This window comes from Bufo gargarizans, chromosome 2, assembly GCF_014858855.1.
Source record: "Bufo gargarizans isolate SCDJY-AF-19 chromosome 2, ASM1485885v1, whole genome shotgun sequence".
NCBI lineage: Eukaryota > Metazoa > Chordata > Amphibia > Anura > Bufonidae > Bufo > Bufo gargarizans.
Window position 1 is genome coordinate 710139603 of NC_058081.1, and position 72089 is coordinate 710211691.

General features: G+C 45.3%; 1 protein-coding gene across 1 annotated transcript; it reads left to right on the forward strand.

The window, feature by feature from the left end:
- Nucleotides 1-10799: 10799 nt before the first annotated feature.
- Nucleotides 10800-59186, forward strand: FXYD1 (FXYD domain containing ion transport regulator 1). Its single transcript, XM_044282573.1, has 8 exons — nt 10800-10956; nt 30310-30371; nt 37155-37196; nt 51654-51728; nt 56444-56480; nt 57562-57611; nt 57962-57995; nt 58447-59186. Exons 2-7 carry the CDS (start codon nt 30317-30319, stop codon nt 57982-57984), a joined length of 282 nt encoding a protein of 93 aa, XP_044138508.1. The 5' UTR covers nt 10800-10956; nt 30310-30316; the 3' UTR covers nt 57985-57995; nt 58447-59186.
- Nucleotides 59187-72089: the final 12903 nt, after the last annotated feature.

The window sequence follows — 72089 nt, forward strand, 5'->3', positions numbered from 1 at the left end:
CACTTCACTGGTGAATTTATTTGTGGTGAAAGCATTTAGTGGCCTATTTCAGTACAAAAAGTAAAATATTTTTGTCGTTTTTAGGGGTGCTTTAATTTCCTTTTAATTTATTTAGTTCAGCTAAAAGTATGTCAGACATAAAATTGCCAGGCCATGCACAGAGGAGTGGCAGAGGCCTAAATGTTTCTGGCGCAGGCACAGGTTGCAGCAGAGTAAGGGGGACGTGGCAGCAGGAGTCGCAGCGAGAGGCTTGAGCTCCTGGTGTCATCTAGCGGTCGTGTCTTGACCAGCAACCCAGCGTTTTTTGATTGGTCATCCACTTCAACCCAAGTGACATCAGACACCCCTAACCAACAGTCAGGTTGGTTCGTCAGACACAACCCTTAGTTGGCATGACCCGGGAGCAGGCCCTGTGCCATCACCTGTCCTCAATCTGCCTCTGTCCTTTTCTGTTCCCTCACCACGAGAAGTATTATATGCTGTAGGCTCAGCTACACTTTTCAGCGAGGAACAGTTACTAGAGGACAGTCAGCAGCTACTGCCCAGCCAATATCTGGAGGAGACATCCGCCGCTTCCTCCGCTAGGCGGGCAAGTAGTGATGAGGAGAGTGGCGCGGGAGCAGTTGTTGCGAGCGGTCAGGCTCCTGACCCAGAGACTGTTGAGGAGGACATCAGTGATGTGCAGACACTACTCGATGATGATAAAACTGATCACAGTTGGGAACCAGGTGCAGAAGGGGCTTCATCATCATCAGGAGAAGAGGGTGGCAGCTTGCCCGTGAGGCAGCGGCTGAGACAGCAAGGTGGTAGCATGGCTGGGAGTCAGCAGGGTGGCAGCAGTTGCAGGTCGGGAGCCAAACATGCCCGTTGTAGACCACCTGCTTCGCAGCAGCCTACCTGCCCGAGAAGTAGTGGTGCAGGGGATCACGGAGGCAGCGGCGGTAGCAGTCAGTCAGTGCATAGTGTTGGGGGGAAAATCACCTACTCGGCGGAGTGGCAGTTTTTTGTTAAGCCACCGGAGGAGGTTAACATGGCCATATGTAAAATCTGTGAGCAGAAGGTGAAGCGTGGCCAGGCTGCCAATGTTGGCACCACAGCCCTGCGTCAACATATGCAGCATCACCATAAAGTGGCCTTGGAGAACTGGTGGCTCTGATGTGGTGGTCCAGCCTGCTGCAGCCATTGCTGCATCACACAGTGGCACGCACCCGGTTTCAGGCAGTCAAGGCTGCACCACCTCAGCCAAAGGGAGCTGTCTGCTGTGCCCATCTTATGCTGGTCCAGATGCTCCTGCTCCTCCTCCTCGTCAGTCATTCCGCCAGCAATCGATCACCGAAGCGATTGCCAGAGACAGCAGTATGCGTGCACTCATCCAACGGCGCAGAAGCTGAATGTGCTCCTGGCCATGTTGCTGGTGCTGCAGTCCCTCCCTTTCCAAGTGGTGGACTCTGCACCTTTCAGAGAACTGATGGCTTATGCCGAGCAGAGGTGGAGAGTCCCAAGCCATCATTTATTTGTGAAAAAGGCAGTACCAGCCCTGCACACACATGTAGAGCAGAAGGTGTGCCAGTCCTTGAGCCTGTCGGTGTCTGTCAAAGTGTGCGGCAGCGCCGACGTGTGGAGCTGTAACTACAGTCAGGGACAATACATGTCTTTTACGGCCCACTGGGTGAATGTGGTTCCTGCACAGCCACACCAGCAAGTTGGCCAGGTCACGCCGCTTCCGCCTCCACGTTGTCACGCCATTGGTCCTGCGACAATGTCTGCTTCTGCCTCCTCATCCTCCACCATGTCCTCAGCCTCCTCTGCAGGATACAAGTCACAGTGCCCCTCTAGCATACCACATGTGCAGGGCACGACACGCTGTTCTGCACATCGTTTTCCAGGGCGAACGGAGTTACACAAGGGAGGAACTGCTCCGTGTCCTTCATCGAGAAATCAAATCCTGGCTTTCTCCCCGACAACTCAAAATCAGAACCATGGTGACCAACAACGGGAAGAATATTGTGTCGGCGCTGCGTCAACGAAGGCTGAGCCATGCGCCCTGCATGGCACACGTGTTCAATCTGGTTGTCAAGCGGTTCCTGAAGTCTTCCACCCATCTGAAAGACATCCTAAAAATGGCCAGGAAACTTTGCATGCACTTCAGCCACTTGTACACCACAAAGCACACGCTCCTTGAGTTGCAGCGGCAGAACGGCATCCCCGAACATAGGCTGATATGCGATGTTTCCACCCGTTAATATTCCACCCTCCATATGTTGGACCGACTATACGAACAGAGTAAGGCCATCAACGATTTCTTTATGATGCAAGAGGACAGGAATACTCCCCTGTGTAACTTCGATGTCAGCCAGTGGCAGCTCATGCGTAACACCTACCGTTTGCTCAGGCCCTTTGAGGACGCCATGTTATTTGCCAGTCACCAGGACTACAGGATAAACAACGTCATTCCACTGTTTCATGTCCTGGAACAGATGGTCGTAACAATGACTGGTCAGGGGACTGGAGACGTGATGCCTAAATCTCACAGGCACATGAGCCCTGTGGGGGCAGAACTGGAGCACAAGCAATGTGTAGCGAAATGGGTGATTTTTATACTCAAGTGAAAAGAGAGGAGGAGCAGGAGCAGCCAGCGGAGCTACAGGGCGATGAGGAAGACGAGACAGAGGACCCAGACACACCGTGGCAATATGCAGTGGAGATGGAAGCAGGGAGTACCTCCGAATCACTTGCAAAAAGGGCCCGATCCATGCTCACTTGCTTGCATAGTGACAGCCGAATTGTCAGCATTCGGCAGAGGGATGACTTCTGGCTCTCCACCTTGTTGGACCCTCGCTACCGGTCCACCTACTGAGAGGGAGGACAAACTGAACTACTACAGAGACATCATATGTAGTCAGTTGGCCGCTGCCTATCTGCACCATTGTCCATCCTCTCGCAGGTCTGACCGGGGGGGCCCTCTACGCTCACGTTCCACTGCTATGGGTGCTGGGAAGGGGTGGCAGGAGCAGTACCAGCTTCATCGGCAGCAGCCTGAGTCTACAGTTGCTGATGAGTAGCTTTCTTCACCCGCATAGTGAAGAAACTATTCACCAGCAGCAGGTAGATCTGGAGCAGGACCTGAACCAGCAGGTGGTGGCATACTTGGACAGCACCCTGTCAACCCACAATGAAGATCCGCTGGACTACTGGGCAGCCAAACTGGATTTGTGGCCACAACTAGAAGAGTTTTCCCTGGAAAATCTGTCCTGCCCGGCCAGTAGTGTGGCATCAGAGCGGGTGTTTAGTGTGGCGGAGGCCATAGGTACCCCAAGGAGAACTCGCCTGTCCACTCAAAATGTGGAGAGACTGACCTTTGTCAAGATAAATCAGGCGTGGATCAGCCAGCCACCAATTCCTGATGCATCAGACTAGATCATCCATGGTGCCACACCAACCTACCTCAGCTACTACTCTGATGCTGCAACCCGCCTGATGCCACACATCTGATGCCAAGTGCTTCTTCTTTCACCCACCTTCATCAGCGGGTACTGGTATTGCCACCCACCGCCCCACTCTGTCACCTTGCAACTCTGTGGTCTCCTGATGCTGCTGCTGCCATCTCCGCACTATGTCACCTTGCCTCTCTGTGGTATCCTCCTGCTGATGCTACTGCCATCTCCACACTATGTCACCTTGCCACTCTGTGGTAGCCTGATGCTGCTACTGCCACCTCCACACTATGTCACCTTGCCACTCTGTGGTATCCTGATGCTGCTACTGCTGCCATCTCCACACTATGTCACCTTGCCACTCTGAGGTATCCTCCTGCTGCTGCCATCTCCACTATGTCACCTTGCCACTCTGTGGTATCCTCCTGCTGCTGCCATCTCCACACTATGTCACCTTGCCACTCTGAGGTATCCTCCTGCTGCTGCTGCCATCTCCACTATGTCACCTTGCCACTCTGTGGTGTCCTGATGCTGCTGGTGGTGCTACTGCCATCTCCACACTATATCACCTTGCCACTCTGTGGTATCCTGATGCTGCTGCCATCTCCACACTATGTCACCTTGCCATTCTGTGGTATCCTCCTGATGCTGCTGCTGTCGCCACCTCCAGACTTTTGTCCACTCTGCGGTCTCTTCATGCTGTTTCAAAATCCAGACTCTGTCATTGTGCCACTCTGTGGGCTCCTCCTGATGCTGCTGCTGCTGCCACCTCCACACTCTGTCATTGGGCCACTCTGTGGTCTTCTCATGCTGCTTTCATCTTATCAATATGTCATAGGTACACTCTGTGGACTTCTCATGGTGTTCCCACCCAACAGTGATAGTGCTCCCCGAAGGTGTGCCCATTAGTAGAAGAGCCCTCAAGTATTAATAATGCCCTCACAGAGCCCCCTGTATTTATACTGCCCCCTATTGTTCCCCCAATAGTAATAAAGCTCTCTAAAGACCCCTCAGTAGTAATTAGGCCCCCATAGTGCTCTTAGTAGAAATAATGCGGATCCCTCCTATAGAGCCCCCAGTAGTAATAAGAACGCCTATAATGTCCCCTGGATTTATAATACCCCTACAGTGCCCCCAGTATTTATAATGCCCCCTGTAGTTATATTCCTCTGTTTAGTGTCCTCAGAAATTATAATTCCTCAGCACCTCCACCATACAGGCCCATGTAAATAACATTATTTCCCTTCTCTGCCATAGAGTCCCATTTAAATACCATCACACCATCTTTCCAGCCCCCTCAGGGCTCCAGATGGCGACCAAAATGGTCGCCAATGTGACTAAGAAATTACAAATGGTGACAAGACTTTTTAGTCTTGTCACCATTTGCGACTAGACCCGCTGCCGCAGCTCTGGAGTTGAATACAGCGGCGGGGCACAGGAGATGATAGTTCTCTGCCCCGCTGCCGATGTTCATCTCAGCAGAGGAGAAGGAGTGTCTCCCTCCCCCCATGCTGCTGCCGTTGCCACTGCCAGTAAGAAGAGAAGCGGGAGGAGGAGGGGATGGGCTGTGGCTACTGCGCCACCAATGAAGATAACTGACCTGTTAATACAAATACAGGAGGCGGGTGCCGGAATCAAATAGCCGGCACCCGACCTCTATGACAGGGAGCTGCGATCCGCCCCCCCCCCAACACCCCAGTATAATAAACATTAGTGGCGCAATGCGCCCGCCCCCCAACACCCCAGTAAAATAAACATTAGTGGCGCAGTGCGCCCGCCCCCCAACACCCCAGTATAATAAACATTAGTGGCGCAGTGCGCCCGCCCCCCAACACCCCAGTATAATAAACATTAGTGGCGCAGTGCGCCCGCCCCCCAACACCCCAGTATAATAAACATTAGTGGCGCAGTGCGCCCCCCCAACCCCTTAGTATTAAAGTCATTGGTGGTTCAGTGGCAGTTCTGATCGGAGCCCCAGCAGTGTAATCGCGGGGCTCCGATCAGTTACCATGGCAGCCAGGATGCTCCTGAAGCTGGCTGGCGCTGCTATAGTAATCTCCCTGCTGCCGTGTGCACAAAGCACAGGGCAGCAGGGACAGTGTGAAGTCCTATTCAGACTGATAGAGATCTATCAGGGTGAATAGGCCAAAGGTTCCAGCCCCTAATAGTAAGTAAAAAAAAAAAAAACACAAACCCAAAAATATTAAGTTTAAATCCACCCTTTCCCAATTTTACATATAAAATATATAAACAATAAATAAATAAACATTACATAGCACTGCGTCTGAAGAGTCCAAACTATTAAATTATAAAAAAAATATCTCCTATGCGGTGAGCGCCGTAACAGAAATAAATAAATAAAAACCATGCGATTCGCCATTTTTTTGTCACCTCGACACCCCAAAAAATAGGATAGGACTGTTTCATTATGGGCCGAATGTTTTTTTGGTGTTTTTTTTGCGTGGTATTGAGTATCGGAATACTTTTTTATGGTGATGAAAGCGAATCAAAATTTTGGTATCGATCTGATCAAATTTTTGAAATAACTAACCAAATAACTGAAGTGTGAACTTGGCCTAACCTCACCACAGTGTTTATCCCTGTCTTAAACCATCTCTTCCGCCTATCACCTACCACCTGTGTCTTCCCCTCCTGTTTTAAACATGCTACCATTAGTCATATTCAAAAAGCCTTTCCTTAACCAGTTTTCATTGTCTACCTATGGCCCTATATCTCTTCTCCCTTATGCCTTAAAGCTACTTGAACAACATGTCCACCTTAAACTGTCCTCCCACCTTTTTGACTCTCACTTTGACTGGCTACAGTCTGGCTTCGGACCCCACTACTCAACTTACCAAAGTCACCAATAACCTGCTGACCACCAAAGCCAAACGACATTACTCTGTCCTCCTCCTCCTGGACCTGTCCTCTGCCTTTGACACCATCCACCACTCCCTTCTGTTACAATTCTCTCAACTCATGGTGTCTCATGGACTTGGCCCTCTCCTGGATCACATCATACCTCACAGCAGATCGGATATTTAGTGTCCATGTCTCATCCTGTCTGTTGGCGTCCCTGAAGGTTCTGTCCTAGGACCCCTTCTCTTCTCCAAGGCTTTCAGTATCCCTTCTTTACCAACAACATGCAAATTTACCTCTGTGGTCCAGATGTCACCACTATCCAGAATCCCACAAAGTCTGTTCTATATCCTCCTTCTTCTCCGCTTGCTTTCTTAAACTTAACATGGAGAAAACAGAATTTATTATCTTTCCTCCGTCTCACTCAACACTCCCTCCCCCCAACAGACCTATCTATTAGAGTCAATAGCTGCATGCTCTTCCCGGTCTTACAAGTCTGTTGCCTTGGGGTGACCTTTAAATCTGCTCTGTCCTTCAAACTGCACACCGCTCTTTCCACCTTCTGCCACCTCCAACTCAAAAGTATCTCTTGTATCTCTTGTACTCCTGTCACACTTCGGTGTGGGAGGGAAACACCACACCGAGCATAGGAGGGAAGGGGGGAACAGGGAATCAGGCCTGAGAACTAGGGAAGGAAGATGTGCACCTCCTAGTGAAAACCCTAACCAAAATCCTGAGTGACTACCAGTATGAACAGACCCCAAAGGTAGGTGAGTTCATACACAGGAATACCTAGAGTCCTAGCAAGCCCTATAGGACCCTGGTACTAATGGCAGGGATGAGACTACCCGTTCCTCCAAAAGGAAGGACGAACAGGAGTATCCTACAGGCCGAATACAAACAATAGAGAAATGCAACACACAGAACCCAAACAAAATGCAAAAGGGAAAGGAAAGACTTAACTTCGCAGAGGCTATGGAAGCACCAGGAACTCAGCCGAGATCTAACCGCAAACAATCCACAGGCACAGAAGCTATAAACCGCACAGCATAGTGGGAGAAGCAACTATAATCAAGGAAGGTTAAATGACCACATAAGCAACACCTGGAGGCAAGGGCTGTGGCCATTACCAGAAACAACACAATCGCCTATTGATCCACAAGGAAAATCTGTCAGATCAAACCACGTGTTGTCAGTCTCGCAGATCTCCTGCCACTCACTGTCGCCAGGACGTCTGTGACAATTACTTCACAAGGTCTCTGCCAAATTGCTTGTATATGCCCTCATCATTTTTCACCTTGATTACTGTAATATCCTCCTCTGTGACCTCCCATCAAAAACTCTGGCACCCACGATCTTCAAATCTGTTGCCAGACTAATACACCTCTCCTCTTGATATTCCTCTCTTCTTTCTGCCAATCCCTTCACTGGTTCCCCATTGCCAAGAGAATCCAGTACAAAACATAACTATGACATACAAGGCTGTCCACAACCCGTCCCTTCCATATATCTATGACCTGATCCTCATCTTCGCAAGACCTTCTCTACCTCTCCTGCTCCTCACACAATCGCCTCCAAGATTTATCCTGTGCAGCCCTTCTGGAACTCTGCACCCCAACACATCAGATTCTCACCTTATCTTCAAAAGAAACCTGAAAACCCACCTCTTCAGACAAGCCTACAACCTACAGTAACCCTTCTGCCGCTATACCGTCGTATGACCAGCTTTAGGGCTCATTCAGACGAGCGTAAGGGCTCCGTGCATGTGTTGCAGACTGCAAATAGCAGTCCGCAACGCATGGGCACAAGCCGTGTGACTCCTGTATTGCGATGCAGACCCATTGACTTGAGTTAGTCTACGATCCGCGATACGGCAAAAGAAAAGGGCATATTTTTTGCGGTGCGGAAACAGGGACCCACAAACCCATGGAAGCACTTTGCTGTGTTTCCGTGGGCTTCTGATCTGTCCTATCTTTGGCCGTATCTTGCAGTTCGCGGACCCATTCAAGTCAATGGGTCTGCTTCCGCAGCTCAGAGTACACTCAGAGTGCGGTCCGCAATACGGGCATGGAGCCCTTCCGTTCATCTGAATGAGCCCTTACCCTCACCTTCTGTACCTTCCCCCATCCCTTATAGATTGTGAGCCCTCGCGGGCAGGGTCCTCTCCTTTTGTACCAGTTTGTAACTCAGTCTTGTTTATGCTCTTCATTGCTATTGTTTTATATTATGTATGTGCCCCCCTTATCATATGTACAGCGCCATGGAATAAATGGCGCCTTAATGATAAATAATAATAATTCTAGCTATTATTCCACTTCCTCTGTCTTCTCTTCTTCTGGAAAAGCTGGGAGGAAACCAAGGTGGTCTTCGTTTCACATTTTTGATGGCCAAATGTGCCTAAGTGGGCAATGAGGCATCCGAAATCCTATCTAACCACATGACGGTTGCGATCCTGGAGTCTGGTAAAGCTGGGTTGCTATTCAGTTAGCTGGGAAAGCTGGGTGACCACCACCTCTGTAGCCGCTGCTGCAGCTCTTCTAGAGGTTCTCCGCATACTTTTGAAGGCCAAATCCATTTGAAGGAACGGTATGAGCATAACTAATACGCCGTGCTAGTGCTGACCGTGATGTTGGTCATTTTGTAATACATTGGTCACGCCCCACCCTCTGCAATCTTGCACTAAGCAGAATACAACGCATCCGTTCATTTACCAAGACGAGGGATCATCAGCAACCTTCCGCACTACAGCTGCTGTGAAACCACAACTCCCAGCATGCACACGTACCTGGCTGTTCTGGTAACTCTCATAGAAGTGAAAGGAGGTTTCTGGGATTTGCAGTTTCAGGTTGCTGATCCTTGACCTAGACCAGGGATGCTCCACCTGCCGCCCTTCAGCTGTTGTAAAACTACAACTCTCATCATGCCCTGCTGTAGGGTGTCCGAGCATGCTGGGAGTTGTAGTTTTGCAACGGCTGGAGGGCCGCAGTTTGGGCATCCCTGACTTGGACAATGAAACAGATCCTACCTTCCCGACCCGAGAACATTTACTAAGGCTACTTTCACACTTGCGGCAGAGGATTCCGGCAGGCAGTTCCGTCGCCATAACTGCCTGCCGGATCCGGCAATACGGACGCAAACTGATGGCATTTGTCAGACGGATGCGGATGCGTCTGACAAATGCATTGAAATACCGGATCTGTCTCTCCTGAAAAACGTATCCCATATTTCCTTTTTTTGCATTTTTAAAGGTCTGTGCATGCGCAGAACGGAAAGCCGGATCAGTTTTGCCAGAACACTTAATGCAATATAAATTAATGCCGGATCCGGCATTCCGGCAAGTGTTCAGGATTTCCTCGCCGGAGAGAAAACTGCAGCATGCTGCGATATTTTCTCTGTCCAAAAAACGCAAGGCTACTTTCACACTTGCGTTCGGAGCGGATCCGTCTGGTGTCTGCACAGACGGCTCCGCTCCTATAATGCAGACGATGGGATCCGTTCAGAACGGATCCGTCTGCATTATATTTCAGAAAAAATTCTAAGTCTGAAAGTTAGTCAGACGGATCCGTCCAGACTTAGCATTGAAAGTCAATGGGGGACGGATCCGTTTGAAATTGCACCATATCGTGTCAATTTCAAACGGATCCGTCCCCATTGACTTACATTGTAAGTCTGGACGGATCCGTTTGGCTCCGCGCGGCCAGGCGGACATCCGAACGCTGCAAGCTGCGTTCGGGTGTCCGCCTGCTGAGCGGAACGGAGGCCAAACGGTGCCAGACTGATGTATTCTGAGCGGATCCGCATCCACTCAGAATGCATTGGGGCCGTACGGATGCGTTCGGGTCCGCTTGTGAGAGCCTTCAAACGGAACTCACAAGCGGAGCCCCGAACGCAAGTGGGAAAGTAGCCTAAGAGGGACTGAACTGATGCATCCTGAATCTAATGCTCTCCATTCAGAATGCATTAGGATAAAACTGATCAGTTATTTTAGGGTATTGAGCCCCTAGGACGAAACTCCATATCGGAAAACTAAAACGCTAGCGTGAAAGTAGCCTTACAAGGGATCATCACTCAGCTTTCCCAGAAACAGATGAAACTAAGGAATGGTTGAGCAGGATGTTTAACGACTGGACAGAAGAGGGCGAGGACTTATATGCACTGGGGACTTTGGGGATTTTTTGTTTCTTTAGGGGGGGTTGCATGTTTTCGGACACAATCTGCCATTGTTCGGGGCGTTAAGCCCTGGGCGGCATGTGATCCCTGTGCCTGGTCTGAGAGCAGAACCATCAGAAACACTCCTAGGAATTCAAGAGAGAGGAATACAGATAGTAGAAAGCAAGAGAGATAACCAGAGAGGACACAGGGGCTGCGAGACGCAGATAACGCCAAATAGGGCAAAACAGAGACAGACAGACACCAGAAGAGACAGACACAAAGCAGAGAGAGGGGGCCTGAGCTGCGCAGAAGGAGAGAGGGGCAGGGAGAGGATGTAGGGGGGCAGGAGGAGGAGTTAGAGGGGAGGGGGGTAAATTCAGGAAAGTGTAAACAGACTCACTTGTGTGTGTCTCACAGGGCAGAGCGAGCTCAGGGCAGACAGTCACCCACTGACGCCCACCCAAAGCCCGGAGGCAACCGACAGGAGACCCCCTGGTAGCCCGCCGACTCGGTGAGAAAAATGATATGTGCAAGAACATTTAAACTATTGAAACTTTTGTAACTTTTTTTGTTTGTTTGTTTTTGTTTGTTTTGAAAACGCAACAATGTAACAACGAAGATCAGTTCTACAGCAGGGATCTCCAACCTGCGGCGCACGCTGAGAGTTGTAGTTCTGCAGCACCTGGAAAGCTTACGATTGCTGTTCGGGGAGGTTGGTGGGGAGGGGGGGGGGGGTAGTGCGACGTCGCTATGGAAATGTCATATGATGTTGCGTCAGGTGATAAATGATAGAATTGTGAAGTCACGTACAGATGTCGCAGGGCTGAATTTGTTCGGAGTCTTCGCTGTTGATTATGCATGGCGGTATTGCCATAGTGACAAACTCAGCTCTGCTGCATCTGTTTTGTGGCATGTGACTGTACAGCTGAGAAGGCTTTTGGGGGGAGGCAAAGATGATTCCTTGCATGAATTATATAGAAAGCAATGAGCTTATATGGTCATCTGCAGAATGCAGGCTGCACCCAGGCCCTGCGCCACCTAGGACGGCACCAGCATCATAGATGGCACGAGGTCTGCTATAGACTTTGCATCGCAGCCCGTTGGGCATTTATATACCGTCATCTTGTGCGCCATATCACCTCGCCGCCTCGGACACTATCCCCGTTATCTGAGGCCGTCAGCCGCTGTGTTTCAGGCGACCGCTATGGAATTTTTCCAATGCCAAGCGCGCAGTACTGTAACTTTTCCCACTCATTTTTTCCATATGTGCACAGTAGGTGGGGGAGGGGCGCAAGTCAATTCTAGGGAGTTTATAAAGAGGGTTTGCCATTACTGTATGCTCTACGGATGCAGAAGAGTTTGTCGTTTAACCGTTTCTATGTTGCGGTGGAATTATCTGCAGTCCCATGTAGAGTAATATAGCGATACCACAGCACGCTGTGCCCCAAAGTCAGCTCTGCTACATCTGCATGTTTCTATTAGGGTACTTTCACACTAGCGTTTTTCTTTTCCGGCACTGAGTTCCATCCTAAGGGCTCTATACCGGAAAAGAACTGATCAGTTTTAGGCCTCATGCACGCGACCGTTTTTCGGGTCCCCATTCACTTCAATGGGGCCGCAAAAGTTGTGCTGTCCGCATCCGTTGCTCCGTTCCGAGGCCCTGCAAAAAAAATATAGCATTTCCTATTCTTGTCCATTTTGCAGACAAGAATAGGCATGTCTACAATGGGCCGCTCGTTCCATTCCACAAATTGTGGAAGGGACATGGGCGGCTTCCGTTTTTTCTGGATCCGTGTTTTGCGGACCGCAAAAAAACAGATCGGTCATGTGCATGAGGACCTATCCTAAAGCATTCTGAATGGAGAGAAATCCGTTCAGGATGCATCAGGACGTCTTCAGTTACTGAACTACGTTTTGGACTAAAGAAATACCGCAGCATGCTATGGTATTATCTCCGTCCAAAATTCCGGATCAGTTGCCGGAATGCTGGATTCGGCATTAAAAATGTGAAAAAAATACATAATGGATCCGTTTCCCGGGATGACATGCGGCGAGACGGATCCGTTCTTGCAATGCATTTGTAAGACCGATCTGCATCCGGATCCGTCCACATTGCTGTCCGTTTGCATGCAGATTGCCGGATCGCCCTGCCGCAAGTGTGAAAGTAGCCTAAGTTGCTGATATACCCCTGACGATCAGTGACACAGTCCCAGAGGGTGGTCCTTGCTTTGGGGCCCTTCATATTTTTGCTGAAGTACCGTCCATGTATCAAGCATATGTCATTCATACCGTGTGTAAGATTGTGCAAGCACTGCAGGTGCAAGGACTGATCCAAAACAGAGGGCAGCAGTGAGACGCGGGGCCCCGGTGGAGTTGTGCACCTGCATTGAACGTACCACCTTGACCTGATCAGGCTGCAACACTTCACCCCCTTCTATAGTCCCTGCAGTGTCGAATTGGGGGAAATGCAGGGTCTACCCTGTTCATTGGTTACATTGCGTAACAAAGGATCAGATAAGTGCAGCAGAATTGTGAATGCAGCTCTGGATGTGACTACAGTAGAAGAGATGATATATTATATTGCACGATGCAATGGATGGACGTGGGACCTTCCCCACCCCGAGACGCTCCGCACAGAGCTATTGTATGGCCCACTATATGGGCGGCTGGGGGTTTTCCTTTGTATTTCTTTTGCTGTCAGGGAGAGGGCAGGAGGTTGGAGCGATCCCGCTCTGGCAGAGATAGGAATGGCGGACATTCTGTCCAAGGGACAAGCTGATATAAATATAAAAACCAGCCATTGCCAACTTCTAAATATACCCAGCACCGAGCTGTCAGCACCCGGGCCCTGGAGGGGGGCACCCCTCAACTACATAGGACTACCACTCTGATGGGTGTATCTAAACCTAATGTGTGATGCTGTCTGCTCAGCTGCTGTATCTAAGCTTATCATGTGTGATACTGTCTGCTCATCTGCTGTATCTAAGCCTATCATGTGTGATACTGTCTGCTCAGCTGCTGTATCTAAGCCTATCATGTGTGATACTGTCTGCTCATCTGCTGTATCTAAGCCTATCATGTGTGATACTGTCTGCTCAGCTGTTGTATCTAAGCCCATCATGTGTGATACTGAGTGATCAGCGGTTGTATCTAAGCATATACTGCTGACACTGTTTGATGTGCTGCTGTATCTAAGCCTGCCTCATGTGTGACACTGTTTGCTGAATGATGTATCAAAGCCTGGCATGTGTGATCCTGTCTGGTGAGCTGCTGTACCTAAAGCTATTATATGTGATACTGTCAGCAGATTTGCTGTATCTAAGCCTATAATATGTGATGCTGTCTGCAGATGTGATGTATCTAAGCCTATAATATGGGATGCTGTCTGCAGATGTGATGTATCTAAGCATATAATTTGTGATGCTGTCTGCAGATTTGCTGTATCTAAGCCTATAATATGTGATGCTGTCTGCAGATGTGATGTATCTAAGCCTATAATATGTTATGCTGTCTGCAGATTTGCTGTATCTAAGCCTATAATATGTGATGCTGTCAGCAGATTTGCTGTATCTAAGCCTATAATATGCGATGCTGTCTGCAGATGTGATGTATCTAAGCCTATAATATGCTATGCTGCCTGCAGATGTGATGTATCTAAGCCTATAATATGCTATGCTGTCTGCAGATTTGCTGTATCTAAGCCTATAATGTGTGATACTGTCAGCAGATTTGCTGTATCTAAGCCAATAATATGTGATGCTGACTGCAGATGTGATGTATCTAAGCCTATAATATGTGATGCTGCCTGCAGATTTGCTGTATCTAAGCCTATAATATGCGATGCTGCCTGCAGATTTGCTGTATCTAAGCCTATAATATGTGATGCTGCCTGCAGAGCTTCTGCATCTGAGCCCATCATGTTTGACACCGTTTGCAAAGCTGCTGTATCTAATATTATCATGTGTGATACTGAATCATGAGCTGTTGTATCTAGGCATATCCTGCTGATACTGTTTGATATGCTGCTGTATCTAAGCCTTTCATATGTAATACTGTCTGCACAGCGACTGTATCTAATGCTATCATGTGAGATACTGTCTACTGAACAGTGTATCTAAACCTTTCAAGTGTGATCTGCTGTACCTAAGCCAATCTTGTGTGATACAGTCTGCAGTATGCTGTATTTTAATTCCATAATACGGTATGTGGTACTGCCTTCAGAGCTGCTGTATCTAAGCCAGTCATGAGTGATACTGTTTGATGTGCTGCTATGTCTAAGCCAACGGTGTGCGATATTGTTTGCATTGCTGCTGTATCCAAGCGTATCATGTGTGATACTGTCTGCAGAGCTGCTGTATCTAAGCCTATCATGTGTGATACTGTCTGCAGAGCTGCTGTATCTAAGACTATCATGTGTGATACTGTCTGCTGAGCTGCTGTATCTAAGACTATCATGTGTGATACTGTCTGCTGAGCTGCTGTATCTAAGACTATCATGTGTGATACTGTCTGCTGAGCTGCTGTATCTAATCCTCTCATGTGGGATACTGTCTGCTGAGCTGCTGTATCTAAGACTATCATGTGTGATACTGCCTGCTGAGCTGCTGTATCTAAGCCTATCATGTGTGATACTGTCTGCTGAGCTGCTGTATCTAAGACTATCATGTGTGATACTGTCTGCTGAGCTGTGTATCTAATCCTATTATGTGTGACACTATCCTCTGGCCCACTGTATCTAAGCTCATCATATGTGAAGAATAACTTCAACAAATTTCAAAGGTCTTCACACTCTGCTTGCTGTCGGTGAATAGCAACAATTTTTTCACATTTTTTTTATATTCAGACATAGGCTGAAATCCTGCATTTACCAAATCCTTATCATAACTGAAGGTTTGCTACAATTGCATTCAGTCTAAACAGCCTTCAGCACCAATCTCTCCTGTTCTGATGGTTTGTTACAATGTATCAGGGCAGATAACACCAACCCAGTCTGTAGGCCAGGCTGTTTAGCTCACAGTGGATTATTACATTGGAACAAGCAATGGTAACAAAGCCTCAGCTGTAGTTAAGTATCAAGTCAGGAAGAGCTTCACTGACAGCAGAGATATTGAAAATATTGAAGAATTAAACACAAAGTATATGAGAAGGCTGCAGAACTCTTTGGTACAATGACTCAGGGTGTATTGACATAAGACAGGACAGGGCCGGGAATGAGGCTTTTGAGGACACGTCTGTGAACCTTTCACTTTAGACAAATAAACGGACACTGGGGTTTTTTGGCAAATTACAAGAGACATTTCTGCAACACAAAGATCACACATCGTATCCCCAGGGAGGTTTAGAGTAAAACGACAGGAGGCCTGACATATAGTAAACGGCATCAGATGCTTTACTACAATAACAGGCGATGTCATTAGCAAGAGGCCTGCAGCCTGCGAATGTTTGAGCATGCTGGGAGTTGTAGTGCCATAATAAACTAGTCTTAATATTTATAAATGGGACAAATATTCCATGCTACTAAAAATACAGTAATTAAAGGGGTTGCCCCAAGAAAAAATATTCCACAGTTTCTAACCCAGCCCCTGGATTTGAATTCTTTTCTAATTGTATACAATAAAAAACGTATCTGTATAGCGCCATCTACTGTTTGTTTTTTTCTTATTTCTTTGGCCTGCTCAATGAGACGGCCGCACATGCTCAGTTTAATTTTTCAACTGCCTCCTGAGCTGTGATAGGGAGAGCATGGACACGCCTCCTGAGCTGTGATAGGGAGAGCATGGACACGCCTCCTGAGCTGTGATAGGGAGAGCATGGACACGCCTCCTGAGCTGAGATAGGGAGAGCATGGACACGCCTCCTGAGCTGTGATAGGGAGAGCATGGACACGCCTCCTGAGCTGTGATAGGGAGAGCGTGGACACGCCTCCTGAGCTGTGATAGGGAGAGCCTGGACACGCCTCCTGAGCTGTGATAGGGAGAGCGTGGACACGCCTCCTGAGCTGTGATAGGGAGAGCGTGGACACGCCTCCTGAGCTGTGATAGGGAGAGCATGGACACGCCTCCTGAGCTGTGATAGGGAGAGAATGGACACGCCTCCTGAGCTGTGATAGGGAGAGCATGGACACACCCCCTGAGCTGTGATAGGGAGAGCATGGACACGCTTCCTGAGCTGTGATAAGGGAAAGCATGGACACGCCTCCTGAGCTGTGATAGGGAGAGCATGGACACGCCCCCCAGAGCTGCCGCAGAAAAGACACTCCCCTTGAGCTGCCAGCTTCATTATGTCACCTTTCGGTGTGGGAGGGAAACCCACACTGAATGTAGGAGGGAAAGGGATGAGGGGAAAAGGCCTGGAAACTAGGGAAAGGAGCAGCTCACCTCCTAGATAGAGTTGAGCGAACACCTGGATGTTCGGGTTCGAGAAGTTCGGCCGAACATCCCGGAAATGTTCGGGTTCGGGATCCGAACCCGATCCGAACTTCGTCCCGAACCCGAACCCCATTGAAGTCAATGGGGACCCGAACTTTTCGGCACTAAAAAGGCTGTAAAACAGCCCAGGAAAGAGCTAGAGGGCTGCAAAAGGCAGCAACATGTAGGTAAATCCCCTGCAAACAAATGTGGATAGGGAAATGAATTAAAATAAAAATTAAATAAATAAAAATTAACCAAAATCAATTGGAGAGAGGTTCCATAGCAGAGAATCTGGCTTCCCGTCACCCACCACTGGAACAGTCCATTCTCAGATATTTAGGCCCCGGCACCCAGGCAGAGGAGAGAGGTCCCGTAACAGAGAATCTGTCTTCATGTCAGCAGAGAATTAGTCTGCATGTCATAGCAGAGAATGAGGCTTCACGTCAGCCACCACTGCAACAGTCCATTGGCATATATTTAGGCCCAGCACCCAGGCAGAGGAGAGAGGTCCCGTAACAGACAATCTGGCTTCATGTCAGCAGAGAATCAGTCTGCATGTCATAGCAGAGAATCAGGCTTCACGTCACCCACCACTGCAACAGTCCATTGTCATAAATTTAGGCCCAGCACTAGTGTTGAGCGGCATGTCCCATATTCGAATTCGCGAAATTTTGTGAATATTCGAAAGAATATTCGTAAAATATTCGCGATTATTCAAATTCGTTATTATTTCGCATATGCGATAATTCGAATTTTCGCATCGCATAATACATATGCTATGCAAAATTCACATGTGCGCTAATGAAATCGCCTTACGAAGATTCGCAACTCAATTCAATCACTAATGTATGAATGCAATGCCCTTTGCCTCTGTTCTGGGACAAGTGTAGATATTCGCATGTGCGCTAATAAAATCGCCTTACGAAGATTCGCACCTCAATCACTTTCTAGGGAATGTGAGACTTTTGGGAATCAATCGAGATACAGTGGGGGGTGATGACAGTAGTTGACAGAGTACAGATCAATGTAATCTGTAAGGTGGAAAGTAAAATAAAAAATACGAATATTCGTAAATCGAATTTTACGAAGTTCTACGTATTCGCGAATATGGTGCTATACTATATGAATGCACAGGCCTTTGCCTCTCTGTTCTGGGGACAAGTGTAGATATTTGCATTTGCGTTAATAAAATCGCCTTACGAAGATTCGCAGCTCAATTCAATCACTAATGTATGAATGCAAAGCCCTTTGCCTCTGTTCTGGGACAAGTGTAGATATTCGCATGTGCGCTAATAAAATCGCCTTACGAAGATTCGCAACTCAATTCACTAATGTATGAATGCAAAGCCCTTTGCCTCTGTTCTGGGACGTGCCGATATTCGCATGTGCGCTAATAAAATCGCCTTACGAAGATTCGCGCCTCAATCACTTTCTAGGCAATGTGAGTAAGATCTGAGCTGTTGGACCTTTGGGAAACAATCAATTATATGTGTACTGTAATTTTGTGGGGGGGGGGAAAAAAACAAAAAACGAATATTCGTTTTTACGAATATATAGCACTATATTCGAAATATTCGCGAAATCGCGAAGTTGCGATATTCGCGAAAAAAATTTGCTTTTCGAATATTCGCGCTCAACACTACCCAGCACCCAGGCAGAGGAGAGAGGTCCCGTAACAGACAATCTGGCTTCATGTCAGCAGAGAATCAGTCTGCATGTCATAGCAGAGAATGAGGCTTCACGTCAGCCACCACTGCAACAGTCCATTGGCATATATTTAGGCCCAGCACCCAGGCAGAGGAGGGAGGTCCCGTAACAGAGAATCTGTCTTCATGTCAGCAGAGAATTAGTCTGCATGTCATAGCAGAGAATGAGGCTTCACGTCAGCCACCACTGCAACAGTCCATTGGCATATATTTAGGCCCAGCACACACACAGGCAGAGGAGAGAGGTCCCGTAACAGAGAATCTGGCTTCATGTCAGCAGAGAATCAGTCTGCATGTCATAGCAGAGAATGAGGCTTCACGTCAGCCACCACTGCAACAGTCCATTGGCATATATTTAGGCCCAGCACACACACAGGCAGAGGAGAGAGGTCCCGTAACAGAGAATCTGGCTTCATGTCAGCAGAGAATCAGTCTGCATGTCATAGCAGAGAATGAGGCTTCACGTCAGCCACCACTGCAACAGTCCATTGGCATATATTTAGGCCCAGCACACACACAGGCAGAGGAGAGAGGTCCCGTAACAGAGAATCTGGCTTCATGTCAGCAGAGAATCAGTCTGCATGTCATAGCAGAGAATGAGGCTTCACGTCAGCCACCACTGCAACAGTCCATTGGCATATATTTAGGCCCAGCACACACACAGGCAGAGGAGAGAGGTCCCGTAACAGAGGATCTGGCTTCATGTCAGCAGAGAATCAGTCTGCATGTCATAGCAGAGAATCAGGCTTCACGTCAGCCACCACTGCAACAGTCCATTGTCATAAATTTAGGCCCAGCACCCAGGCAGAGGAGAGAGGTCCCGTAACAGAGAATCTGGCTTCATGTCAGCAGAGAATCAGTCTTCATATCATAGCAGAGAATCAGGCTTCACGTCACCCACCACTGCAACAGTTCATTGGCATATATTTAGGCCTAGCACACAGGCAGAGCAGAGAGGTCCCGTAACAGACAATCTGGCTTCATGACAGCAGAGAATCAGTCTGCATGTCATAGCAGAGAATCAGGCTTCACGTCAGCCACCACTGCAACAGTCCATTGTCATAAATTTAGGCCCAGCACCCAGGCAGAGGAGAGAGGTCCCGTAACAGAGGATCTGGCTTCATGTCAGCAGAGAATCAGTCTGCATGTCATAGCAGAGAATGAGGCTTCACGTCAGCCACCACTGCAACAGTCCATTGTCATAAATTTAGGCCCAGCACCCAGGCAGAGGAGAGAGGTCCCGTAAAAGAGGATCTGGCTTCATGTCAGCAGAGAATCAGTCTGCATGTCATAGCAGAGAATGAGGCTTCACGTCAGCCACCACTGCAACAGTCCATTGTCATAAATTTAGGCCCAGCACCCAGGCAGAGGAGAGAGGTCCCGTAACAGAGGATCTGGCTTCATGTCAGCAGAGAATCAGTCTGCATGTCATAGCAGAGAATGAGGCTTCACGTCAGCCACCACTGCAACAGTCCATTGTCATAAATTTAGGCCCAGCACCCAGGCAGAGGAGAGAGGTCCCGTAACAGAGGATCTGGCTTCATGTCAGCAGAGAATCAGTCTGCATGTCATAGCAGAGAATGAGGCTTCACGTCAGCCACCACTGCAACAGTCCATTGTCATAAATTTAGGCCCAGCACCCAGGCAGAGGAGAGAGGTCCCGTAACAGACAATCTGGCTTCATGTCAGCAGAGAATTAGTCTGCATGTCATAGCAGAGAATGAGGCTTCACGTCAGCCACCACTGCAACAGTCCATTGGCATATATTTAGGCCTAGCACACAGGCAGAGGAGAGAGGTCCCGTAACAGACAATCTGGCTTCATGTCAGCAGAGAATCAGTCTGCATGTCATAGCAGAGAATGAGGCTTCACGTCACCCACCACTGCAACAGTCCATTGGCATATATTTAGGCCTAGCACACAGGCAGAGCAGAGAGGTCCCGTAACAGACAATCTGGCTTCATGTCAGCAGAGAATCAGTCTGCATGTCATAGCAGAGAATCAGGCTTCACGTCAGCCACCACTGCAACAGTCCATTGTCATAAATTTAGGCCCAGCACCCAGGCAGAGGAGAGAGGTCCCGTAACAGACAATCTGGCTTCATGTCAGCAGAGAATTAGTCTGCATGTCATAGCAGAGAATCAGGCTTCATGTCAGCCACCACTGCAACAGTCCATTGGCATATATTTAGGCCTAGCACACAGGCAGAGGAGAGGTTCATAAAACTTTGGGTAGCCTCGCAATATAATGGTAAAATGAAAATAAAAATAGGATTGAATGAGGAAGTGCCCTGGAGTCCAATAATATATGGTTATGGGGAGGTAGTTAATGTCTAATCTGGACAAGGGACGGACAGGTCCTGTGGGATCCATGCCTGGTTCATTTTTATGAACGTCAGCTTGTCCACATTGGCTGTAGACAGGCGGCTGCGTTTGTCTGTAATGACGCCCCCTGCCGTGCTGAATACACGTTCAGACAAAACGCTGGCTGCCGGGCAGGCCAGCACCTCCAAGGCATAAAAGGCTAGCTCTGGCCACGTGGACAATTTAGAGACCCAGAAGTTGAATGGGGCCGAACCATCAGTCAGTACGTGGAGGGGTGTGCACACGTACTGTTCCACCATGTTAGTGAAATGTTGCCTCCTGCTAACACGTTGCGTATCAGGTGGTGGTGCAGTTAGCTGTGGCGTGTTGACAAAAGTTTTCCACATCTCTGCCATGCTAACCCTGCCCTCAGAGGAGCTGGCCGTGACACAGCTGCCTTGGCGACCTCTTGCTCCTCCTCTGCCTTGGCCTTGGGCTTCCACTTGTTCCCCTGTGACATTTGGGAATGCTCTCAGTAGCGCGTCTACCAACGTGCGCTTGTACTCGCGCATCTTCCTATCACGCTCCAGTGCAGGAAGTAAGGTGGGCACATTGTCTTTGTAGCGTGGATCCAGCAGGGTGGCAACCCAGTAGTCCGCACAGGTTAAAATGTGGGCAACTCTGCTGTCGTTGCGCAGGCACTGCAGCATGTAGTCGCTCATGTGTGCCAGGCTGCCCAGGGATAAGGACAAGCTGTCCTCTGTGGGAGGCGTATCGTCATCGTCCTGCCTTTCCCCCCAGCCACGCACCAGTGATGGACCCGAGCTGCGTTGGGTGCCACCCCGCTGTGACCATGCTTCATCCTCATCCTCCTCCACCTCCTCCTCATCCTCGTCCTCCTCGTCCTCCAGTAGTGGGCCCTGGCTGGCCACATTTGTACCTGGCCTCTGCTGTTGCCAAAAACCTCCCTCTGAGTCACTTCGAAGAGACTGGCCTGAAAGTGCTAAAAATGACCCCTCTTCCTCCTCCTCCTCCTCCTCCTCCTGGGCCACCTCCTCTTCCATCATCGCCCTAAGTGTTTTCTCAAGGAGACATAGAAGTGGTATTGTAACGCTGATAACGGTGTCATCGCCACTGGCCATGTTGGTGGAGTACTCGAAACAGCGCAACAGGGCACACAGGTCTCGCATGGAGGCCCAGTCATTGGTGGTGAAGTGGTGCTGTTCTGTAGTGCGACTGACCCGTGCGTGCTGCAGCTGAAACTCCACTATGGCCTGCTGCTGCTCGCACAGTCTGTCCAGCATGTGCAAGGTGGAGTTCCACCTGGTGGGCACGTCGCATATGAGGCGGTGAGCGGGAAGGCCGAAGTTACGCTGTAGCGCAGACAGGCGAGCAGCAGCAGGATGTGAACGCCGGAAGCGCGAACAGACGGCCCGCACTTTATGCAGCAGCTCTGACATGTCGGGGTAGTTGTGAATGAACTTCTGCACCACCAAATTCAGCACATGCGCCAAGCAAGGGATGTGCGTCAAATTGGCTAGTCCCAGAGCTGCAACGAGATTTCGCCCATTATCACACACCACCAGGCCGGGCTTGAGGCTCACCGGCAGCAACCACTCGTCGGTCTGTTATTCTATACCCCGCCACAACTCCTGTGCGGTGTGGGGCCTGTCCCCCAAACATATGAGTTTCAGAATGGCCTGCTGACGTTTACCCCGGGCTGTGCTGAAGTTGGTGGTGAAGGTGTGTGGCTGACTGGATGAGCAGGTGGAAGAAGAGGAGGAGGAAGCCGAGAAGGAGGAGGTGGCAACAGGAGGCAAAGAATGTTGCCCTGCGATCCTTGGCGGCGGAAGGACGTGCGCCAAACAGCTCTCCGCCTGGGGCCCAGCTGCCACTACATTTACCCAGTGTGCAGTTAGGGAGATATAGCGTCCCTGGCCGTGCTTACTGGTCCACGTATCTGTGGTTAGGTGGACCTTGCCACAGATGGCGTTGCGCAGTGCACACTTGATTTTATCGGATACTTGGTTGTGCAGGGAAGGCACGGCTCTCTTGGAGAAGTAGTGCCGGCTGGGAACAACATACTGTGGGACAGCAAGCGACATGAGCTGTTTGAAGCTGTCTGTGTCCACCAGCCTAAATGACAGCATTTCATAGGCCAGTAGTTTAGAAATGCTGGCATTCAGGGCCAGGGATCGAGGGTGGCTAGGTGGGAATTTACGCTTTCTATCAAATGTTTGTGAGATGGAGAGCTGAACGCTGGCGTGTGACATGGTTGAGACGCTTGGTGACGGAGGTGGTGGTGGTGGTGTTGGTGGTACATCCCCTGTTTGCTGGGCGGCAGGTGCCAACGTTCCTCCAGAGGCGGAGGAAGAGGCCGAGGCGGCAGCAGCAGAATAGGCCGAGGCGGCAGCAGCAGAAGAGGTAGCAGGGGGAGCCTGAGTGACTTCCTTGGTTTTAAGGTGTTTACTCCACTGCAGTTCATGCTTTGCATGCAGGTGCCTGGTCATGCAGGTTGTGCTCAGGTTCAGAACGTTAATGCCTCGCTTCAGGCTCTGATGGCACAGCGTGCAAACCACTCGGGTCTTGTCGTCAGCACATTGTTTGAAGAAGTGCCATGCCAGGGAACTCCTTGAAGCTGCCTTTGGGGTGCTCGGTCCCAGATGGCGGCGGTCAGTAGCAGGCGGAGTCTCTTGGCGGCGGGTGTTCTGCTTTTGCCCACTGCTCCCTCTTTTGCTACGCTGTTGGCTCGGTCTCACCACTGCCTCTTCCTCCGAACTGTGAAAGTCAGTGGCACGACCTTCATTCCATGTGGGGTCTAGGACCTCATCGTCCCCTGCATCGTCTTCCACCCAGTCTTGATCCCTGACCTCCTGTTCAGTCTGCACACTGCAGAAAGACGCAGCAGTTGGCACCTGTGTTTCGTCATCATCAGAGACATGCTGAGGTGGTATTCCCATGTCCTCATCATCAGGAAACATAAGTGGTTGTGCGTCAGTGCATTCTATGTCTTTCACCGCTGGGGAAGGGCTAGGTGGATGCCCTTGGGAAACCCTGCCAGCGGAGTCTTCAAACAGCATAAGAGACATCTGCATAACTTGAGGCTCAGACAGTTTCCCTGGTATGCATGGGGGTGATGTGACAGACTGATGGGGTTGGTTTTCAGGCGCCATCTGTGCGCTTTCTGCAGAAGACTGGGTGGGAGATAATGTGAACGTGCTGGATCCACTGTCGGCCACCCAATTGACTAATGCCTGTACCTGCTCAGGCCTTACCATCCTTAGAACGGCATTGGGCCCCACCATATATCGCTGTAAATTCTGGCGGCTACTGGGACCTGAGGTAGTTGGTACACTAGGACGTGTGGATGTGGCAGAACGGCCACGTCCTCTCCCAGCACCAGAGGGTCCACTAACACCACCACGACCATGTCCACGTCCGCGTCCCTTACTAGATGTTTTTCTCATTGTTATGGTTCACCACAACAACAAATATATTATTTGGCCCAATGTATTGTATTCAAATTCAGCGGGATATAAATTTGAGGCCTAGTATTTAGGCGCTGGGTGACCGGTATGGATTTAGTGACAGAATTAGACTTGGAAATGCACAGAAGCGTGTGTGTGTGAAGTTATTCTGAATGACCCAATGTGCACCTTGAATATTATATACCCTTTTAGGGATAGATTTCAAATAGCTCTGATATAGCAGAAACCACTAAATTATGAAATTGCTAAATTGGGAATTGTATTTCAACCCAGAACAAGAAATGTGCTTGAACGGACACTAAATAACTCGCCCAGCTACAGCACTAAGGACAGATTTAGCTGGATATAAATTTGAGGCCTAGTATTTAGGCGCTGGGTGACAGGTATGGGTTTAGTGACAGAATTAGACTTGGAAATGCACAGTAGCGGGTGTGTGAAGTTATTCTGAATGTCCCTATGTGCACCTTCAATATGATCTACCCTTTTAGGGATAGATTTCAAATAGCTCTGATATAGCAGAAACCACTAAATTATGAAATTGCTAAATTGGGAATTGTATTTCAACCCAGAACAAAAAATGTGCTTTGACGGACACTAAATAACTTTCCCAGCCACAACAGGACAGCGTTAACGAGAGATTTAGCAGGATATAAATTTGAGGCCTAGTATTTAGGCGCTGGGTGACAGGTATGGGTTTAGTGACAGAATTAGACTTGGAAATGCACAGTAGCGGGTGTGTGAAGTTATTCTGAATGTCCCTATGTGCACCTTCAATATGATCTACCCTTTTAGGGATAGATTTCAAATAGCTCTGATATAGCAGAAACCACTAAATTATGAAATTGCTAAATTGGGAATTGTATTTCAACCCAGAACAAGAAATGTGCTTGAACGGACACTAAATAACTCGCCCAGCTACAGCACTAGGGACAGATTTAGCTGGATATAAATTTGAGGCCTAGTATTTAGGCGCTGGGTGACAGGTATGGGTTTAGTGACAGAATTAGACTTGGAAATGCACAGTAGCGGGTGTGTGAAGTTATTCTGAATGTCCCTATGTGCACCTTCAATATGATCTACCCTTTTAGGGATAGATTTCAAATAGCTCTGATATAGCAGAAACCACTAAATTATGAAATTGCTAAATTGGGAATTGTATTTCAACCCAGAACAAAAAATGTGCTTTGACGGACACTAAATAACTTTCCCAGCTACAACAGGACAGCGGTAACGAGAGATTTAGCAGGATATAAATTTGAGGCCTAGTATTTAGGCGCTGGGTGACAGGTATGGGTTTAGTGACAGAATTAGACTTGGAAATACACAGTAGCGGGTGTGTGTGAAGTTATTCTGAATGACCCAATGTGCACCTTGAATATTATATACCCTTTTAGGGATAGATTTCAAATAGCTCTGATATAGCAGAAACCACTAAATTATGAAATTGCTAAATTGGGAATTGTACTTCAACCCAGAACAAAAAATGTGCTTTGACGGACACTAAATAACTTTCCCAGCTACAACAGGACAGCGGTAACGAGAGATTTAGCGGGATATAAATTTGAGGCCTAGTATTTAGGCGCTGGGTGACCGGTATGGATTTAGTGACAGAATTAGACTGGGATATGGCCAAAAAATAACCACACTATTGCTGGTTAAATGCACTTGGTGACGGGCGCAGCTTGCCCCTGATGTAGTATATGGCCAAAAAATGAACAGACTATTGCTGGTTAAATGCACTTGGTGTCACAGCTTGACCAACCACACTACTGAGGGTTAAATGCACTTGGTGACGGGCGCAGCTTGCCCCTGATGTAGTATATGGCCAAAAAATAAACAGACTATTGCTGGTTAAATGCACTTGGTGTGACAGCTTCACCCTGATGTAGGCTTTAGCCAGAAAACAACCACACCATTGAGGGTTAAATGCACTTGGTGACAGGCGCAGCTTGCCCCTGATTTTGTATATGGCCAAAAAATGAACAGACTATTGCTGGTTAAATGCACTTGGTGTGACAGCTTCACCCTGATGTAGGCTTTAGCCAAAAAACAACCACACCATTGAGGGTTAAATGCACTTGGTGACAGGCGCAGCTTGCCCCTGATTTTGTATATGGCCAAAAAATGAACAGACTATTGCTGGTTAAATGCACTTGGTGTGACAGCTTCACCCTGATGTAGGCTTTAGCCAAAAAACAACCACACCATTGAGGGTTAAATGCACTTGGTCGCAGCTTGTGCTGGCGCACCACAAGACACAAAATGGCCGCCGATCACCCCAGAAAAATGTGACTGACAAACGGTCTGGGCAGCCTAAAAACAGTGAGCAATTGAGGATCAGCAGCTCAATGATCCACAGCTGCAGATCGATCAGTTAATCAAGTCCTTTGGAGGAGTTAATCTGCCTAATCTCGCCCTACTGTCGCAGCCGCAACCTCTCCCTACGCTAATCAGAGCAGAGTGACGGGCGGCGCTATGTGACTCCAGCTTAAATAGAGGCTGGGTCACATGGTGCTCTGGCCAATCACAGCCATGCCAATAGTAGGCATGGCTGTGATGGCCTCTTGGGGCAAGTAGTATGACGCTTGTTGATTGGCTGCTTTGCAGCCTTTCAAAAAGCGCCAAGAAAGCGTCACAAAAGCGCGAAGAAAGCGACGAACACCGAACCCGAACCCGAAAATGTCCGGGTTCGGGTCCGTGTCACGGACACCCCAAAATTCGGTACGAACCCGAACTATACAGTTCGAGTTCGCTCATCCCTACTCCTAGAGAAACCCTAATACAAGTCTTAAAGAGAGTCTGTCACCTCCATATGGCCATATACAGTGCTTACATGGCTCTGTAGCACACCTATACAGGATTGTAACCGCACCTTTGTTCTTTTCTTTAGACTTGCACCAGCAGAAAAAACTAAGTTTAATTCATATGCAAATGAGCACTCGCAAGTGCCCAGGGGCGGCGTTCAGTGTGTAGGAGCCCAGGCTGCTCTGCCTTCTTTTCACTTTACTCCTCCCCAGTCTCTGCCTTTGCCCGCCCTCCAAGTCCGGACCCATCGATGAGGCACAAAATGATCCACAAAGAACTTGTTAGATCACACCACGTGTTGCCAGTCTCAACTATCTCCTGGCACAGGAATGCCTGTGACACATATAAATCTAGCAGATTGGATCCATGTGAGGTTCTAGCTTTGTTAGAAGGAGATTGTCATGTATTAGATAATTTATTTATTAATTTTACACACTTATATAGCGCTGAAATATTCTGCAGTGCTCTACAGACATTATCATCACTTGCTGTTCCCTATGGGACTCACAATCTAAGTTCCCTATGAGTATGTCTTTGGAGTGTGGGAGGAAACCAGAGAAAACCCACTCAAATACACAGAGAACATAGACACTCCATGCAGATGTTGTCCTTGGTTGGATTCAAACCCAGGGTCCCAGCGCTGCAAGGCACCAGTGCTAACCACTGAGCCACCATACTGCCCCATGATGTCTTATTTTAATTTTTTACATTAGTCATGGGAAAACCCCTGTAAGTGAATTCTATAGTAGAAGCATAAAAGGGCAAATTTGTATTTTTCACCTAATAAAAAGATTTAAGAAAAAATGGCAATTTTATTTTCCATTATATATTTTTTCTCTGAATGGTCTGCAATATGCAAGAATATAACTACTATAATACTTCCTCCTATGTACAAGAATATAACTACTATAATACTTCCTCCTATGTACAAGAATATAACTACTATAATACTGCTCCTATGTACAAGAATATAACTACTATAATACTGCTCCTATGTACAAGAATATAACTACTATAATACTGCTCCTATGTACAAGAATATAACTACTATAATACTGCTCCTATGTACAAGAATATATCTACTATAATACTGCTCCTATGTACAGTACAAGAATATAACTACTATAATACTGCTTCTATGTACAGGAATATAACTATTATAATACTGTTAATAGGTACAAGAATATAACTACTATAATACTGCTCCCATGTACAAGAATATAACTACTATAATACTGCTCCTATGTACAAGAATATAACTACTATAATACTGCTCCTATGTACAAGACTATAACTACTATAATACTGCTCCTATGTACAAGACTATAACTACTATAATACTGCTCCTATGTACAAGAATATAACTACTATAATACTGCCTCCTATGTACAAGAATATAACTACTATAATACTGCCTCCTATGTACAAGAATATAACTACTATAATACTGCTCCTATGTACAAGAATATACCTTCTATAATACTGCCTTCTATGTACAAGAATATAACTACTATAATACTGCCTCCTATGTACAAGAATATAACTACTATAATACTGCCTCCTATGTACAAGAATATAACTACTATAATACTGCTCCTATGTACAAGAATATAACTACTATAATACTGCCTCCTATGTACAAGAATATAACTACTATAATACTACTCCTATGTACAAGAATATAACTACTATAATACTGCTCCTATGTACAAGAATATACCTTCTATAATACTGCCTTCTATGTACAAGAATATAACTACTATAATACTGCCTCCTATGTACAAGAATATAACTACTATAATACTGCTCCTATGTACAAGAATATACCTTCTATAATACTGCCTTCTATGTACAAGAATATAACTACTATAATACTGCCTCCTATGTACAAGAATATAACTACTATAATACTGCTCCTATGTACAAGACTATAACTACTATAATACTGCTCCTATGTACAAGACTATAACTACTATAATACTGCTCCTATGTACAAGAATATAACTACTATAATACTGCCTCCTATGTACAAGAATATAACTACTATAATACTGCCTCCTATGTACAAGAATATAACTACTATAATACTGCTCCTATGTACAAGAATATACCTTCTATAATACTGCCTTCTATGTACAAGAATATAACTACTATAATACTGCCTCCTATGTACAAGAATATAACTACTATAATACTGCCTCCTATGTACAAGAATATAACTACTATAATACTGCTCCTATGTACAAGAATATAACTACTATAATACTGCCTCCTATGTACAAGAATATAACTACTATAATACTACTCCTATGTACAAGAATATAACTACTATAATACTGCTCCTATGTACAAGAATATACCTTCTATAATACTGCCTTCTATGTACAAGAATATAACTACTATAATACTGCCTCCTATGTACAAGAATATAACTACTATAATACTGCTCCTATGTACAAGAATATACCTTCTATAATACTGCCTTCTATGTACAAGAATATAACTACTATAATACTGCCTCCTATGTACAAGAATATAACTACTATAATACTGCTCCTATGTACAAGAATATAACTACTATAATACTGCCTCCTATGTACAGGAATATAACTACTATAATACTGCTCCTATGTACAAGAATATAACTACTATAATACTGCCTCCTATGTACAGGAATATAACTACTATAATACTGCTCCTATGTACAAGAATATAACTACTATAATACTGCTCCTATGTACAAGAATATAACTACTATAATACTGCTCCTATGTACAAGAATATAACTACTATAATACTGCCTCCTATGTACAAGAATATAACTACTATAATACTGCCTCCTATGTACAAGAATATAACTACTATAATACTGCTCCTATGTACAAGAATATACCTTCTATAATACTGCCTTCTATGTACAAGAATATAACTACTATAATACTGCTCCCATGTACAAGAATATAACTACTATAATACTGCTCCTATGTACAAGAATATAACTACTATAATACTGCCTCCTATGTCATTAAATTATAGTCTCTATATATGAGGATATACATTATTGTGATTCTGCCCTGGAATTTCCCAAAACATTTTATTGCAGATTTTGCTGTACATTAGTCGCTGACTATTTTCCTCTTCTTCCCCCGCAGCCTGATCATGGACGCTTCCCTTTTTGTCTTCTGCTGCTCACTTGTGATCTCAGTGGCACTCGGTAAGTGTTCACCATTATAGATGGACAGGTTACTATATTGTTATTTCCTGCAGAGGTCTGTGATGTAATCCTAGGTCTGTGTTATGCACTATCCATGGTCCGGTCCAGTGTTATGTGATTAAAGTTTTAACCCTGCAGAATGATAAGTTTGGTGACTTTCTAAAGGACTTTCCTTCCATCCATCTTTATTATTAAGATCTCCCATTTCTGCAAGTGGAACAGTTTTGTGCAGAGGCTATAAACCTGCTCCGACTTCTGTGTTTGCTACAATTGCATCCAGTGCAGACAATCATCAGCAGCACAATCCTCTCTACTGTCCTTATTGTTACAATGTTTCCATACAGGTAAAATGTATCAAATTAGAGTCAAGATAGTGGAGCTGACAAAGGAAGGTCTAGACTGGGCACAACTGTCACAAACCTCAGGATGTTAAAGGGGTTCTCCGGGAATTAAGAAAAGGAAAATAATTAAGTATGACTTTATTTTTTATATATTCCCAAGTAGCTTACATTATTTATAATGGCTCATTTTGTCTGGGGAGCAATTATTAGGAGAAACAAAATAGCCGCTGTACTATTAGTGCACACAGAACCTGTCCTAATCACACAGGAGGACAGGTCACTTCACAACACTGAGCTAAAGAGCTGCCTCATCCTCCTCTTGCTAATGAGCAGCAGCTCTTGTATGCAGTCTCCATCACCACAGTCTGTCCTCTCCATCCTCTCTGTACTTCATGTCTCCTTATGATTTTCATTCCTACAGAGATTCAGCTAAAGATCTTATCAGCTGTATTCACTATCATAACCCCTGACAAGTAGTACAGAGAGGATGGAGAGGACAGACTGTGGTGATGGAGACTGCATACAAGAGCTGCTGCTCATTAGCAAGAGGAGGATGAGGCAGCTCTTTAGCTCAGTGTTGTGAAGTAACTTGTCCTGCTGTGTGATTAGGACAGGTTCTGTGTGCACTAATAGGAATGCGGCCATTTTATTTCTACTACTCATTGCTCCCTAGACAAAATGAGCCATTATAACTGATGAAAGGTATATGGGAATATATTAATAATAAAGTAATATTTACGTATTTTCTTTTTTTTAGTTCCCGGAGATCCCCTTGAGAAAAATATTGCTATTCACTGACAATAAGAAGATGCCTTAAAAATATAAATAAAAAATGTATTTAACTTCTTTTTGCGAAACAACGTAGCTATAGAAGTGACTTACATCAACCTAAGGTACAGGTATGTCCAGTGGATTGAGCAGGCTCAGCTCCTGCTCAGCAACCACAGGCCATGTCAGCAGTCACATACAGGGGACTCCTTGCTGCCACTGCCGGGATTGCAGCAAGCTCTGATCCCAGAGGTTTAGTCCTTTAGATGCTAAGGTCAATAGCGATCGAGGCATTTAAATTGTTGGCAAAGATAGAGTGCTCCTTCTGTACCCCATCACCTCACCCATCATGTCATATCTACCCACAAATGGTACCAACAGAACCTGCAGCTTGCCCCACAAATAATAAGGTCTCTTACGGCTGCACGGAAAAATTATTATGTTACGGGCATTAGAATATGGCGACAGAAAAATTTAAATATGTGGCTGTTGTGATCTTATATAAAGAGAATAAAAATTATGGAAAAGCCACATGTACCTAGAAATGGTACTAATAAAAACTGACCATAAAAATAAAACAAGTCATCTTTTCAGCAAAATCCATGTTTCAAAATCTAAATGGCACACCTTCCCTTTGAAACCCATTGTGTGCCCAAAGAGCAGTGTGCTACCACATCTAGCGTACGTTTTTCATCCGTGAAGATGTCCGTGAAGGATTCGTGGTTGGTCCATGTGTCCGTTTTTACCATCCGTGTGTCATCCATAATTCACTGACGTTGCTCAGCTGAAAATTAATTTCCAAAGAATTTCCTATCAGTCTTCAGTAAAAAACGTACGCGACATGGATGTGTGTCAGTGATTTTCACGGACCCATAGATTTCAATGGGCGTTCTTGGTCCGCATCAGGGATCAAAGTAGTGCATGTCACCGTAATATTTTTACTGACCCATGTGAACAGTCACATTTAATCAATGGGTACGTGTGCTGTCCCCAAAAATGCAGACAGCACATGCCAGTGAAAAACGGAAAAGGCCTAAATGAGCCCCCCCCCCCCAAAAAAAAGTTAAAATTTGCAGTGAAAACTATAAGTTTTCTACTGTCTTAAAAAATAAACATGTGTTTGAAAAGTGATGCCACGCTTGCCAACATAAAGTAGACACATGGTAAATATTAGCTATTTTGGGAGGTATGACATTATAAAATTTCAAATTTTGCTAAATATAATTAATAAATAATTTTGTAAGTCAAAACAACAAGACCATAATTTAGCGCTAACATAAAGTACAAAGTGTGATGAAAAAAAAAAAAATCTAATTCTCAGAATTGCTTAGAAGTAAAAGCATCCCAATATTATTAACCCACAAAGTGGCAAGTGTAAGATTTGAAAAATGGAGCTCTGGTGGTGGTCCAAAATAGCTTCAGCAGGAAGGGGTTAAAAGTTGCAGAAATGTTATTATATAATTATTGAGGTTTATTTTAATAAACAATTTCTTAAAATGGCAGATTCAGACAACGCCTTTAAGCGGTGATACATCCCTTGCTCCCGCATTACTGCATATCTACACTCTTGAACATTGAAATTGCAAAACCAAGAAGAAAGTCATAAGGTTTTGTAAATCGGGGGAGGAATAGGTGTCGCTAACATTTGCAGATGATCACATTTTTAAGCACCTAGCTCCAATCATGTGGGAGGGGCATAAAAGCTAGATTGAAGGCAACGTTTTTGATGCCACATGAAACCTCAAAAATCTGATCAAGTCGTGAGGGATGATTGTGCGATGCCTCCTGTTTGTCACTGTGCCAGTTATCACCACTAGTCACAAGCTGAGAGGGAGAGAATCCTTGAACTGAGAGGCCTTGGTTTATCACTCCAGCAGATCGCTACGCTACTAGGCCAAGATGTCAGAACTCTTCAAGATTGCGTGTCCTGATGATTGGGAAAACAACCATGAAAGATGCACAGAGGTGAACCCCGCAGAGTCGGATCATCTGTTTAGAAGAATGGCGCCTAGTGATCTGTTCTGTACTGCGTGTGAGATTGGAAATCATATCCCAAACCTAGGGCGGCAAACAGTGTCTACACAAACCATCAGAAGGTGTCTTCATTATTCAGATGTTCCATTGACCTCACACCACCGCTCTCAAAAGCGGTCATGGCAAGACAGCAATGGAGGCTGGATGGAGGTCTATACTCTTCATCTATGAGTCCTGCTTTTGTCTCAGATGCAATGATAGCCAGAGGTTGTTCTGGAGACCACGTGGGCAATGCCATGAAGAAGCCTTCACAAGGAAACATCACACTGGTCCTACTTCCAGGATTATAGAGTGGGGTGGATAATGTACGGTAGCCGGACTCCTCTAGTCTTAATTTCAGGTACTAACGGTTCAGTGTTACTTTGATTTGGTGGTGGAACCAGTGGTATGACAATTTTTCCAAACTGTCCCAGAAGCCATTTGTCAGCAAAACAATGCCAAGCTGCCTGTCGCTCATGCTATTGTAAGTAGCCCACTTGGCCTAAATGTGCTACCAAGGCCTGCAGGGTCTCTGGACTTGTCTCCCATCAAGCACATCTGGGACATAATTGGTCTGCAATTGCAAAGCGGATCTTGATGATTTTCGTGCATTTAGCGCTGCAGAACATTCCTCAGACAACCATAAGTAACCTGACTGATAGCACGCCAAGGCATGCAAGTGCGTGTATTTCTATGTGAGGCGCTCACACTCAATAGTGAATACATAGAGGTTTTGAATATTTTGTTTCAGATTTTATCATTTACATACAATTAACATATCTTTCGATCCCGTGATTTTCAAAATTCCCCAAATTTTCCTTCTTGGTGTTGCAATTTCATTGTCGAGGAGTTTACATCATACTTGTCATTCAAGGCACCAGAAAGCGATATTTGGTATTTAGAGATGAGCGAATCGCATACCACAAGGTGGAATTTAATCTGAATTTCAGGATAAATTTGATTCGCCTCGAAGCCGAATTTCTTCGTGCTTCGTGGTAGCGAATCGACTTAACCTGAAATAGTGTAAAAATAAATCATACTCCTCCATTTGCTCGCGACGAGCCGCCCGCCGCTATCTTGATTGAAGATCTTGGCAAAAATCCCGGCTGTAATCTCAGGCCACGCAAGATTTTGCTCCAGATCTTCAAGCAAGATGGCGGCGGCTGACCCATCGCGAGCAAATTGAGGAGGCAAGTAAATTTCTATTTATTTTTTTCAGTAAATTTTACACTGTTTTTACTCTCAGATGCCGCGATCATGTATGAACGCGGCATCCGAGGTGTACAACGATGGGCAGCGGCGCGATCGCAGCTACCTGTTATTGCACCCACTATTTACAAAAAAAATGCGCTTCATGGCAAAGTAATTAATCACAAAGCAAATTTTTGGGCAAAATTCGGCAGAGCAGCCGAATCAAATTTCCCAATTCTTTGCTCATCTCTTCTGGTATCATCAAGCTTTCCTAGAAACATTTCACTTTAAGAAACAGAACTGAATTGATAAAGTAAATACATAAAGTAAATACAATACAGCGGCTCACCCCTGTCTCTTATGGGTAGGTGCTCACCCTCCGGTCCTACCCTCAAGACCTGAGAATAATGAATGGAATGTATACAAAAATGAGGGGGCACTCTCAAAAGGGAACACTAATTGGATGATTACAGAATATTTATTTACTCTATAAAAACATACACTATAAAACATACATAAAAAATACATATATTAAATATGTCACATGCAGCAATCCTACACAATAATGTGAAACTGTAGGTAATTATAGCAGCATGAAAAGTGCAAGCAATGTCCCAATCAGGTTCTTGTAATGCTGGCACTGTAGCCAAATGTCCCGATCAACAGTCCTAATATTAATGCGGTACTGATATAGAGATACGGCGCTATGGCCAATTGTATTGGGGCAATGATGGCAGCACTATGGCCAAGTTCCGATGGAGCAGTAGCGGTAGTGATCTACCTATGTCCGGTAATATGAGCGTACAGATATATGTACAAGTTGTATACACTGAGACCGGCCTCCGGTTACTTACAGTGTCTCGCAGCTTGTGGTGTCCCGGTCTTACCCCTCCTAGCTGCCTGACCGCAGCGATAGCTTCCCAGGTGGCCGTACACTTGCTGCGTCCCACGTGGTGTACTCGGTCAAACGTGGCGTCCCACGTGACCTGGTTGTCTGGGGTTCCGGGTAGACGCTTAGCTGACGTCACTGTTGCGCGACTGTCGCTCCGATTTTGTACTGGAGGTAAATCTTATGCAGTTGTATCTTCTGATATATAGCTTTCTTGTTATGAATCCACGCTCACTCTGCAATGCCAGACGCGTTTCAGGGTCTCACGCCCCTTCCTCAGTGGCCACTCAAAATCTCCAAGAAATACAAGCCCTTAGGAGGAAATGTAAAAGCTTTGAAGGGGTTTCTGAGACTTCAGCTATGAGCTGAGCATGTCACCAAGGTCATAGGTGATGACTACGGTAGCTGGCATAGGACAATTCTTATATTACATGCTAGCTAGCTAGAAACTGTTTGCACAACACATGATAACTGCCTCTTGAAGGCATGATTGCTGGGGGTCCCAGTGCAACAGAGTATTTTGTCCTGACGCCAGTTGCATTTCAGCAACAGGGAATGAAGTCCCCTTAACTAACTAGTGTTGGTGCTAGGTGGTAACCAGGTGTAGGAATGCCAGAGTGGGGCTAGAGTAGCCTATAATGTCCCTTTAGGTGTTGTGGCTGTGCAGGTGTCACGGTGCTCCAACCAGGAGTTGTCGTCCGAAGCAGTGCAAACAGGGTGAATAATTGAGGTATTTGTAGAATAAATTGAGTCCAGACTTATATAACGTTCAACAGCAACTTTGCTTTGCATAAACTTTCATCAGGAAACAATCTTCCAACTTTATCTTGGTCTCCAGCAGGTTTTGGCATTAAATTCTGGCAGGCAAACACACTTGGCTCTGCTACATCTGTACTCTCTTAACCCTGCTGTGCTATCAGGATTAAACAGAAATGTTTCCTTTGCTGTATGCTGCAACTTAACCTTCTGTAGTCTGGTCTGTCTTTATCTTTATCCAGGGAACTTTACTCCTGGCTTGTGAGGCTTACATCTTGGGCCTCTATGCCCAGCAGAGCTGAAGGTGTGCTCTACTGGCTTGCACACAACCTTCCCCTTGCAGGGGGTACTCTAGTCTGACCTTCACTAACTAGAACTCCTCCCTCTCTAGAGAGGGCTAGAATGGAAAGACAGGTTCCACTCTATATAAACTAGCTCTGCCATAGGTGCCGCCATCTGCTGGTGAACCAGGGGCATCACACTTTAACATCATACAGTAAGAAATACAATTACACATTATGCAGGACCTGGAAATAAATACACGTGATGACATTACATCAACCATAAAAGACAGTAGAGGGGTGTAAAAAGGTGGTAATGCCACTCTGGGGCGTTACACCAGCAGTTTAACGCCTACTGATCAGACACAGGATACAGAAACTTTTAAAGGCCTCAAAGGCTCTGACATCTGCATTATCCACAAACATGGAAAAATACCGTCTCCCTCATAGTGCCCGGAGTCAGGGATCAGATCCGGCGCACGCGGCTCCAGTCTAGTTCTCTGCTGACAAAGGTTCATTCACATTTTCTTATCTATTTGTTTAGGATCTGAGGATACATATGAACGGCCGGACCCTTTCAACTATGGTAAGAACCTCCATTATCTATCTAATATCTATCTATCTATCTACAAGAAAAAATGGCTTGACAAAGGCTCCATTCAGTGAGCTGAAACGTTCCTGTTGACACATGGGTGAATAAACTACCCTTTTTTTCACGGATATCTGTGTGCTGCCTTGGATTTTTTCTTGCATATACTCAGCTGGATCAAAGTCCGTGGTCCGTCCCAAGGAATTGCACCGCCTGGGATTTGTGTGCTGCTCATCTATTTTCTATACTTATCTATCTAATATCTATCTATCTATCTAATATCTATCTATCTATCTATCTATCTATCTATCTATCATCTATCTATCTAATATCTATCTATCCATCTAATATCTAACTATCTATCTAATATCTATCTAATATCTATCTATCTAATATCTATCTATCTATCATCTATCTATCTATATATCTAATATCTATCTATCTAATATCTATCTAATATCTATCTATCTATCTATTATCTATCTATCCATCTAATATCTATCTATCTATCTATCTAATATCTATCTATCTATCATCTATCTATCTAATATCTATCTATCTATCTATCTAATATCTATCTATTATCTATCTATCTAATATCTATCTAATATCTATCTATCTATCTATTATCTATCTATCCATCTAATATCTATCTATCTATCTAATATCTATCTATCTATCTATCTATCATCTATCTATCTATTATCTATCTATCTAATATCTATCTATATCTATCTATCTATCTATTATCTATCTATCATCTAATATCTATCTATCTATCTATCTATCTATCTTATTATCTATCTATATATCTATCTATCTATCTATTCTATCTATCTAATATCTATCTATCTATCTATCTATCTATCTATTATCTATCTATTATCTATCTAATATCTATCTATCTATCATCTATCTATCTATCTATCTAATTATCTATCTATCTATCTATCTATCTATCTATTATCTATCTATTATCTATCTATCTATCTATCTATCTATTATCTATTATCTATCTATCTATCTACCTATACAAGAATAAATAAATCAGGGAGCTCCGCTGTAAAACCAGCAGATGCTGCAGTGCCAGCGGCTGAAGGGCGATCCCTCAAGCCCAAAAATAAAGGAAACTCTGCGGCACTTCCGTAAATGTGCGTTTATTCACCCGGTATCATGCGACGTTTCAGTCCTCTCAGTGGGACTGTTCTCAAGCAGTGGTTACCACTGCTCCACCAGCAGGGGGCAGTCTAGCAGAAATTATCTATATATGTACAACACTGATGATCTTTTTCTTGAATGTGGGATGTAGGATGAGGGGCAAGGAAATTTTTTTTTTATACATCACAGCACCCACAGGAGCACTCACAGGCAGCCAGGGGGCCGACCGCCCGCCCAGTGTAGTGGGCGGGGCGCGGGCGGTCCAACATGAGGTAGGCCGGCGGATGCGGTGGAGGGGGCCAGGCTGGCACCAGCGCCGCCCGCAGACCGCAGTGCAGGAAAGGAATGAATTTCCCCGCCCCCTCCACCGCCTGAGTCCGCCTCCTGAGTCCTCCCACCCAGTCCCTCTAGTTAGTAGGAGGCGGACTCAGGCGGTGGAGGGGGCGGGGAAATTCATTCCTTTCCTGCACTGCGGTCGGCGCTGGTGCCCCCACTCCTCAGCAATGCCATGATCTCACCTAGTAATGACACAGTGTGAGCCCTACAGCTGTCCTCCGCCCGTCCCCGGCATTGTCATCACCGTGCACACACCATTTCCCGCCTACTAACTTGAATTGTAAAGCTCCTATCACAAAGCAGCTCGACTTCCGGCAGACGTCACATGACAGGAATGACGTAACGTGAAACTGCTCTATTAGATTCCTATGGTTCACACTCCTGCTGAGATATGAGGTGTGTATGTACAAGCAGGACTTTGCAGACTGCAGTGATCAGCATGCATGACTCCATCTATCCATCTATCATATATCTAATCTACAACCCCCTCCGCTCATATTTAGTATTTTGTTTAAACAATTTTTTTCATGTTTTTCATGTTTTATTAAATGGGGGGGGGGGGGGGTTGTTACCTGTCCTGCTGTGGGGAGGAGGGACTGGGAGTGGGACTATGGAGGGATACTGGTCCCGCCTAAAACCTACTACTGCTGTCACTGGATGGCACAGAGGGGTGATTGCACCTACTTCTCCAGGCTGCCTGTGAGGACCAGACATCAGCTGTCTACAGGAAAGGTAAGTGTCTGTCTGTAGAAATAGATGTATAACTACTTGTAAGTTCATGTATATGTAATGTGTCTGTGTATATATATATATATATATATATATATATACACACAGTATATATGTCCATATATGTGGTGAGTGCGTATGTGAGTCTGTCCATGTATGTGGTGAGTGCGTATGTGAGTCTGTCCATGTATGTGGTGAGTGCCTGTATGAGTACATCCATGTATGTGGTGAGTGCCTGTATGAGTGCGTCCATGTATGTAGTGAGTGCCTGTATGAGTGCGTCCATGTATGTGGTGAATGCCTGTATGAGTGCGTCCATGTATGTAGTGAGTGCCTGTATGAGTGCGTCCATGTATATGGTGAGTGCCTGTATGAGTGCGTCCATGTATGTAGTGAGTGCCTGTATGAGTGCGTCCATGTATGTAGTGAGTGCCTGTATGAGTGCGTCCATGTATGTAGTGAGTGCCTGTATTAGAGCGTCCATGTATGTGGTGAGTGTATGAGTGCCTCCATGTATGTGGTGAGTGCCTGTATGAGTGAGTCCATGTATGTAGTGAGTGCCTGTATGAGTGCGTCCATGTATGTAGTGAGTGCCTGTATTAGAGCGTCCATGTATGTGGTGAGTGCCTGTATGAGTGAGTCCATGTATGTAGTGAGTGCCTGTATGAGTGCGTCCATGTATGTGGTGAGTGTATGAGTGCCTCCATGTATGTGGTGAGTGTATGAGTGCCTCCATGTATGTGGTGAGTGCCTGTATGAGTGCGTCCATGTATGTAGTGAGTGCCTGTATGAGTGCGTCCATGTATGTAGTGAGTGCCTGTATGAGTGCGTCCATGTATGTAGTGAGTGCCTGTATTAGAGCGTCCATGTATGTGGTGAGTGTATGAGTGCCTCCATGTATGTGGAGAGTGCCTGTATGAGTGAGTCCATGTATGTTGTGAGTGCCTGTATGAGTGCGTCCATGTATGTGGAGAGTGCCTGTATGAGTGCGTCCATGTATGTGGTGAATGCGTGTATGACTGCGTCCATGTATGCGGTGAATGCGTGTATGAGTGCGTCCATGTATATGGTGAATGCGTGTATGAGTGCGTCCATGTATATGGCGAGTGCCTGTATGAGTGCGTCCATGTATATGGTGAGTACGTGTATGAGTGCGTCCATGTATGTGGTGAGTGTGTGTATGAGTGCGTCCATTAAGTTTGGGAGGGGCCCAGTACAAAAATTTGCTATGGGGCCCAGTCAGTTCTAGCTACGCCCCTGCGTGGTGGCACCTCATCGATTAGCTGCAGCGGCAAACGTGACGTCCATTCTGGATGCGGGGAACAAAGCGCAGAGAGAACAGTGTTGGACCTAGAAAGCCAGAACTGAGTGGCGGGGAGCAAGGATGTGACCATCCGTATACCCCGGGCGTCATGTATTATAAGTTCCTCGCCACTTCAGAAAAATGGGTAAGAAAATGGGAGCTGAAAGCTATGCCAATCAGCTTCACTCCTAATTTCCCACCGTATGGGTGTGACAATAAAAACTGGAGTATTAGATCTAGATTAAAAAGTGTTAGCGAGGCTGCACTAATGTCTTTTAGAAAGCTGCAAAAGGTTTTATCCAAGGCTTCATTCACACGACCGTTGTTTGCGTCCGCATCAGATGCAGACCCATTCTCTTCAATGGGACTGCAAAGGATTCACACAGCAATCCGTGTGCTGTCCGCATCTGTTGCTCCGTTCCGTGGCCCCGCAAAAAAAAAAAAAAACAGAACATGTCCTAATCTTGTCCGTTTTGCGGAGAAGAATAGGCATTTCTATTATGGGCAGCCCATTCCGTTCCACAAATTGCAAAACGCACACGGGCAGCATTCGTGTTTTGCAGATCTGCAATTTGCGGACCGCAAAACACTGCGCAGTTGGGTGCATGTAGCCTGACAGGAATTAAAGGGATTATCCCAAGATTAAAATGGTCATCTCACACATCTGTGCACAATTCAATAGTACAGGTCACTATAAGAAACTTTGTAATGTATTTTATTAGAGAAATATGCCCTTTTCTCCACTTATCAGCTCTCTTCTTCCACCTGCTCTTCCTCCTAAGTGTATATCCTGGCTGAATTCTGTAAAATAAATCTATCTTGCTAAAACCAACCCAGGCAGCCTGATCATCCTATAGATTTGGTTTCAAGGTAAGCATATCACCAATTAGGGTAGGTTTTCCAAGACACGAAAACAGCGGGTCCACAATATATGGGCACCAGCTGTGTGCCCCCCATATCACAGGTGTGGACTAGAGATGAGCAAATCGAAAAGCGAAAAAATTTGAATGCAAATTTTCTTGCGCTTCATAGAAACAAATCACATTTTTCCTAAAATGTCTGCTGCACATGTGAGGACATGGAGCAAGGAACTCTGGGAAGACGGGATCACCCACAATGCCATGCATGCAGCCAATCAGCAGCCAGCCAGCCCGGTGATGTCACAGCCCTATAAATAGCCTCAGTCATTTTAGATTCTGCCATTTTCCAGTGCACTTAGTGCAGGGAGAGACGTCAGCAGGCGCTAGGGACAGTGTGAGGAAAGACTTTATTGTGCTAAAAAAACGATTTACAAGTTCAGGGAAAGATTATTCAAGGTGTAAGGAAAGGATAGGGAGGAATCATTCCACAGCATTTATGTAGAACAGGGTTCAGTAGGGAAAGTTACAGCCTGAGTAATAAGAACAATCCGATTACACCTTGCTGCACTGACTGGGGATCCAAATTGCCATTATACAGCTCTGTAATTCCAGCAAACCGTTATTGTTATTGGGGTGCAAGTGCTGTGTGATACAGCCATTAGCAGGGTTTATTACAAGGAAATATTTATACGTCTTATTTGCCCTGGTGCGGGGCAGTTATATGTTCTAAAGCATTTTTGGCGCGTATTAGCGGGGAAAAAAGGGCTTATTAGCCGTTGTGTGGTTGTTAAATATCGTCCAGCATTTCTTAATTTTGCAAGAAATGCTTCAGAAGGAGCCCACAAAATATAGAGAGTTCTTGATGAAAGATAAAAGTTAAAAGGATTTAATTTGCATAAAAAGAAAAGGTTACAAAGTTTAGGAGGAGGAAAAATAAAGCACAGCAAACGAATCTCAAAAAGTAACAAGCAAGCAATTAAACAATTTAAAATGAGTGAAAAAGTAATTCTCCGTGTTTGTGTGAATCTGTGTCAGAGAACGCTCTCCCAATGTCATGAGACGAAGCCCTTTTTAAAGTCTGCATCTCCATAGAGTTACATTGTATCCTATATTTAACATTCTAAGGCTACATGCACACGACAGTTGTTTTTTGCGGTCCGCAAATAGCGGATCCGTGTTCCTGTTTTTTCATCCACCTCCATTCCGTTTTTCCGCAAATTTTGTAGGTTGTGTTTCTGTGTGTCTTCAGTTTTTTTTTGCAGTCTGCAAAAAAAACCTGAAGGCTGTAATTCTTGAAATATAATATATACAGGTTTCCCAGCAACCATCCGCAAAAAAAAAAAAAATGGCTTCTGTTGCTCATCCGCATTTTTTTGCGGACTATTGACTTCAATGGATCCGCAAAACATTTATTGCGGACAAAAATAGGACATGCAATACTTTTTTTGTGGACGGGAAACACTGACAGCGGACGCGGAAAAGAAATGGTTGACTACACCGCAATTTTAATAGCTCCATAGAAATGCATGGCTAACCATTCGATCAGCCAAAAAAAAAAACGGAACGGACGCAGAGAAAAACAACTGTCGTGTGCATGTAGCCTAACCAACATATATGGTTAACAAGTAAAACCCCTTACATCATGATTTTCAAAATTTTCCTTATTTGTTAAGCTAATAAAGATAAGCTGAGGTAGGAGGACTCCTAACCTTTCAAATACTATTGTCGTCTCAAGATCTGTCAAAATTGACACGTCAACACAAGTGCTGGCCTTTCATGGTCCTTAAAATAAACCTAGCCTACTAAAAAGTATTAGTATGTTATTTTACAGTGGTGAGGTGAGAAAATGACAGCTCTTTTTGTCGTGTATTAGTGGCAAAAGTAAAATATATTTGCCGCTCAGCGGTGCAGTTATCTGTTCTAAAGCCCTTTTTTGCTTGTATTAGTGGAAAAAGGAAAAATATCTTTGCCGCCTAGCGGGGCAGTGAGATATTTTACAGCCCAGTTTGCCGTTTATTACTAGCGAAATACAAATATATTTGCCGTTCATGGTTGCACTTATTTGTTGAAAAGCCTTTTGTGTAAAAATAGAAAAAAACTTGGGCATAATTGCCGTTCAGCGGTGCAGTGAGATATTCTTTACTGTGTATTAGTGGCAAAATAAAAAATATTTGGTTATTTGATCTAACAGTATGTCAGGCAGAGAAGTGCCAGGCCCTGCGCAGGGGAGTGGCAGAGGCCTAAATGTTTCTGGTGCAGGCACAGGTCAAAGCAGAGTAAGGGGCCGTGGCATCAGAGGTCACTTCAAGAGGCCTGAGCTCCCAGTCTCAGCTAGCGGTCGTGTCGTGACCAGCAACCCAGCGGTTCTTGAATGGTTGACTCGATCTCCAACTTCGTTGCAACTTACATCAGACACCCCCAGCCAAGAGTCAGTGGGTTCGTCAGACACAACCCTTAGTTGGCATTGCCCGGGAGCAGGCCCTGTGCCCTCACCTGTCCTCAACCTGCCTCTATCCTTTTCTGTTCTCTCAGCCAGAGAAATATTATATACTGTGGGCTCTGCTCCACTTTTCAGCGAGGACGAGCAACTAGAGGACAGTCAGCAGCTACTGCCCAGCCAAGATGTGGAGGAGACATCCGATGCTTCCTACGCTAGGCCGGCAAGTAGCAATGAGGAAAGTGGCTTGTGAGGTGGTGTTGAGAGCGGTCAGGCTCCTGGCTCAGAGACCGTTGAGGAGGACATCGGTGACATGCAGACAGTACTCAAAGATGATGCTGTAGCTAAACGCACTTGGGAGCCAGGTGACGAAGGGGCTTCATCATCATCATGAGAAAAAGGTGTCAGCTTGCCCGTGAGCCAGCGGCAGAGCCAGCAAGTCACTAGGGTGGTCGGTAGTCAGGGGGATGGCAGCAGTGGGAGCCAAATGGGCCTGGGGTAGACCACTTCACGGGAGCCTACCTGGGAAGTAGCGGTGCAGGGGCTCAAGGAGGCAGCGGCGGTAGCAATCAGTCAGTGCGTACTGTTGGGGTAAAATCACCTACTCGGCAGTGTGGCAGTTTTTTTTTAAGCCACCGGAGGAGGTAAACATGGCCGTATGTAGAATCTGTGGGCAGAGGGTGAAGCGTGGCCAGGGTGCCAATGTTGGCACCACGGCCCTGCATCAACATATGCAGCGTCGCAATATAGTGGCCTGGGAGAACCGTGGCTCTGATATGGTGGTCCAGCCTGTCACTGCAACTGCTGCATCACCCACTGGCACGCAGCCGGTTTATGGCAGTCAAGGCTTCACCACCTCAGCTGAAGGGAGCTGTCTGTCCTTCCCATCATCTGCCAGTCCTGATGCTTCTCCTCCTCGTCATGCATTCCGCCAGCAATTGATCACCGAAGCGATTGCCAAGAGACAACAGTATGCGTGCACCAGGGGCGTTACTAGGGTCTCAAAATATCCAGGGCCCAAGCCCCAATGCATGTGGCCCAATTCTGTAAGTCAACCAACCATTCTCCTCCTCCCCCGCAAACACTAGCACTGAAGACATTTTACTGTATTTGCTATACAGCAGCACATACCTCTCACATCCAGTACCTCCCAGGTGACGTCTCCTCCAATGTAGATCTTCTCTGTCATCATCTTCTCCATACGGACCGGACAAATTATCAAGAAATCAAATCCTGGCTTTCTCTGCGACAACTGAAAATTGGAACCATGTTGACTGACAACGGGAAGAACATTGTGTTGGCGCTGCGTCAAGGAGGGCTGAGCTATGCGCCCTGCATGGCACACGTGTTCAATCTGGTTGTCAGGTGGTTCCTGAAGTCTTCCACCCATATGCAAGACATCCCAAAAATGGCCAGGAAACTTTGCATGCATTTCAGCCACTAGTCCACCACGAAGCACACCCGCCTTGAGCAGCAGCGACAGAACGGCATCCCCCAACATAGGCTGATATGCGACGTTTCCACCCGTTGGAATTCCACCCTCCATATGTTGGATCGACTATATGAACAGAGAAAGGCCATCAATGATTTCCTGATGATCAAAGCGGATAGGAGTACTCCCCTGTGTAACTTCGATGTCAGCCAGTGGCAGCTCATGAGTGACACCGGCCGTTTGCTCAGCTCCTTTGGGAGGCCACGTTATTTGTCAGTCGCCAGGACTACAGGATGAACAACGTCATTCTACTGCTTCATGTCCTGGAACAGATGCTGGTAAATCTGGATGGTCAGGGGACTGGAGACGTGGCGCCTACTCTCACGGCCACATGAGCCCTGTGGGGGCTGAACTGGAGAAGGAGGAGTAGGACATTGGAGCACAAGCAATGTCTAACGAAATGGGTGGTTTTGCTACACAGGTGACAGGAGAGGAGGAGCAGGAGGAGCAAGAGAGAGATGAGGAAGATGAGGCAGAGGACCCAGACACATCGTGGCAGTATGCAGTGGAGATGGAGGCAGGGAGTCCCTCCGAGTCACTTGCGCAAATGGCCCACTGCATGTTCACTTGCTTGTGTAGTGACATCTGAATTGTCACCATTCGGCAGAGGGATGACTTCTGGCTCTCCACCTTGTTGGACCCTCACTACCGGTCTAAAATGGGGGCCTTTTTTACACCTGCTGAGAGGGGGGACAAACTGAACTACTATAGAGACATATTATGTAGTCAGTTGGCCGCTGCCTATCTGCACCATCGTCCATCCTCTACAGTTGCTAAAGAGTAGCTTTCTTCACCCGCATAGTGAAGAAACTACTCACCAGCAGCAGGTAGACCTGGAGCAGAACCTGAACCAGCAGGTGGTGGCATACTTGGAGTGCACCCTGCCAGCCGACCTTGAAGATCCGCTGGACTACTGGGCAGCCCAGTTGGATTTGTGGCTGCAACTGTCAGAGTTTGCCCTGCCTGGCCAGTAGTGTGGCATCAGAGCGGGTGTTTAGTGAGGCGGGGGCCATAGTTACCCCAACTCATCTGTCCACACATAATGTGGAAAGACTGACCTTTGTCAGCCAGGATTTCCAACCACCAATCCATGGTGCCACACCAACACTTTGACAAAAGAGACCTGTTTCTTCTGGCTACCTGCTTCAGCTACTATTGTAATGCTGCCACTCGCCTTATGCCACACATCTGATGCCAAGTGCTCCTTCTTTCATCCACCATCTTCAGCGGGTACCCACCACCTCCAGACTCTTATCATTGGGCCACTCTGTGGTCTCCTCATGCTGCTTCCACCTCCACACTATGTCACCTTGACACTCTGTGGTCTCCTCATGCTGCTTTCACTTCACCACAATGTCATAGGGCCACTCTGTGGACTTCTTATGCTGGTCCCACCGTCCCTACTTAATTGCTGTGCCACTATTTATTTGACCCTTCCTCTTATCTGTCATAAAGAAGGTAAAATGAGACGCACAACGGATCCTGTCTGTGTAGCAGCTGTAAGGCCTGTATGGTCCCATTAGAATTGGCTTATGATTTGGTAGCCAAAAGCTGGAATGGGTACAAAACACAGAATATTCCATTCACGTGTCATCTCTGTTTGGAATCCTCTCCTGTTTTTTTTGGCATTAGCAATACTGAGGGATTACTGACCAAATGCTGACCGAGTGAAGGCGGATGCTCCACAGACTGGATCCGTTTTTTGGGGGGTTATTGTTCTGACGGATCAGAGGAAGGGCAAAAAAATCTGTGAAGTCAACACAAACTTACTGCTGACACCTTCTCCACTCAGTTGGGGGGCCCTCCATGTGTAACAGTTTTATAGAACAGGTTCTGTAGAAATCTACTTGAGTTATTTGGTTCACACTTGAGTTATTTGGTCAGTTTTGGCCCCGTGACTGCCCAAATAAGTGCGGTGTGCAGTGATTCTAAGAGTGACACCTGTCTTCTGCATGTCATACGTTTCACTACAAAAACAGACTCCCTATGCATGTTACTGCAAGGCACAGTGTTCTACACCACTATAAATGATCTCTGCAGGCCGGGAATAGCAGTTTTTTATGTAATTTGCCGCAAATTTATTCGGATCGAATCAAATTTTTCCCAAAAAATTTGTTGAACCGGCGAATCGAGCTTTGGTGCAGAATTGCTCTAGCAGTAAAATCGCCCGTCACCCCTCCCCCGCTTAGTTTGATTGACAGTCCCTGAGATTTTAGAGCCAGTACTGATGATACAGGAGAAGCCAGGTGCACTGAATAGAGAGGCCTGAGCCACATTGCACTAAAAACCTATTTTACATAAAAGTTCAAAAGAAGAGTTTCTTAGGATCTTCACAAGAAAAGCGTGTTCATATTTTGGGGCCTCTATCCTACATGGTGGTATGCTTACTTTGGTGTGTGAACATTCCTTAAAGTTTTCATTTTATATTTCTTTTTATAACAAGATACTTTCTTCGCCCCCCTTTTAAAGGATGGTTATATTAGAGTCGGCCATTTGTGCAATAAAGGCATCAATCTCACATAATCCTTCAAGTGAATCATTCTTTCTCGTCAGGCCTAGAAATCTCTAATCTACATCCTTAAAATCAGTGCAGTAATTGAGAAATATAAAACTACATCTCATAAAGAACTTTCAGAAAGCTCTAAAAATACAAAATCTGTGGCCCACAGCCCAAGAGATTCATTCTGTAATCCACATAGCACCAGAGGAGTGAAGTAACCAACCTCAAGTCACACGATAATGAAAAGCTACAGTACTTTCAGATTGTTAGCCCTTCTGGGAAAGGTCTTCTTTCCTGCTGTACCAATTTGTAAGATATCTGGGTCATGCTTCCTGTACTTGTTTTTGTATTTATATCCTTTTTATATGTACAGAGTGCTGAAAAGAATGGAGCCTTTATAATAAATAATACTACTGCCCTCTACTGCATGTTCTAGAATATAACTTCTACAATACTACTCTCTGTGTAATACTATAATACTACTATTATACTACTATAATACTGCTCCTATGTACAAGAATATAACTACAATAAGGCTACATTCACACGTCAGTATTTTTCTATAATCCGAATTTCGGTCCGTTTTTTGCGGATCCGTTGTTCCTGAAAATGTTTCCGTATGTCATCCGTTTTTTGCGGATCCGCAAAAAACGGAAACATGTATACATTTCAATAATCAAATAAAGTTGTTTGGATTTCTTTAAAAAAAAATAAAAAAATTTGTTATGTGTTTCCAGGAACGGATTCCGCAAAAAACGGATGACATACGGAATGACATCCGAATGTCTTCTGTTTTTTGCGGATCCATTGACTTTGTATTGTACCAGGATCCGAATTTTGCGGAAAAGAATAGGACATGTTTTATATTTAAACGGACATGCGGAACGGAACAACGGAAACGGACAGCACACATTGTGCTGTCCGATTTTTTCCAGGACTCATTGAAAATGAATGGGTCCAGATCTGGTCCTGATCTGTTCCGCAAAAAACGGAACAGATCAGGAAAGAAAAAACGGACGTGTGAATGGACCCTAATACTGCTCCTATGTACAAGAATATAACTACTATAATACTGCTCCTATGTACAAGAATATAACTACAATAATACTGCTCCTATGTACAAGAATATAACTACTATAATACTGCCTCCTATGTACAAGAATATAACTACTATAATACTGCCTCCTATGTACAAGAATATAACTATTATAATACTGCTCCTATGTACAAGAATATAACTAGTATAATACTGCCTCCTATGTACAGGAATATAACTACTATAATACTGCCTCCTATGTACAAGAATATAACTACTATAATACTGCCTCCTATGTACAAGAATATAACTACTATAATACTGCCTCCTATGTACAAGAATATAACTACTATAATACTACCATCTATGTACTAGAATATAACTACTATAATACTGCTCCTATGTACAAGAATATAACTACTATAATACTGCTCCTATGTACTAGAATATAACTACTATAATACTGCCTCCTATGTACAAGAATATAACTACTATAATACTGCTCCTATGTACTAGAATATAACTACTATAATACTGCCTCCTATGTACAAGAAAATAACTACTATAATACTGCCTCCTATGTACAAGAATATAACTACTATAATACTGCTCATATGTACAAGAATATAACTACTATAATACTGCTCCTATGTACAAGAATATAACTACTATAATACTGCTCCTATGTACAAGAATATAACTACTATAATACTGCTCCTATGTACTAGAATATAACTACTATAATACTGCCTCCTATGTACAAGAAAATAACTACTATAATACTGCCTCCTATGTACAAGAATATAACTACTATAATACTGCCTCCTATGTACAAGAATATAACTACTATAATACTGCCTCCTCTGTACAAGAATATAACTACTATAATACTGCTCCTGTGTACAAGAATATAACTGCTATAATACTGCCTCCTATATACAAGAATATAACTACTATAATACTGCTCCTATGTACAAGAATATAACTACTATAATACTGCTCCTATGTACAAGAATATAAGTATTATAATACTGCTCCTATGTACAAGAATATAACTACTATAATACTGCTCCTATGTACAAGAATATAACTATTATAATACTGCTCCTATGTACAAGAATATAACTACTATAATACTGCTCCTATGTACAAGAATATAACTATTATAATACTGCTCCTATGTACAAGAATATAACTACTATAATACTGCCTCCTATGTAGAAGAATATAACTACTATAATACTGCTCCTATGTACAAGAATATAACTACTATAATACTACTCCTGAGTACAAGAATATAACTACTATAATACTGCCTCCTATGTACAAAAATATAACTACTATAATACTGCCTCCTATGTACAGGAATATAACTACTATAATACTGCTCCTATATACAAGAATATAACTACTATAATACTGCTCCTATGTACAAGAATATAACTATTATAATACTGCTCCTATGTACAAGAATATAACTACTATAATACTGCTCCTATGTACAAGAATATAACTATTATAATACTGCTCCTATGTACAAGAATATAACTACTATAATACTGCCTCCTATGTACAAGAATATAACTACTATAATACTGCTCCTATGTACAAGAATATAACTACTATAATACTACTCCTGAGTACAAGAATATAACTACTATAATACTGCCTCCTATGTACAAAAATATAACTACTATAATACTGCCTCCTATGTACAAGAATATAACTACTATAATACTGCTCCTATATACAAGAATATAACTACTATAATACTGCCTCCTATGTACAAGAATATAACTACTATAATACTGCTCCTATATACAAGAATATAACTACTATAATACTGCTCCTATGTACAAGAATATAACTACTATAATACTGCTCCTATGTACAAGAATATAACTGCTATAATACGGCTCATTCATACAAGAACCAAAAAAAGTTTGAAAAAACCCGTAGCACTCCAATCTTCAATCCAATCGTGCATTTAACACTGAACAAAAGCAACGTTTTGACCTAAAAGTATTTTTCCAGCTACAAGTTGATAATACAAGTGAACAATACATATACACCCCTTTGAATAAGATTGGTTGGGAAATTATCGTCAACTCCTCCTCTTTCACAATACTATCATAACATTAAACTCCAGTGACACAATTACCAAATGTACTTTTCATATAAAACACAATCTGTGTTTACATTTAAAAAAATAATAATTACATCAGAGCTGAGCAAAAGATCAATCAAATAAATCAAGCGGGAAAGAACAGCATCCCCAGCACTTCACTGCGCATGCGTGAAACTACATCCACGTGACCGGAACTTGAGGCCGCTGTCAAGATGCTGTAGCCGGTGACAATCACCTGACCTATCACGTGTTCTCGTGCGACTTGTAGCTTGAAAAAGACTTTTGGGTCGAAACGTTGCTTCTGCTCGGTGTTAATAAATACACGATTGGATTGATGATTGGAGTGCCAAGGTTTTTTTTCAAATTTCTTCGGTGATTCGGACATTTTCGCCATCTTCTGAGCCCTGCTTCCGATCCTGTGTCTGATCTCTCGGTGTACCTGTCCTGACTGTATCACAAATTCTTTCCTTTCTAGATTATACATCTCTGAGAATCGGTGGCCTCACCGTTGCCGGCGTTCTCTTCGTCCTGGGAATACTCATCATCCTGAGTGAGTGATGTTTTGGCCGATACCCTGGAGACGGGGGCAGTGTAGACATCTCAGTGTCTGTCCGCTATGTATAAGCAGTGGCATACTCTTCACTGTCGTATAGCATTTTAAGTCTAGATGTGAGGATGTTAAATGCCGGGATATGCTCTGATCCCTGGTGGAAGAGCATCAGGACTAGATACTGACTCCCCTATCTGATAACCGTATACATCTGCAGGATGTGTAATCAGGCCTCGTTTGTATGAGACATCTTGTTAGACACCAAGCATGATGGGAGCTTCCCGTACTGTCGCTATTCACTTGCATGAACTGCTATAAAAATGACATTGGCCACAGCTGTCCTTAAAATGTGGCTCTACAGTTTTTACACAAGTCCCAGCACGAGGCTTTTAATCATTTAGCAGAGTCATCTCATTATCTGTAGAGGGCAGGATCAGCAGAGTCATCGTGTCATTAGAGGCAAGGTGAACAGAGTTGTCTCATTATTATTATGGGGGGGGGTCGGAAGAGTAATTCACATTATCATTACATGGTAGTGTCAGCAGAGTCATCTCATTCTCATTAGAGGGTAAGGGTCAGCAGAGTCATCTTGTCATGATAGGCAAGGCAGACAGCGTTGTCTCATTATCTTTAGAAGGCAGGGTCATCAGAGTCACCTTGTGATGAGGGGCAAGGTGAACAGAGTTGTCTATTTATCACTAGAGGGTGGTGTCAGAAGAGTAATTCACATTATCATGACATGGTAGTGTCAGCAGAGTCGTCTCATTTTAATTAGAGGGCAGGGTCATCAGAGTCATCTTGTCATTAGTGGCAAGGCGAACAGAGTTGTCTTATTATCATTATAGGGTGGGGTCAGAAGAGTAATTCAACTATCATTACATGGTAGTGTCAGCAGAGTTGTCTCATTCTCATTGGAGGGCAGGGTCAGCAGAGTCATCTCATTCTCATTAGAGGGCAGGGTCAGCAGAGTCATCTCATTCTCATTAGAGGGCAGGGTCAGCAGAGTCATCTCATTCTCATTAGAGGGCAGGGTCAGCAGAGTCATCTTATTCTCATTAGAGGGTAAGGGTCAGCAGAGTCATCTCATTCTCATTAGAGGGCAGGGTCAGCAGAGTCATCTTATTCTCATTAGAGGGCAGGGTCAGCAGAGTCATCTCATTCTCATTAGAGGGTAAGGGTCAGCAGAGTCATCTCATTCTCATTAGAGGGTAAGGGTCAGCAGAGTCATCTCATTCTCATTAGAGGGCAGGGTCAGCAGAGTCATCTTATTCTCATTAGAGGGTAAGGGTCAGCAGAGTCATCTTGTGAAGTGAACAAAATAATCTCATTATCATCAGAGAATGGAGTGAGAAGAGTAAGTCACATTATCATGACGTGGTAGTGTCACAGAGTCACCTCTTTCTTAACGGGTGTGGTCCACCGAATCATCTTATTATCATTAGAGGTCAGGGTCAGAAAAGTAATCTCATAATTATTAGAGGTCAACATCTGCAGGGTGGGATCAGTAAAGTCATCTTGTCAATATTAGAGGGTAGAGTCATCTCCTTATCAATAGAGGGCAGGGTCAGCAGAGTCCTCTCATTAGCATTGGAGGGAGAAAACAATAAAGCCATCTCATTGCTATTAAAATTTGGAGTCAGCAGAGTCTATGGGGCCCAGGGCAAGAGGGGGCCGAGTTGGGATAATCCCCTCTTCTACTGGGGGTGAAAACTTGTTCAGGACTCTACCCTCTAAAGAAACAACTTTTAGAAAATGAGGCAGTGCAAAAAATGGCCCAAGGGTCACTGAAATGGGTTAAGGCGGAAACCCTTCTGTCCTGGGGGGGAGATGGGGGCTGGTTTGATCCTTGCTATGGGGCCCTTACTTCTCTATGTACACCACTGGTCATCTCATTACCATTATAAAGCACAATCAGCAGAGTCAGGTCAGAAACATTAGAGAGCAGGGTCAGCAGTCATCTCATTATCATTAGAGGACACGATCAGTAAAGTATCTCATGGGTATTAAAGGGAATATTCGGTAGAGTCATCTCATTATCATTAGAGGGCAGGATCAGCAGTCATCTCATTATCATTAGAGGGCAGGATCAGCAGTCATCTCATTATCATTAGAGAGCAGGTTCAGCAGTTGTCTCATCATTAGAGGGCAGGATCAGCAGTCATGCCATTATGATCCTAGGGCAAGGTCAGCCCGTTCATTTTATCATAATTGGAGGGTAGAGTCACCTGTCATCTCATAGTTATTGGAAGGCAGTATCAGCAGTCATCTCATTATCATCTGGGGGGGGGGGGGGGGGAATCAGCAGCGTTAACTCATTATCAGTAGATGGTGAGGTCAGCAGAGGCAGGGTCTGTTGTATTGCTGGGGTCTAGGTGAGGCAGGATATTAACAATATACCCACAAATAAGGCTCTGCCCGCAGCTTCCCTGTCACTCCCTGGTCTGTGGAGGAGTGAGGCCGACATAAAGGGTGCGCACACAAACACACACACCGAACACACCGCACACACACACACACACCGAACACGCACACACCGCACACACACACACACCGCGCACACACACACACCGCACACACACACACACCGCATACACTCACACACCGAACACACACCGCACACACTCACACACCGAACACACACCGCACACACTCACACACCGAACACACCGCACACACACCGCACACGAACACACCGCACACACTCACACACACCGCACACACACACAACACACCGCACACACACCACACACACACCGCACACACACACTGCACACACACACACCGCACACACTGCATACACACACACCGCACACACTGCACACACACACCGCACACACACACCGCACACACCGCACACGCACACACCGCACACACTGCACACACCACACACACACACCGCACACACACACCGCACACACTCACACACACCGCACACACACACACAACACACCGCACACACACCACACACACACCGCACACACACACCGCACACACACACACCGCACACACTGCACACACTGCACACACACACCGCACACGCACACACCGCACACACTGCACACACTGCACACACACACACACCACACACACACAAACCGCACACACACACCGCACACACACACACCGCACACCGCACACACTGCACACACACACACACCGCACACACTGCACACACCGCACACACAACGCACACACACACCACACACACCGCACACACACCACACCGCACACACACACCGCACACACACACCGCACACACACCGCACACACACACCGCACACATACCGCACACACACACCGCACACACACCACACACACCGCACACACCACACACACACCGCACACACACACACACCGCACACACACACACACACACCGCACACACACACCGCACACACACACCGCACACACACACCGCACACATACCGCACACACACACCGCACACACTCACACCACACACACCGCACACACACCACACACACACCGCACACATACCGCACACACACACACCGCACACACACACACACCGCACACACTGCACACACACACACCGCACACACACCGCACACACACACCACACACCGCACACACACCACACCGCACACACACACCGCACACACACACCGCACACACACACCGCACACACACACCGCACACATACCGCACACACACACCGCACACACACCGCACACACACCACACACACACCGCACACACACACACACACCACACACACACACACCGCGCACACACACCGCACACACACACTGCACACACACACCGCACACATACCGCACACACACACCGCACACACACCACACACACCGCACACACACCACACACACACCGCACACATACCGCACACACACACACCGCACACATACCGCACACACACCGCACACACACACACCACACACACACACCACACACCGCACACATACACCACACACATACACCACACACACTCACACACACGCACACACACACCGAACACACCGCACACACCGCACACACACCGCACACACACTCACACACATACCGCACACACCGCACACACACTCACACACATACACCACACACATACACCACACACACGCACACACGCACTGCTGCAATACAGAAAGGAAGTCTCCAATTTCTCCAAATTAACTTCCTTAAGTTTATTTACATTTAATTAACAAAACTAATATTAGCACATGAGACTCTCATCAGAAAACGACCTGTAGTTTAAGTCATGTTTTTATGTTAAACATATTTTTAATGAATTTTTGGTTATATAATTTTTTATTTTCCACGTCACTATCTATATTTAAAAAAAATCTCCAAAGTCCTGCAGTTTTTTCTCGCACTGGCCAAACAGCCTAGAAATAGGCTCCACGTCTTGGTCTGTACAGATCACTTTTCACCATTATCCTGACAGGCAGGATTACAGTGACAGATAACACCTATAGGTAGATAACAAGGTATGAAAGGATCCACCATTCACAATAGGTGATGGCTGCAGCTTATCTACTCTCCCCCACTGCACAATGACCTCCACATAGGTCACAGACCAAGCCTAGAAAACTCTCTCGTAGAAGTCAGTGAGGTCCCCTCCTGTCCATTGTGTGTATGATCCCTGGTGGCTTCCCTTAAAAAGAAAAAAAAAACACAACCACAAGAGCTTATTTACCTTTATAACTAGTTTTATGTTTTTGGATTTTTTTTTTCATTAGGCAGAAAATGTCGCTGTAAATTCAACCAACATCAAAGGTAAAATACCTGGTGACTGCAGCCGTGTAATCATCATGAAGAGTATACTTATATATATACGGATATTTTTATGTAACATATTACAAATTGTATATTTTTAGGGTATTTTTTTTACATTATTCCACTTTCAATGGTCTACAGGATAATGTGCTTTGAAGCCTACATTAAAGGGAAACTCCGGGCAAATCCCTAAGCTTTCATTATGGAAATACCTTACTGTCCTCTACTAGACTATAGCCGAAGCCTGTGACGGCCATGGCAAAATGGCAACCAAGCGGCAATCGACAAGCCGATTGTGAATCTCTTAGACTGCCAACGGCACTGGTTGGCCACCTGCCAGTGCCTCTTGGTGGTCATGTTGCCAAGGCCGGCACAGGCTTCAGCAGCAACCTAAGAGGTCTCTGGAATAATGCCATTCCGGCACCTAAAACTATGTGCAACCCAAAACTGCTTTCTCAGTTTTTGCCTGGAGTTCCTCTTTAAAGGTGTTGTGCACTATATTTTTTTTTATAGTGGGGGACAGGGTTGGAAACCCCCCCACCCCCACCCCTCCCGGCACTGGCTACCAGCATATTCGCTCCCCAGCCTTGGCTGCTCCTCTGGACTCCATGGATGTCAAACTTCCTGTTTGACACCACCGCAGCCAATCGCTGGCCTCAACGGTGACCTGCTCTCCTTGAATCATCACAAATGGTCACGTGATGCAATGAGATCAGGCCAGTGATTGGCTGTAGCGCGGGGCAAACAGGAAGTTCACTTCCAGGGAACCCAGTGGAGCAGCTGAGGTCGGGGAGCGAAGATGCCAGGAGCCAGAGCTGGGAAGCAGGCAGGTATGCTTCCCTTCTCAGGTCTGCCCGGGGGGGGGAAGTTGCCAAAATCCCCCAAAGGTGCACAGCCCCTTTAATTGGCCCTTCCAGCAAGATACTTGAGAGCTATCAGTCCGCCTGCTCGATATGTAGATTCTGTGGTCGATATTTGGATTGTGATCCACCATTGTGTTTGTGAACCAGTTGACCCTCCCCCATTTATACCACTTGTCCTATATTGGTCCCCATATATAAACATTATTTTCTATGCACAGAACCGGGGAGCCTATAGAAGAGGAAGGATCTTTCCGAGCCTCCATCAGACGTACGTATGGCCCAATATCATGATACGACTGCTAGTATAGTAAATCTGATGCTCGAATGTTTCTCTACAGCTGTACCATGGTCTCTATTGAAATTAATGGAAACTTCGTGGTCGGTCACGTGGACATCTCTGTGTTAGGAAGCTCCCCCTAGTTTACTACTGAGTTTCAGAGACGAGAGATGTTACAGTTACCTCTGAATCTTGTGATTTATGTGCCAGTGTTTAACAAGGCTTCCCGTCCCTTTAAATGGTCTAGGCGTTCCTCGGGGGCGTTTACTACATGGACACATCATAGGCTAAATTGCCCATTTCTAATGTATTTGTTTTGTTTTTGCAAATTTCTCTTTCAGGTTTATCCACCAGAAGAGTATAATTTACAGTGAGGTAAGTTTAGCTTAGACCATGATCCTTTACAGAAAAATTAGGGAATTGTGAAAATATTAACGCCCCCACCCCCAACATTTATTTTAGCCAATGGGCAGGAGCATCTCTTTTCATTTAGGGTGTTTCATGCTTTGCCCCCAGGCAAAACTACTCTGCTACCTAATATGGGCCTAAGGGGGCGGATCGTGACACAGAAATTTAAAGAACACCAAAGAGAATCCCTGTGTCATGCTCCACCCCCTCGAGCCCTGCGCGCGAGATAACACAATATGAGTTTCACCCAAAATGACCCTTTAGTCCACACTTTTAGGAGCTTTGTTCAGTGAATTCAAGTCTTAGGCTTACAGAGGCCCTAATTTAAAAGGGATCTTTCTCGGTGGAAGATTCCTTTAAGATGTTACAAGTCTTAAAATGGAAATTTTTTGTTCATATTTCTTTTTTTTTTCTACAGATTTTACCGTTTCTTCCAAATTTGGCCTTAATGCTCCCATATAAATGTGTTTTCAGTGGTCTATGCAGGACTTCCTCCAGGAAAGGGGGAGGAGTCATGACTACCTGAGCCGATGTCATGTGACCACAGAGATCACGCTAGGTTCTTCTGTGTGGCTCTTGAAGATGTGTTCATGTGACATTGGTCTGTGGTCGAGGATGGGGGTGGAGGTTGTCCCTGATTCATACGCCACTGTGCATCGGTCCAGCTTTACACACAAGATCCAGAAGGGAAGAGCGCCATTTACATCATGTGACCTTCTAGATATCACCAGGATCCACATAGCGCACCTTATACGTCATCTGCCTTATGGTCTACATATGTACAATTGTGTCCTCCTTTACTTATGGAAAGTCTCACCCGACGCGTTTTTTGGCTCTTTCTTGCCAAATAATAAGCTTTAAAAGCCTCCCGCCGAGTGCTAATCATATAACACTTCTGTCTGTTATAAGCCAAATTGTGATATATTGTATATAAGAAGAAGTCCTAAGATTTGGAGTAATATATAAATATATTAATATATCCTTATCATAAGATATCCTCATTACACATCTGTATATAGAAAATATAGAAAAAAATTACATGTAATCCCCCATTTCGGAGTCTTCCGACCAAATATATTATTACCGAATGCAGGAAAAGTCGAGCTTTACTGTTAATGCACCGACCTGTAGGAATAAAATACACTTTTTTGGAATATTTTTGCTTGTCGCTGTCACTTTTTTTTGAATATTTTTGGTTTGATGAGAAAGGGTTAAATCCTGTCTAAATGCCTTGCCAGGGCAGATGGATGTAATAGAGGTGGGTTCATATGGTCAGAAGGTGGAGTTACAGTATATGATGGGCGCTATATAGCACTATTAGGTGTGATAGCCACTGTATGGCAGCATGATGTAGACCAGGGATGCCAAACCTGCGGCCCTTCAGCTGTTTTTAAAACTACAACTCCCAGCGTGCCTGGACAGCCAACAACTATCAGCCTACATCAGGGCATGGTGGGAGTTGTAGTTTTACAGCTGGAGTGCCGCAGGTTGGGCATCCCTGATGTAGACAATGTATGACTGCTTTTATGTAGGATCTTTTTGGCAGATACTGTATACTCAGTTTGCCACTATCATGTAGGAAAAGTATTGCAGTATAATGTGGATGCTGTATGGCACTATTATGTATGCCAGGTATGACAGCATAATGTGAACAATAAATTGCACTATAATGTAGACACAGTATGGCAGCCGGATAATGTGGAGGGTGTATGACATTATTATGTAGGCACAGTATGACAGGATAATGTGGAGGGTGTATGGCCTTATTATATAGACACAGTATGGCAGGATAATGGGGATGATGTATGGCCTTATTATATAGACACAGTATGGCAGGATAGTGTGGATGTGTATAGCCTTATTATATAGACACAGTATGGCAGCAGGATAATGTGGATGGTGTATGGCCTTATTATATAGACACAGTATGGCAGGATAATGTGGATGGTGTATGGCCTTATTATGTAGGCACAGTATGGCAGGATAATGTAGATGGTGTATGGCCTTATTATATAGACACAGTATAGCAGGATAATGTGGATGGTGTATGGCCTTATTATATAGACACAGTATGGCAGGATAATATGGATGGTGTATGGCCTTATTATATAGACACAATATGGCAGGATAATGTGGATGGTGTATGGCCTTATTATGTAGGCACAGTATGGCAGGATAATGTAGATGGTGTATGGCCTTATTATGTAGGCACAGTATGGCAGGATACTGTGGATGGTGTATGGCCTTATTATATAGACACAGTATGGCAGGATAATGGGGATGGTGTATGGCCTTATTATATAGACACAGTATGGCAGGATAATGTGGATGGTGGATGGCCTTATTATGTAGGCACAGTATGGCAGGATAATGTAGATGGTGTATGGCCTTATTATATAGACACAGTATGGCAGGATAATGGGGATGGTGTATGGCCTTATTATATAGACACAGTATGGCAGGATAATGGGGATGGTGTATGGCCTTATTATGTAGACACAGTATGGCAGGATACTGTAGATGGTGTATGGCCTTATTATATAGACACAGTATGGCAGGATAATGTGGATGGTGTATGGCCTTATTATATAGACACAGTATGGCAGGATAATGGGGATGGTGTATGGCCGTATTATGTAGACACAGTATGGCAGGATAATGTAGATGGTGTATGGCCTTATTATATAGACACAGTATGGCAGGATAATGGGGATGGTGTATGACATTATTATGTAGGCACAGTATGGCAGGATAATGTGGAGGGTGTATGGCCTTATTATATAGACACAGTATGGCAGGATAATGTGGATGATGTATGGCCTTATTATGTAGGCACAGTATGGCAGGATAATATGGATGGTGTATGGCACTACTGTCACATAGGGTAGGGAACAGTGCAGCCCTGTACTTCACCCGCACCACTGTCCTTGCCTACTTGAATGATCCACCCTAAATGGCAGCCCCCAGCTTTGTAACGGTCCCTAACTTGACTAAGTGTGAAGGCCTAAATCTAGTAGGGTAAAAGAGTAGTCAGACAGACAGAGGTCAGAACCAAACAGAAAAAGCCAGGACCGGATCAGAATCCAAATGCTAAGTCTAAATCAGGCCAGAGTCTAAACCAGAGAGCGACAGCCAGAACCAACACAAGATACAAACACAGAGTCAAACACCAGATGGGGTCAGAGCCAAGAGATCACATCAGGAAATAATCGGCAATCAGGAGTGTGGTCAGGGAAAATCCAAACGTCAGAGTACCAGGGATCCAAACAGCAGTAAAATACACGCTAGTGAGGCTAAGAAGACCAATCACAGGCACCTGTTGCCTGCAGCTGCCTGTTTAAATTGCCCACTGCTCCCTGATAGGCCGACCAGCCCAGACGTCAGTGGGGCTGCTTTTCACAGCAACGGAATGGCCCCAGCTGAGAGGCTGAACTCAACCTTTAACAGTGACTGCCATAGTACCCCGTTCCCTTAACAGTGACTTCACAGTACCCTGCCCCCTTAACAGTGACCTCTGCAGTGCCCGCCCCTTTAACAGTGACCTCCACAGCGGCCTGCCCCCTTAACAGTAACATCCACAGTGAACGCCCCTTTAACAGTGACCTACACAGTGCCCGCCACTTTAACAGTGAGCTCCACAGCAGCTGCCCCTTTAAGGCTAGGGCTACACAACGACATGTGTCGGGTGACATTTGTTGCACCAATGTCACGCAACAATTTTTATAATGATAGGCTATGGTGTCACACTGCGACATGTGACATGCTGCGAATGTGACACGACAGTTGCAAAAGATCCTTTCAAGATGGATGCATGTAGCGGTGTAGTTGTGCCCTACGTGTCGTGTGACTTATTGTCATCGGGTAGCCTTAGCCTAAGGCCTCATGCACATGTCTGTGAAACACGGACCGCGTGATACCGGCCTGGATTTCTTCTGAGAGCAGGAGCGCACTGCGTCATTGGTTGCTATGACGCCGTGCGCTTCCTGCTGCTGCCGCAGTACAGTAATGCACTAGTATAGCCATGCGCTCCTGCTCTCAGAAGAAATCCAGGCCGGTATCACACGGTCCGTGTTTCACGGACATGTGCATGAGGCTTAAAGATGACCTACAGCAGTGAAAAAAAATGGCTGGCTTGTTATGGAAACCTGGAGTAAAACTGTGTGTATGTGGAGACTAAGAGCCTGCGAGCTTCTATTGGCTGATAAGGGTCATTTTTTGGGAACATCTCAAAAACGGTACGTCCTAGAGAGCTGAGACCTGGTCTTAAACCTTCCCGGACACCTGATGTACCTGTGTGCCAAATTTGGTGAAGATCGGTCCAGTCGTTTGGTCACGCATAAAGAACAGACAGACAGACGTCAGGTCAGGCAGAAACTCATTGTGTACCGGCATGCTACCTCCACAGTATTCTTTCCCAGATAGTAAGTTATATGTTACCAAGTTTAGTAGAAATTGATTGATGAGTTTTTGAGTTACAGAGCAATATGTGTGTAGCAAAGACTGTTGGAGCATACAAACTCCACGCAGCTGCTGTGTAGGGGCGGATGACCCCCACAAGATTTCTTTCCAGGTAGTAAGGGATGTGTATACCAAAAGTGCAAAAAGTACATTCGTGTGCGTGAGCCCTAATGTGGACACTGTTGGTCTCTATAGTAGGAACGATATAGCATCATAATGTGGATACTCTATGGAACTATTTTTTCGGCATAATATTGCACTATAATGTGGACACTGTATGGCAGTATAATCTACTGTTTGGCAGGGATCGTCAACCTTCGGCACTCCAGGTGTTGTGAAACTACAACTCCCAGCATGCTTCATTCACCTCTGTGGGAGTCCAAAGACCAGCCTAACAAGTTTGCATGCTGGGAGTTGTAGTTTCACAACAGCTAGAGTGCCTGAGGTTGCTGACCCACAATGTAGATACTTTATGGAACTGCAGTCTTATATAGGTGCTGAATGGTACTACATTGCATGGCACTATATATTGTGGGTCCACTATGACACTATTGTATAGGGTGGTATTTTATTGGTACAGTATGGCACAATTATTTAGGCAGTAGTCTCCATTTTTCTTAAAATAAATGTGTTTTAAGGGTAAATCCACATCTGCACAGGAGACTCAGCTTTGGACTTCCACCGTAGACTACATTTAAAGTACTGGAGAAAAAAGTCCTGCTTAAATGCCGGACTCCAGAACAGAAACCTATGGAACCCATTTTTCGCAATGAAAGGAAAAATTATGAAAAGCAAAAAAAAAAGGAGCCTAACAAAAAGTTATGACTATTAAAGTGGATTCTGCTACACAACTATTTATGGAATTGTGTTACAAGCAATTGCCTAGCAATATTGTAAAGGGGGCACTTTCATTAATACGTCTACAGGACTGGAGAGAAATATTATCATATTGATCATATAGTCTCATCTCTATTACTTGCATGTCTACGTGTCAGTATTTACTACAGTTCTTGCATTGTATTCCCGAACTAGGAGCGCCATGATGAGCTGAACTAACATAAAGATAGCAAAAAAACTATGTGAAAACACAAAAAATATAAACTGTCATAATTCATCTTTCTATAAATCCCGAATGGAAAATCCCTCCTCATGTTTCTGCCGCTGAGGAATTTATTTTCTATAGGATACCCCATGAATATAGTAGGGGGTCCCAAATGCTTCTTCTGTTCCAAGCCCCCCTCCCCCATCTCTTTTATGACTAAATCAGCTCATTAGGATGATCAGAGAAGTGAGATAATGAAGCTGCAGCGAGCTCCCGGCGAGCCGTACACAGCGCGCCATCTGAAGCTGCCGCATATAGGTCACTGGGACGCGCTGTCTTAGGCCTCAGTCACACTGTCAGTATTCGGTCAGTGATTTCCATCAGTGATTTTGAGCCCAAACCAAGATTGGAGCCTCCACAGATCAGATATAAGGGCTCATCAGTCAGGGGCGCACCACCAATAAGGACAGGTGAGGCGATTGCCTCCGGCAGCACCAGGTAGGGTCAAGAGGGGGGCAGCCGAAGGGCCATGGGCTAAAGGGAAGGGGTTAGGTTTGCATTGGGAAAGGGGGGGGGTGGCGCCGTTTCAGTTTTTGCCTCAGGCAGCAGAAAGGCTAGGTGCACCCCTGGGGCTCGTGCACACAAACCTATTTTTGGGCCTGCATTATTTGCTGCTCAGATGCAGTGCCATCCACAGATCCCCATAACAGTATCATCCACAGATCTCCCATAACAGTATCATCCACAGATCCCCCATAACAGTGTCATCCACAGATCCCCGATAACAGTGTCATCCACAGATCCCCCATAACAGTGTCATCCACAGATCCCCCATAACAGTGTCATCCACAGATCCTCCATAACAGTGTCATCCACAGATCCCCCATAACAGTGTCATCCACAGATCCCACCTTAACAGTATCATCCACAGATTCCCATAACAGTGTGTCATCCACAGATCCTCCATAACAGTGTCATCCACAGATCCCCCATAACAGTGTCATCCACAGATCCCCCATAACAGTGTCATCCACAGATCCCCCATAACAGTGTCATCCACAGATCCTCCATAACAGTGTCATCCACAGATCTCCCATAACAGTATCATCCACAGATCCCCCATAACAGTGTCATCCACAGATCCCCGATAACAGTGTCATCCACAGATCCCCCATAACAGTGTCATCCACAGATCCCCCATAACAGTGTCATCCACAGATCCTCCATAACAGTGTCATCCACAGATCCCCCATAACAGTGTCATCCACAGATCCCACCTTAACAGTATCATCCACAGATTCCCATAACAGTGTGTCATCCACAGATCCTCCATAACAGTGTCATCCACAGATCCCCCATAACAGTGTCATCCACAGATCCCCCATAACAGTGTCATCCACAGATCCCCATAACAGTGTCATCCACAGATCCCACCTTAACAGTATCATCCACAGATTCCCATAACAGTGTGTCATCCACAGATCCTCCATAACAGTGTCATCCACAGATCCCCCATAACAGTATCATCCACAGATCTCCCATAACAGTGTCATCCACAGATCCCCATAACAGTGTCATACAGAGGTCCCCCATAACAGTGTGTCATCCACAGATCCCCCATAACAGTGTCATCCACAGATCCTCCATAACAGTGTCATCCACAGATCCCCCATAACAGCGTCATCCACAGATCCCCCATAACAGTGTCATCCACAGATCCCCCCATAACAGTATCATCCACATATTCCACCTTAACAGTATCATCCACAGATTCCCATAACAGTGTGTCATCCACAGATCCCCCCCATAACAGTGTCATCCACAGATCCCCCCCACATAGTGTCATCCACAGATCCCCCCATAACAGTGTCATCCACAGATCCCCCATAACAGTGTCATCCACAGATCCTCCATAACAGTGTCATCCACAACAGTCACGCTGCAAAGACTGGGATAAACAGGAGATAATTGGCATTATCAAATATTTAATATTTTGCACCGGGCTGTTCGCCCTGGATTCACTGCGTTCTATGGAATGTCCTTTTTTTGTAAGAAGAATATTCAACAAATACACAGTAGATCAGTATTCAGCTTTCTGTAGATCCCGAATGACATTGCAATCCCAGTAATGTGTCAGTATCTAGCAAAACTGATGCTTTACGTCATGTGGGTCATGTAAGGATATGTCAGTATGCTGCAGCTTGGGACAGTCCTGCCAGTGAGCAGGAGGTGGCAGTAGTGAGTCAGATTCCTGGGAGAGATGGAAGTGATTGTCCCTGCTGCTGACTTAGCAGTCTCTGCCCTGCAGACATCTCCAGGCAGGCACTCTGCAGAGTACAGCCACACCTTGTAAGCCCTGATAGTGAATGTGAGGAAGACAATCCTCCGCTCTGTGTAGAATACTGCATCACTCAGAGCAATGGCCGGTCCGTCTGGGTGAGCTTCACACAATCATAATGATTGAATTAGGCATCGTACGTATACAGGATGTCTGTCCGCCATCGATTCATCTGGAGTCCATAAGGCGTTGTCTGCTTTATAAAATAAGTAATGTATGTACACAGTGACTCCATCAGCAGAATAGTGAGTGCAGCTCTGCAGTATAATACAGGATGTAACTCAGGATCAGTACAGGATAAGGAATGTAATGTATGTACACAGTGACTGCACCAGCAGAATAGTGAGTGCAGCTCTGGAGTATAATACAGGATGTAACTCAGGATCAGGACAGGATAAGTAATGTAATGTATGTACTCAGTGACTGCACCAGCAGAATAGTGAGTGCAGCTCTGGAGTATAATACAGGATGTAACTCAGGATCAATACAGGATAAGTAATGTAATGTATGTACACAGTGACTGCACCAGCAGAATAGTGAGAGCAGCTCTGGAGTATAATACAGGATGTAACTCAGGATCAGTACAGGATAAGTAATGTAATGTATGTACACAGTGACTCCACCAGCAGAATAGTGAGGGCAGCTCTGGAGTATATACAGGATGTAACTCAGGATCAGTACAGGATAAGTAATGTAATGTATGTACACAGTGACTACACCAGCAGAATAGTGAGTGCAGCTCTGAAGTATAATACAGGATGTAACTCAGGATCAGTACAGGATAAGTAATGTAATGTATGTACTCAGTGACGGCACCAGCAGAATAGTGAGTGCAGCTCTGGAGTATAATACAGGATGTAACTCAGGATCAGTACAGGATAAGTAATGTAATGTATGTACACAGTGACTACACCAGCAGAATAGTGAGTGCAGCTCTGGAGTATAATACAGGATGTAACTCAGGATCAGTACAGGATAAGTAATGTAATGTATGTACACAGTAACTCCACCAGCAGAATAGTGAGTACAGCTCTGGAGTATAATACAGGATGTAACTCAGGATCAGTACAGGATAAGTAATGTAATGTATGTACACAGTGACTGCACCAGCAGAATAGTGAGTGCAGCTCTGGAGTATAATACAGGATGTAACTCAGGATCAGTACAGGATAAGTAATGTAATGTATGTACACAGCGACTGCACCAGCAGAATAGTGAGTGCAGCTCTGGAGTATAATACAGGATGTAACTAAGGATCAGTACAGGATAAGTAATGTAATGTATGTACACAGTGACTCCACCAGCAGAATAGTGAGTGCAGCTCTGGAGTATAATACAGGATGTAACTAAGGATCAGTACAGGATAAGTAATGTATGTAGTACTGTAGATTCATTGGTGGCCAGTGGGCCCCCCCTCCTAATTAAAATCCCCCCCCCCTATCATTGGTGGCAGCGGAGTTCCGATCAGAGTCCCAGTTTAATTGCTGGGGCTCCGATCGGTAACCATGGCAACCAGGATGCTACTGCAGTCCTGGTTGCCATGGTTACTTAGCAATTTGTAGAAGCATCATACTTACCTGCGAGCTGCGATGTCTGTGACCGGCCGGGAGCTCCTCCTACTGGTAAGTGACAGGTCTGTGCTATAAGCAATGCGCCGCACAGACCTGTCACTTACCAGTAGGAGGAGCAGTAGGTATAATGCTTCTAAAAATTGCTAAGTAACCATGGCAACCAGGACTGCAGTAGCGTCCTGGTTGCCATGGTTACCGATCGGAGCCCCAGCGATTAAACTGGGACTCCGATCGTTACTCTCCGCTGCCACCAATGATAGGGGCGGAGATTTTAATTAGGATGGGGAGGGAGGGGGGGCCCACTGGCCACCAATGAATCTACAGTACAACAGGGGAGGGAGGGGGGGCCGGCCGCACTGGCCACCAATGTGTTAACTACAGGGGAGGGAGGGGGGGCCGGCCGCACTGGCCACCAATGTGTTAACTACAGGGGAGGGAGGGGGGGCCGCACTAGCCACCAATGTGTTAAATACAGGGGGGGGGGGCAGTCATGTACACAGTTCTTTTAGTATATTCTAGCCTGAAGCGTCCCCATCACCATGGGAACGCCTGTGTTAGAATATACTGTCGGATCTGAGTTTCACGATCTAACTCAAATCCGATAGTATATTCTAACATAGAGGCGTTCCCATGGTGATGGGGACGCTTCAAGTTAAAATATACCATCGGATTGGAGAAAACTCCGATCCGATGGTATAAAAGGGACTCCTGACTTTACATTGAAAGTCAATGGGGGACGGATCCGTTTGCAATTGCACCATATTGTGTCAACGTCAAACGGATCCGTCCCCATTGACTTGCATTGTAATTCAGGACGGATCCGTAATTTTTTTTCATGTCCGTGGATCCTCCAAAAATCAAGGAAGACCCACGGACGAAAAAAAGGTCACGGATCGTGTGCATGAGGCCTTAATCAAACTTTTTAGAACTTCGCTCATCTCTAGCTGTGAGCAATGGTGCAGAACGGCTGCTGCAATTTTGCCCTATTTGTGGCAAGAAAAAGTTGCCTATTCTGGTCCACCATAATCTGTCATCGGCGAAGTCAGTACCTTCCGCTCTATGTCTTTTGGCTTCCGTCCTCTTGTTCTAGAGGTGAATATGTTCATAATTGTCGATCAGCATCAGACGGTTCGTCCTAATAAATCTGATAATAGTCGAGGAGGAACAAGGAAAAATCAATAGACTGTGCAGAAGACGGACGGGTGAAGGTGAAGAAGGACTGGTATAAGGACTCATGCACACGACCGTTGTGTGTTTTGCGGTCCGCAAATTGCGGATCCGCAAAACACGGTTGGCGTCTGTGTGCGTTCCGCAATTTGCGGAACGGCACGGACAGCCATTGATATAACTGCCTGTTCTTGTCTGCAAAACGGACAAGAATAGGACATGTTATATATTTTTTTTGCAGACCACGGAACGGAGCAACGGATTCGGACAGCACACGGAGTGCTGTCCGCATCTTTTGCAGCCCCATTGAAGTGAATGGGTCCGCACCCGAGCCACAAAAACTGCGGCTTGGGTGCGGACCAAAACAATGGTCGTGTGCATGAGGCCTAAATAACATTTTAGCAAAGGCTGGGGCGATCTTGGCCACGAGGCCAGTGGCGCCACCAACGATTGCGTTGCAGCCACTGAATTGAATGGGGTATCAGTGCAACTCACAAGTCACCACAATCCCAGAATTGCAAAAAAATCCACCAGTTATGGATTTTTTAGCATTTTTGGTGTTGCGGCAACTTGCGAGTCTCGCTGTGAGTCCATTGGGTTCAGTGGCTGCACTGTTTGCTGTCATGGCCACGTAGCCACGGCCCAAGTGCTCTTTTAGGTCTCATGCACACAACCGTTATTGGCTGGTGCTCATATTGCGGCCCGCAAACAGCACCGCAACACGGATGTGGACCCATTCAGGTCCACATGGGTGCGGTGCGAAACGGAGGCACAGGACCTCACGGAAGCACTACCGAGTGCTTCCGTGGTTTTATGTTCTAATTTTGTGCAGTGCAGACGGATCACGGACCCATTCTAGTTGAATGAGTCTGGATTTGTCGTGGCAGCAGCACGGATGTGGACTGTTCTCATATCCTTTGACTTCATTGTGTGTTTTTTCCACGGACCGTGGTGATACCGTGGAAACATGCCTTACTTTGATCTATAATTACGGATACCTCATGCACATTATAGTCTGTGAGTACCATGGACACAACGCAGAGGTCATCCGTGTTTGTTCCGTGGTTTTCATAGACTGCTGGTAGGCGATGCTCTGGAAATACATTTTTAGCCTAGCAATGAACGCGGAAGACACACGGAGGGCAAAAAAGGACACATGGATCCTTCACAGACATCTTCACGGATGAACCACTGACCGCCTTGCCACACAAGTCATCACAAACACAGAAGTGCGAAAAACGGCGCAGAATAGGACATTATACGGCAGCCTTTTGTCACATTAGCTGCACCGTTTCCTGAAGATCGATGCTTAAAAAAATAGGAGGAAATAATGATATTTCTAACATTGTGTATTAATATACTGGATGGGAATTAGAATTGCTTATGTAGAAATAAAATAAATATTTATATTTTATTTTGATTATTTTTATTTTGCTTTTGTTACAAAAAAAGTTAACAAAAATGAAAAGCGATCAGTTCCTCAGCACCTCGGAAAAATAAATAAATAATAAGAAACTTTTTGATAGATGTTAAAAAGCTTAAATAAAGTATCGCCCGCTAAGTACAGATATACCGGTACCTTCTAGGCATACATAATGATGGCGCTGGGGGGAGGGGATCCTGGGGCTTACAGATCACCCCTGGCGAGCACCGTTTATTTATTTATTTATTTTTACTTTTTTCTTTAAAACAACATGATTTATATTTTATTATATTCCAAGAATCCCAGGAGAAGCAGAGAGAGACGACCAGGGTACTCAGCCGCCGGAAGGTAAAGTGGCCTGGAACACAAGTAGTTAACAGTGGAGATGAACTGATACATTGTGTTGTGCCTAATGCCAAGCCTGGGGGCAGAGCTAAACCTAGGGCTCCGCCCCCTCATGTCATGCCCCGCCCTCCAGGAATTACAATAGTTACAGACGTGGACAAAATTGTTGGTACCCTTTGGTCAATGAAAGAAAAAGTCACAATGGTCACAGAAATAACTTTAATCTGACAAAAGTAATAATAAATTAAAATTCTATAAATGTTAACCAATGAAAGTCAGACATTGTTTTTCAACCATGCTTCAACAGAATTATGTAAAAAAATAAACTCATGAAACAGGCATGGACAAAAATGATGGTACCCCTAGAAAACACAGAACATAATGTGACCAAAGGGACATGTTAATTCAAGGTGTGTCCACTAATTAGCATCACAGGTGTCTACAACCTTGTAATCAGCCATTGGGCCTATATATATGGCTCCAGGTAATCACTGTGTTGTTTGGTGATATGGTGTGTACCACACTCGACATGGACCAGAGGAAGCAAAGGAAAGAGCTGTCTCAAGAGATCAGAAAGAAAATTATAGACAAGCATGTTAAAGGTAAAGGCTATAAGACCATCTCCAAGCAACTAGATGTTCCTGTGAGTACAGTTGCACATATTATTCATAAGTTTAAGATCCATGGGACTGTAGCCAACCTCCCTGGACGTGGCCGCAGGAGGAAAATTGATGACAAATCTAAGAGACGGATAATCCGAATGGTAACAAAAGAGCCTAGAAAGACTTCTAAAGAGATTCAAGGTGAACTTCATGCTCAAGGAACATCAGTGTCAGATCGCACCATCCGTCGTTGTTTGAGCCAAAGTGGACTACATGGGAGACGACCAAGGAGGACACCATTGTTGAAAACGAATCATAAAAAAGCAAGACTGGAATATGCCAAACTACATGTTGACAAGCCACAAAGCTTCTGGGAGAATGTCCTGTGGACAGATGAGACAAAACTCGAAGTTTTTGCCAAGGCACATCAGCTGTATGTTCACAGACGAAAAAATGAAGCATATCAAGAAAAGAACACTGTCCCTACTGTGAAACATGGAGGAGGCTCTGTTATGTTCTGGGGCTGCTTTGCTGCGTCTGGCACAGGGTGTCTTGAATCTGTGCAGGGTACAATGAAATCTCAAGACTATCAAGGAATTCTAGAGAGAAATGTACTAGCCAGTGTCAGAAAGCTTGGTCTCAGTCGCAGGTCATGGGTCTTGCAACAGGACAATGACCCAAAACACACCGCTAAAAACACCCAAGAATGGCTAAGAGGAAAAAATTGGACTATTCTAAAGTGGCCTTCTATGAGCCCTGACCTCAATCCTATTGAGCATCTTTGGAAGGAGCTGAAACATGCAGTCTGGAAAAGGCACCCTTCAAACCGGACACAACTGGAGCAGTTTGCTCATGAGGAGTGGGCCAAAATACCTGCTGAGAGGTGCAGATGTCTCATTGACAGTTACAGGAAGCGTTTGATTGCAGTGATTGCCTCAAAAGGTTGCGCAACAAAATATTAAGTTAGGGGTACCATCATTTTTGTCCATGCCTGTTTCATGAGTTTATTTTTTTACATAATTCTGTTGAAGCATGGTTGAAAAACAATGTCTGACTTTCATTGGTTAACATTTATAGAATTTTAATTTATTATTACTTTTGTCAGATTAAAGTTA

Bases quoted from the DNA above. Each gene is read 5' to 3' on its own strand.
- FXYD1 (XM_044282573.1), top strand. From the start codon at position 30,317: ATGGACGCTTCCCTTTTTGTCTTCTGCTGCTCACTTGTGATCTCAGTG. The intron at 30,372-37,154 runs GTAAGTGTTCAC...CTATTTGTTTAG, and splicing joins TGTGATCTCAGTGGCACTCG to GATCTGAGGATACATATGAA. The intron at 57,612-57,961 runs GTACGTATGGCC...TTTCTCTTTCAG, and splicing joins TTTCCGAGCCTCCATCAGAC to GTTTATCCACCAGAAGAGTA.